The 54,305-nt window shown below is 45.8% G+C and overlaps 5 protein-coding genes across 14 annotated transcripts; 3 read left to right on the top strand and 2 right to left on the bottom strand.

The window, feature by feature from the left end:
• Positions 1-3,503: 3,503 nt before the first annotated feature.
• Positions 3,504-7,387, bottom strand: LOC108923734 (PI-PLC X domain-containing protein 2-like). Its single transcript, XM_018734683.1, has 4 exons — positions 7,231-7,387; positions 5,561-6,027; positions 4,049-4,290; positions 3,504-3,657 (listed from the first exon to the last, which is right to left on the bottom strand). Exons 1-4 carry the CDS (start codon positions 7,385-7,387, stop codon positions 3,504-3,506), a joined length of 1,020 nt encoding a protein of 339 aa, XP_018590199.1.
• Positions 7,388-8,270: 883 nt separating this feature from the next.
• LOC108923842 (palmitoyltransferase ZDHHC20-like) lies at positions 8,271-18,626 on the top strand. 9 transcript variants are annotated; one of them, XM_018734850.2, is made up of 14 exons: positions 8,271-8,688; positions 9,936-9,962; positions 10,251-10,345; positions 11,250-11,370; positions 11,546-11,615; positions 13,118-13,150; positions 15,227-15,347; positions 16,079-16,114; positions 16,507-16,639; positions 16,726-16,852; positions 16,949-17,035; positions 17,164-17,276; positions 17,407-17,454; positions 18,030-18,626. In XM_018734850.2, exons 1-13 carry the CDS (start codon positions 8,568-8,570, stop codon positions 17,448-17,450), a joined length of 1,128 nt encoding a protein of 375 aa, XP_018590366.1. In that variant the 5' UTR covers positions 8,271-8,567; the 3' UTR covers positions 17,451-17,454; positions 18,030-18,626. The 9 variants fall into 9 exon arrangements, with proteins under 9 accessions (XP_018590366.1, XP_018590367.1, XP_018590368.1 ...); XM_018734851.2 differs by having other exon boundaries at positions 17,948-18,626; XM_018734852.2 differs by having other exon boundaries at positions 17,191-17,276; positions 17,407-18,626.
• Positions 18,627-22,174: 3,548 nt separating this feature from the next.
• LOC108923768 (organic solute transporter subunit alpha-like) lies at positions 22,175-29,424 on the top strand. The gene is made up of 8 exons (XM_018734721.2): positions 22,175-22,665; positions 23,910-24,061; positions 24,290-24,363; positions 26,179-26,337; positions 26,948-27,059; positions 27,706-27,852; positions 27,999-28,104; positions 28,291-29,424. Exons 1-8 carry the CDS (start codon positions 22,587-22,589, stop codon positions 28,449-28,451), a joined length of 990 nt encoding a protein of 329 aa, XP_018590237.1. The 5' UTR covers positions 22,175-22,586; the 3' UTR covers positions 28,452-29,424.
• A 3,668-nt stretch (positions 29,425-33,092) lies between these two features.
• Positions 33,093-40,165, top strand: LOC108923750 (pyruvate dehydrogenase (acetyl-transferring) kinase isozyme 3, mitochondrial-like). Its single transcript, XM_018734697.2, has 11 exons — positions 33,093-33,317; positions 34,638-34,779; positions 35,280-35,351; positions 35,648-35,832; positions 36,057-36,146; positions 36,235-36,312; positions 36,627-36,703; positions 37,606-37,707; positions 37,892-38,002; positions 38,192-38,305; positions 39,090-40,165. Exons 1-11 carry the CDS (start codon positions 33,215-33,217, stop codon positions 39,231-39,233), a joined length of 1,218 nt encoding a protein of 405 aa, XP_018590213.1. The 5' UTR covers positions 33,093-33,214; the 3' UTR covers positions 39,234-40,165.
• A 1,919-nt stretch (positions 40,166-42,084) lies between these two features.
• Positions 42,085-49,388, bottom strand: LOC108923778 (choline-phosphate cytidylyltransferase B-like). Of its 2 annotated transcripts, none has more exons than XM_018734731.2 (8): positions 49,282-49,388; positions 44,935-45,040; positions 44,447-44,563; positions 44,210-44,361; positions 43,951-44,029; positions 42,839-42,981; positions 42,549-42,737; positions 42,085-42,356 (listed from the first exon to the last, which is right to left on the bottom strand). In XM_018734731.2, exons 1-8 carry the CDS (start codon positions 49,357-49,359, stop codon positions 42,150-42,152), a joined length of 1,071 nt encoding a protein of 356 aa, XP_018590247.1. In that variant the 5' UTR covers positions 49,360-49,388; the 3' UTR covers positions 42,085-42,149. The 2 variants fall into 2 exon arrangements, with proteins under 2 accessions (XP_018590247.1, XP_029106425.1); XM_029250592.1 differs by having other exon boundaries at positions 44,935-45,034.
• Between the last annotated feature and the right edge of the window lie 4,917 nt (positions 49,389-54,305).

The following is a 54,305-nucleotide window of genomic DNA, read 5'->3' as shown; positions in this document are numbered from 1 at the left end:
GTACCGTTGGTTACCCCCCACCCAGAAGATGCAAACATAGCAGAAGGGTCTGTCTCAGCTTCTTGGACACTGAACAAAGTGTAAATATTTACCCTACGGTCCACCTTGATCCCAGGATGTTCAGTGAAGGAAGCCTGGGGAGCAGAAAGCTCACATCTGGAATATACCCCTTTTATATGGACATGACACTTTTGTGTGTCACTGTGTCAGTTGAACCATTTCTCTGGCTTCTCATCATGTGTTGCGCTTCCTTAAAAACTGAATATATAATCCTCCGACTGTCACTCCGTGCACATTTTCATTGGCTGATACAATACAATATGTTCAAGCTCATAAAAAGAGCATATGAACATAACACGCGTATGAAGTGAATTTAATAGGAGTGGAAAGTCATTGTGCACCTAAGTTTAAGAGCGTCTGTAACACAAATGTACAGTAAAACACCAAAAAAACACCAAAGCACAAGCTGTTTTATTATTTGAATTTATTGCTGGATCTTTTCAGTGTCGTTCTAATTATTTCCACATGCAATTTTGCAAGGAACCAACAGGCATTGCTAGATGATTTCAGAGCTGAGATGATGAATCACAGTTAGAGATGACGCTTAGTGTTGGAGTTTGTTCCCAGAAGCACAGTGGAGCCCTGACCACTAATATGAGTCCTGACCGATTCCAATGCAATTGATTCACTGGACACCTTTGCGACGTTTTACATGCTCTAACACTCACTGTCTGAGTGCTACGGGGTGATTCAACATTTGCGGGAGCGCAGGGAAATCCATATGGTAGTGTTGCAAAATGAAAAACCCAATGTTGTGCAATGACAAGTGTTTCAAGGGCGCTGTAAAAATCCTGTTGGTGCAAGGGCTCCTGGGAACTCCCTGGCTGCATGCTCGGCAACATTCCTCTGGGAGGAAGTGGAATGGTTTCCTGGTTCTGACACACTCTCCATTCCTCCGCACAACCCCTCACTCCGCACCCCTGGTCCTGCCCCAACCCGGCCCAACCACAATCACACCCGCTGATCACTTCGCCTCAAGATGTGTGTGCACCAAGTGGCAGACTCACAGTGAAAGGCCAAGTTTTACTGTGTTTTGATGTCAGAGGCGAGGAGAATGGGGTATATGCATCTCTGGTTGCTAAGTACCGAACAGTGCAGGAATGACACCATAAAGCCACTCTTGTTAAGTGATGACACATGTCAAAGGATGTGTGAAGAGGACGCTGGGCACTCGTCCATTTCTGGCCGGGACAGACTCAGGCAGCGATCCAGTTTTCTGTATATCATCCTAATGGTCCCTATTTTTACCTAGTCTTGGAAATATTTTTTCCTCAGTGTTAGTCCATCTTCATGAAGCAGTTTGTACCTCACATAACTTTCACTGTCCTCAGGGACAGCAGATGCCGTAGTGGTTAAAGCTGCTGCCATCCACTCAAGGACCCTGTTTCGAGTCCCATGTCCTGCAGTAGTAGCTTTGATCAATGTTCATACATGGAACTGATACTTCAAAAACCACCCAGGTGTTTAAATGAGCAAATCAATGTAAGTAGTTTAACACTGTAAGTCATTTTGGAGAAAAAGTGAGGGAACCATCACGCCATCTGCACTACACAGCTGCAAGGCCTCCGTTAGGTAAGCACATGCATGTGAGAGACTTCTATGAGCGGGTGATGCTCTGCAAAATCACTGCACAGCATGTACTCATATGACAAACAATGCTGCCTTTGTCTCTAATAAAAAACCATGGAAATCAAGAGGATTATAGTTATACTTTTTCCATGGAATCTCAAGTGATTTGAAAAGAAACAAATGGACTGCAAGCCATCTGCCTGAACCACATTTCAAGTTACAATCTTACATTTTTCTTAAAATATTGACTGTGTTTATTTGTAACTTATTTTTATTTTATCGTAATAAACATTGACCAGTGTTGACGCTGAGCTAACCACAACTTTCATAACTCTTCCAGTAAGAATGTGTAATGTCTACCCAATTAGAGATCCAGAGACACTCTGAAAATGTTAATTGGCTTGAGGGAAGGGCTAAGTTCAGATTATAGTTAATAGTTGTGTGTTCTTGTCAGTGACCCATGTTGTGAAGAACCAAATGAAAAATAAACTGAACTGAAATTAATTTATTTTTTGGAATGTTTTGGAAATCGAGAAGCACGTTAATGTAAGTGTGTTAAAATCCAGAAACTGTGGTATATGCGTTCTTAAAATATGGTATGACACAACATATTAAAATATAGTGTAAACTCAATTAATTCACATTTCACAACATCGTAGAAGGACAGTTTAATGAAAGTCAGTCCGCTGGCTGGAGCCCCTCCACTGTAAACAGGAAACAATTTGCGTTCGGTGCCGCACCCTCCGATTTGCCTGCAGTGTGTTTATATCTTCACTGACACATGTATACATCGGTGACCCCATTAGTGTGCATTTAAAGGCGTAACGCAATGGATCTGAGTTTATCCTGCTTCATGTGTAGGAAGGATACTATTGTATACTTATAATACATCTTTATTATATTTCTTTTATTCCACAATTTTAGACCACTACATATTTAGTTTTTTTTTACCACTATATTTTTATCTTACTTTATTTTATTATTTATTCTATCCTATTTTCATCATTATATATTCTTCATATTTCTGTATTATGTTTCTAATTTCTACTTTGACATTTTCACATCCCAGAAACATGTTGTACCCCTTCCAGATGTATGTTTTGTTTTGGAATTACAAAGAATCAATAATCTCATATTATGAACTATTTTCAAGGTAAATATGATCCATCTGTACTTTGTAGCTTGTGGCGGACTGGTGTCCGGTCTTGGGTGTGTCCCCTCCCCCTTTAGCCCTGCGCCCTGTGTTGCTGGGTAGGCTCCAGCTCGCCATGACCCCGCTCGAGACAAAAGGCTGTAGACATTGTGTGTGTGTGTGTGTGTGTGTGTGTGTGTGTGTGTGTGTGTATTCTGTAGGTTGAGTGTTTCCATGGTGATCATCAGCATTCCTGGTGACCATAGTCTGACTGTAGCCAGCTGCTGAACGAAACCATTTGTCAGATGCATCCCAAGCAGAGAAGATGGCAAAACTAGAACATTTATTGGACATTGCAGTTATGAAGACAAACAAGATCTTACTCCTGGTTCTTTGTCATATGGTAAAGTCTCTAGCACAGTTTGACTCTAACCTTTAATGTAAACAAGCACCATGCTCTTGGAATCATAGCTGCTGAAGGCCTGTGCTCTGTCTAGATCCACCTGGAGAAGGACTCCCAGGAATAACATCCAGGATGGAAACTGGACAGGACAGGAAGTGCAACCTGTCTATAATTGTACATGTAGCCCCCTAACATAGGGGGATGAGACCACTGGAGCTGCTTGCTGAAGCTCTGCAATGTTCACAGCGGAAGTAGTGAGACCCCTCACATGGTTTGGATGTCTCTCCAGCACTACAACACCATACTGCATCTCCTTGTAGAAAAGTCGCTGCTCTCTGGTCACATCAGGGGAAGGTTTGGCAACAACAGGTTGTTGAGCTTAATTACAGTGGAGGCAAAGTCTACCAGCTCTACAAAGTCAGAGGTGATGATGTTGACACCGTTGACTCCGGGTTTCTGAGCCTCCACCCATGTCATTATGATGGGCAGATTCCTGGAAGACAAGGAGAGGACAAACCTACTCATTCTCACAGGGCCCCACATATTACATTTCCTTCTAGGATCCCATGAGTCTGTAGGAACATGGCTCCCCATGCTGCACAGGTATAGGGTCCAAATGCTGTAATGATTCCTAACACAGGTATCAGAGCTGGTCTCTTGATTAACAATCTGATCATTTGGGCTGGCAGTAGAGTTACCATGATTTACAGTGCCATCTAGTGGTAAGAAACAAGTGTGCTGTAATAACACAGGCACATACCTACACGGACATATCGACACAGGCGCACAGACCCACACGGTCATACACACCCATTCACCTGCACATCTCAGACATACTCCAGCAGTGGACAGTCGGCCCTCCGCATACACAAACAGCTGTGTACCTCTCCACTAGGTGGTCACGGAGACCCTGGATGAGGCCCCTGACAATGGTCTTGACACGGGGTGTAAGGATCGCCTGGGATACATGGAAGGTGTCGTGTTGCGAGCGTTCGCCCAGCGTCGTCTCCAGGAACTGGATCAGCTTGCAGGCATCCGTGGTGTTGGCCCAGGGGGCTGGGATCTTACTGCCCGGCCAAAGGAAGGGCCGCTTCTCCGCACATGGGTGGTGGTAAAACACTATCACCTGAGAACAGGTGAGAGGTGATCAAGGTCCGTGGGAAAAGGTTGCAAAGTCAAGAAAACATGTGTGCTGAGTGGTGATAAAGGCCTGAATCCCAAACAGGCATGAGTCACATACTTCTCTGTATATTCTTTCGTATTCATTGGTTCAACTGGCCCAAACTGGCCCCAGTTTATTATTATAAATTTTTATTATTGTTTAGCTGTCTTTTTGTTTTTTACAAAGTTACAATTTCACCTGTTTATACTCCTGGACATTTTGAAAGGACCTGGAACTGCAGCAAACATTAGACTTGATGGTGAAACACAGTAGAAGTTGTTAACTTTTGCCTCTTGAGATCATTTGGGATGTAGAAGTCAAGGGACAACCCTAAAGACCAACACTTGGCAGGGCTGCAGGGAAAGATCTAGAAAAAAGTCTTCAAATGTGCTGCTGTGTCTGTAAGAACAATGAGTAGTATTGTTCAGTCAATGGTATTTTCTAGAACACTGTATGGAAGTGAAAGGTGGGCATTGAAGAAGCAGGACAAGAGACTCTTCTGGACTCTGGTGGTACTTGAAGAGACTTTTAAAGACTTCATGGACAGCCAGAAATAGAAACAGATGGATGTTGGATCAAGTCAAAGCAGAACTGCCACTGGAAGCACATATGTTGAGACTGAGTCAACATGAACTCATCACACTGTTGTGTTAAAGCATTAGTTGTGATGAATAACAGCTCTGCAGAGACACAGTGATGCATGTGGACACTGGGAATCCATTGATATTCATCACCTTTTCATTCATTCATTTAGCTGATACTTTTCTCCAAAGCAACTTACACTGTTAAGCTTTCACCCTTACAATTACTTACTTATGTATAAACAGCTGAGCAATTTTACTGTAGATGTCTTGCTCAAGGGTCCTTTAGCTGAAGGTGGGAATCAAACCTGTGAACTTTGGGTCTAAAGGTAGCAGCTCTAACCAGTATGCTACCAGCTGCCCCAGTCTTCCCCTATGTTGTCCTAACCCAAACCCTAACCCTGAATCAAGTCCCAAACATCTCACTCACACCAGTCTTTATACCCTCTTGTTGCTGGAGGGTTTATCTAACTTACACACACACACACACACACACACACATTGTGCACCCACTTTTACATCCCTGCACCAACTTTCTACCATCCAAAAATATCCTGAAGAGTTGGAAACAACAGCAGAACGAGTATCAAAATTACAACAAAATGGCAGGGTCTCAGATCTCAATCAGAAGTGTCCTCAGCCGGCAGCCCTACCTGGTACTTGCGTTTCCACAGGTAGTCCAGTGTGATGTCCTCCACAACATTGACTTTGCAGAGCTTGGGGCCAAACACTTCCTGCAGTGTGGCAATGAGGTAGCGATGGTGGTCCTCGCTCATGGCGTAGTGGTGGTTAAAGTCCAGGAAGACCACTTCCTTGGGGTGCTCGCTGAGGAACGCGTCGATGTCACCGAGGCCATCTCGCACCTTGAGGCCAAACAGGCCGTGGATGAAGTAGACCTCGTACCCTGGCTCACCCGGCTTAGAGGACACCCGCAGGTCAAAGTAGCGGATACCGCCCTCCAGCTGCTCCCGAAAGGTCAAATTCTGGGTCATGGACCACTTCTTCATCACCTTCTTGGCCAGCAGCCGGAACACCACCGCTAAGTGTTTGACCACTGCCGTCTGGTCCGGGCCCACCGGAGCCTCCTCGTCCACCCAGAAACTGAACGAGTCGTGGGAGCCTGCAGCACAAGGGCGAGAGCGTGCGCTAGGTGAGGTGTGCACAGGGTCTGATGAGTCGTGACCCCTAAAACACTCATCTGGCAGCACATCAACACGCATTTTATTATTTTATTATAAGATGAACCACAGACAGCACACTGAACAAGGACAGGAGAGGATGAGGAAAGGGCGAGACAGATGGACAGATAAACAGAGAGACATGGTGGACTCAATGTCTGTTTGAAGAAGAAGAAGGGTGTGGAGCTTGGTGTCCTGGCTGTGTGCTTCGCCACTGACCCACATGCATGCAGACTATCATATCCCGTGTGACCTGTGACCTCCACAGGGACACACAACCGCTGACATCAGGAGAAGACAGAGCCGTCCACTGCGAGCTGCGTGCACGGGAGCGCGGAAACGGATTCAGGTCAGCTCCGGGCCAGCAAAGGATTAACGCCTGAAATCCGCATCTTACCCAGCAATAACACTCTCTCCATCACACACACACACTGAGATACATGTGCATTAGGAGACACCCAAAACAGGAGGCTAAACGTCACACGACACACCGTCTGACAAGGAGAAGCATGGACCACCCAAAACCCCGCATCGCAGACACTCCACAGTCCGACAAGCCGCGGGTTGTGTGTGAGGGAGCTCGTGCACCTGCTGGGGATGCTGGGCAAAGAGGGGTCCAGTCTGACTGCCCGCTGCAGGCAAGCCCATCAAGAGCAGGTCTTACAGATCATTTGGCACTGTAGGTTGTCAGTTCTCTAAAACAAAGCACGGTGCAGGGGGGAGGAAGAAGTCACCATCACCATCATCATCACCATCACAGAGCTGATTTTCCACAGCTGATTAACCCCATTCCCCAGTGGACAAGTGCAGCTTCGCTCTCGGCTGCCCAAAGCCAAAATTGCAATCTCCAGCAGGTGGTGCAGCGGTTAGAACTACAATCTTCCACTTGAAGGACCTGCGTTCAAATCCCACCTCTTACTGGAGCACCCTTGATAAAAGTGCTTCTCCTGAACTGATTTTGTAAAAATTACCCTGCTGTATAACCGTGTAAATCAATGTAAGTGGCTTTGGAGAAAACTGTGAGTAAATGAACAAATAAGAGATGTTAAAAACAAAGAGAAAATAGGGGAAAACTGAGTGACCCATAACAAACAAACTGGCTGCTCTGTACACCTTTCTCTTCCGCCAAGTGACAGAAAGCCTACCTGGAACCGCCAGGTACCTGAGGGGCATGGAGGTGAGGGCGGGACACAGGGAGCCCATCCAGTCGGCGTTGCGGCTGTTGCCTCCGGCGCCACCATTGCGAACCTTCACCCCGCTACTTTCTACACAGAAATAGTCCAGGATGCGGAGGAGCTGCATGTTCACATCGCCACGGAGACAGCGGCTTCCCTGCGTGAACTCGTGGGTACGACCTGAGCGACCCGACCAACAGGTGGCAGTGCGCTGAGGAGCGCGGGAGCTCCTACCCCCCACTGACATTAATCTTCTTAGCTCCTCATCACAGCCTTCATGGGTGGAGGCAGGACACGGGTGTGCACAAACACACACACACACACAAACAGGAATTTGAGTAACACTTGCACTGTGAACAAATGCCACGCCTGTCACTCAGTCAATGGAAGTGAAGATGTCGAATGTGCAGATGAGCACATGGTGTTGAGCCCATAGAGACCCCCTGTGGAGAACTTCTCTTTACAGCATACTTCTGTTCATATTTCAGTTTCTGATGGCACCTTAACTGCAAGTCTTTCAGTCCCACAACAGGATAGATAGATAGATAGATTTTTCCTCCCTCTAGGGCACATCAGCAGTGGTACAGCACTACACCAACTGGTGGCCACTCAGGGTCTGCATATCATAGTGCCAGACGATGTTAATTCACCACGGAGTGTTGCGTTGTACCATGTTTTACAGTGAAATCGTAGTGCTTTGTTGCCTGCTACACACAGGCTGATACGGGTTCGAGTGCACAGCCCTGGCGCTGAGGCCCCAGCGTTACCCGCTATTCCGCCGTGTGCACCGGCTCCGCCACGTTCACCTGTGACCTGGGTACAGTCAGTACACCTGTTTTTTTTTTATTTAAACTTTATTAAATAAAGTTATTAATATCATACACAGTTTTAAAAACAATTGTCAATAATAAGTTTACAACCAAGTAAAAACAACTACAGTTCCTACGATTGGTTAACAAAACTTAAGAAATCATTAGATGAATACGTTGTCACAGTAACAAAGTCCCTCTCCAATAACATACATTCAAAACTCATAAAAGGAAAACAATCCCCCTGAAGTACACCTTGTTTTACTCCATTCCGCCGAGAGCGCGGAGCAGCGGCCACATGACTGGACGCGCCCGCTCGCGCGAAGTGGCTGCTGTGACGCCACGCGGGAGCGCGCCGCTCCGCGCGCGCGGGAGGGTGCGCAGTGGGGGGCCGCGCGCCGAACCGCCTATTCTCTTCCGTCTGTCCCTCTTTATTTTTATTTGTTTTTGGTTTTATTTATTTCTGCCATTTTCGCCGCGTTTCGCTTCTGTTCCAATATGGCGCCGTGCCGGGTGGCGCGCTGCTCGTGCCCGCGCGCGCTCTCTTGGCTGCCCGTGCTCTTCGTCGTGCTCGTCGTCGCGTGGTCCTACTACGCCTACGTGTTCGAGCTCTGCCTGTGTGAGTGCCCGCGTCTTTATCGATCCGTTGGTTGGTGTCGCGCTTTCTGTTCACGCGAGAGGCGGCGGTGGTGCCGCGCGGAGCGGCTCGAGACTGTTGTTAGCGCAAACCGCGTAAAGACCGGTGCGCTCCTGAGTTCTGTCTTCACTGTCACACAGCCTCCGAGCTCGTGTTTTCCGTGTGTTGATTATTATTATTATTATTATTATTATTATTAGCAGCGTTGTTGTATGTGGTTTTCTTTTCACCGGGAACTCATGTGGAACACTAGTTTTTCCACTGTTAACTACCTTCACCCTTGCCCGGGTTAGTAGTTAGTTTGCTTTGCTAGATACTTACTTACTACTTTGGAATAGCTACTAGTAGTGTCTTCTTAATTAATACTCTGGACTAGTTAGTTCTCCTTCTGGGGTATTTAGTTCACTACTCTCTGTCTCTGTGTGTGTGTGTGTGTGTGTGTGTGTGTATGAGAGAAAGAGAGAGAGAGAGAGATCCAGCTGTAAACAGAGTCAGTAAGCCCTTTATCCCACACAGCCCAGAGTCAGCATCTCCAGAGCGCACAGTACCCCACACATACACACTCGCTGACACCACACGTACTACACACACGACGCATAAAGACTTGCTGGAATGGTGAGCAGAGCAGCCAACCACTTGAACCTGAGTCACAGGAAAGCGCAGCCTCGCTCCCATCACCATCTTCACACAGGAACACAGATGTCAGGTCGAGGGGGGGCATGAGTAACATCCCTGCATCACTGGGGAGGATGAGGATGACTGAGATGATGAAATGATGGGGAGGATTAGATGGAGGTGAGGAGGATGATGGGATGAAGGAGACTGGGAGGACAGGGATGATATTGTCAGTTGTGACCACACATGATGGACCGTTGTTGACCGCAGCGCGTGGATGGTCCTGGGTGTTGGCAGTTGACAAGCCGGACTGATGACCGTGATCCAGGTGGTGTGAATGAATGGTCTTCGCACCTATGCTGCTGGTCCACCAACAGTTGTCACAGCACCAGGCAGTTCTGAGCATGCTCTGTGCAGCTCTGTGGGTGCTGTCCTTTTGCACTAGTGTTATTATAATCGGGGTAGGGCAGAAGGAGTCGTTGGACTGCGCTAAATGAAGCGGCAGCAGCATTCATAGCAGTTTGTGCTGCAGAGAACAGAGTAAAAACAGTATACTAACAGTACATTCAATGTAATGTACACCTGACCTGTGTTTTCTTTCCTGTTTCCTACAGACACCATCCCCAGTGTGGAAGAGCAGAGTAAGTAGCACTCCTTCTGTGTGCGTGTGTGTGCACGTGCACACCAGTGTTGCGCAGTTACACTTTGTGACAGATACCTCTGGGGCTGTGGGCCTGCCACTTGCTGCTTCTCCACTTTGGCCATGGAGAAATGTGTGCTGTTTATAGCCAGGTACAACATGGTATGGTAGGGTACCTCAAGAGGGCAGCAGAGTGCAGCGGGAGGGTGAGGCACCTCTGTGCAGGTGACAGGTGTTTAATCCTGAAGGTGAACTTGTGTCCACCTGTCATTGTGCTGCTTTCCCGCAGGCATCTGCTTGGTCACGTTCCACCTCTGCTTCGCCATGTTCATGTGGTCCTACTGGAGAACCATCTTCACAAAGCCGGGGAACCCGGCCAAAGAGGTACCGCTGGGGCATGTGTTCACATGAGCTCCTCCTTTTCAATAAAAACAGCTTTTAAAAAATTTATTTTTAATTGCATTTTTTTTCCTCACTTTTCTCCAAAATTCCTGTCTGTAGCAGAAAGAGCTCCACTTCTTTTAATCCTCCAGGCCAATAGATGGCAGTAAAGAGCATCCAAATTGAATAGGAGTGTGGAGCTGTCTTCATTAAACTCACATCCACGGTGTTTATAGCTCCTTTTTTTCCGTTCCTGAGTATCGGTGATCAGTAACAAGATGAGAAACCTTGCACATGTTGATGGGACAAATAAGTAAAAAGTTAGGGTTGGGTAGGAGATTTTGGGGATGACTTATTTTTGTTTTCAGCAATTTTAACTTTAAATTTAAAATCATTTCATCACAATTAATATGACTGACTTGAAGTACTTTGCTTTTATTAAATTTTTTTTTATTGTAGCTCTATCTGAGGTTTATACACAACCTGACCAGTGAATAAATAGATTGACATTACAATTAACAACCTTTTGTGACTTAGTGTATGGATGAGTGAGCCATTGCAAGTAGTGTATCTAGCAGTGTAAATCACCTTGGTGAATAAGGTCTGTGGCCTGATAACACTACATAGTGTTCATTGGAAGTCGCTTTGAAGAAAAGCATCTCCTAAATAAATAAATATAAATGTAGTGATGAAAATAACTTCAGAGATAACATCCAATTGAGTTATGAACAGATGCCCAAGATCTGTTTGTAAGCGGAGTTGTCAGTGTATTTTGAAACAATAAGCTAAATAAATGAGACATTATTGTTAGGTGCTCTATTAGTAAGCGACCTGTCTTTTTTTCCATTAAATGCCTTAGCATTGTGGCTACGAAGCCCTTGAGGACATACTGGTCTCTCTCTTGCAGTTCTCTCTGACCAAGGCCGATAGGGAGCAGTATGAGAAGGAGCAGAGACCGGAGGCCCAGCAGGAGATTTTGAAGAAAGTAGCCAGGGAACTCCCAGTCTATACCTGCACAGACACCGGGGGTGAGTGTTTACCCCAAACTGTACCCATACCCACACTGGGGGTGAGTGTTTACCTCAGTCTGCACCCTCACTTACACCAGGGGTGAATGATTAGCCCGATCTGCACTCACATAGAGGAGGGCTGTCTGTGTGTTTCATGGTCACACTTACCTGAACATGGCTGTGTCTTCTGCAGCCATTCGCTACTGCGACCGCTGCCGGCTGATCAAACCGGACAGGTGCCACCATTGCTCCACCTGCAACACGTGAGTCATGTCCTCACCCTGCTCACTCCCTGTCCCCTGTCTTGCTATTGTCAGGTGATGGGTATTTTCTGTGGTCTGTTTCTTTAGGGAGTAGTTAACTGTGGTTTTCCTATACACTGATCAACCATTTAATCCATCCCAAAAACCAACCAAATATGGAAAAACCAGATAATGAATTATTTCTTCCATAATTAATTACTTTTGCTCCAGGACCATCCCAAGATCATCCCAGAGTCACCCTAAATGATGCCTAATAAAGGGAAAAAGCTATGTAGCATATTAAAATTGCAATAATAAAATTTTATAACAATATTACATTTACGAAAATAAATTAATTATTTGATGATATCATGATAGTGTGCGAGAACTGACTTGAGGAAGGCGAAGGTGGTGGTGTTAGGCGGAGGAGTGAGAGGCATTCGGTGGAGGATGCTGGTGGAGAGGGTGCCATTTTCAGCTCTTATTTAAACTTCATCTTTCATAGAATAAATAGTTTGCATTGCAGTTTTAAGCAAGGCTAATGTAAGATGAAAAATCTTTCTCTTTCCCCATGTTCATAGTTCCAGACTATGAGCCACTCCCACACTTTGTCATCTTCCTCACATTATCTAACACTTTCTTTCTTCTTTAGGAGCCACTTTTCAGAAATGTAGCACTATAATAAGTAAATGTATAATTATGCCTGTTAGAAATTAAGATAATTTCTAATCTATCTCAGCCTTCTGCCACCTCAGAGCCGTCCGGACACCAGAGACCAGTGATCACTGGGAGGATTAGGACACAAGAACAAGCAGCGTGTTTCGTTCCAAATCCTCAAGTTTATTGTGTGTTCACATAGATTATATACTATTCTTCAGAACAAATAAATAAGTTTTCATTGGTTTAAAAGTGAGTCGGGGTCTAGGGACCAAACCACAAAAGGTAATGTTAAACAACAGAGCACTGTGATTGGTTATACATATAGAGAGGATATATGATACTTCAGTCGCATCCGTTAGCCCTTTTACCTTAAACAAAGAGAGAGAAGTTAAAACAAGAACTGCAACGTGCACTCGCATTCTTGACAGGTCTGACACAAACCAGAAGAACAGGGAGGACAGAGAGGTCAGAGAGGTCAAGGTAGAGAAGAGACACGAGAGCCAGTTATTTCTCACAATGCCGTGAAACCGCAGTGGTGCAAAAGAGGACAGAAAGACGAACAGGTGGATATGCAAATTCAACAAGAGTATCAAAGAGCAACTGAGAGCATGGGTACACAGTTCCCACAATGCACTGCATCTCACACTCTCTCCTACAGCTTCTTCCATTTTAAATGTCTCTCAATTCACCTTGCTAGACTAATTAAATAGTCAGTTTGTTATGTAATTAACATTTACTTAAAATCCTTCATTTGCTTGGCAGTTCAGTTGCAGAGCAGAAACAGTGGACACAAACACAACTATAAAAAATATTAAAAAAACAAGAACACAGAGTGACCATGTCCCTCTTTGCGTGTCCCCCAGGTGTGTGCTGAAGATGGACCATCACTGCCCCTGGTGTGTATACTTTCTGCGCCCTCAAAGTTCTGGCTCTGTGTCACACACACTTGCTCAGCCATTTCCATGTGACTTCTTTTAATGTCACGTGTGAAGGCCTTCACACTGTGGTGGTACACTGGCTCTTATTGTGTCACACATTTGACTTAGGGATGTTTTCCAGATTATTTATTTCTTTTTAATTGTTCTTTCTTCACTTATATGGAACCAAATTCCCCCATTATATGTGCCTCATTCGCTCCTGAAAACAGTCCATATACCAAAGGTCTGTAAACTAGGAGGTCCTCTCCCATTATTTTAAATGGGGGAAAAAATTATACGTTCCTGGGCTTTGTGGAAATGTCTAAATATTTCAGCAACCCTTCTAACACTTAAAAACAGTCTCAAGAAATAGTAATCAGAACATTAGGATGGTAAGATATCAAGAAGGAAATTAACAATGACTGAATTAGGGCAGTATGGGGGGCGCGGTGGCGCAGTGGGTTGGACCACGGTCCTGCTCTCCGGTGGGTCTGGGGTTCGAGTCCCGCTTGGGGTGCCTTGCGACGGACTGGCGTCCCGTCCTGGGTGTGTCCCCTCCCCCTCCGGCCTTACGCCCTGTGTTGCCGGGTAGGCTTCGGTTCCCCGTGACCCCGTATGGGACAAGCGGTTCTGAAAATGTGTGTGTGTGTGTGTGAATTAGGGCATTAATTTTATTTTTTACTTAACTACTATACAGTAAGTACACATATGAAAGACAGTATATTTACATTAATTCATTCAGCAGATGCTTTTCTCCAAAGCGACATACATCTCAGAGAACAATACAATAATTGATTACATCAGTAGAAGGAGACATTTGGATGCATACAGGTAATTCTTACGTACAGTCAATTTATCACATACTGCTGTATAAACTGGTATACATTACAGAAGTTGCTGCATATAGATGCTCCTTGACTTACGATGGTTCGACTTATGATTTTTCAACTTCACGATGGTGAGCTGGCGATAGACATTCAGTAGAAACCTTACTTCAAGTTTTGAATTTTAGTATTTTCTTCCCTGGCAAGCGATATGCAGTGCAATACTCCTTTGTGATGCTGGGCAGTGGCAGCAATCCACATCTCCCAATCTGTTACACGATTTGTATACAGATACCCCCTGTATCCACGTTGTGTTTTGTGTATCCATAATGTCACAGAAATGCCCATCTGTGTCTCCTGCTACTGGTGGGAAGAAGAAGAGGAGGGCAATTTCTCTTGAGGAAAACCTCAGGATTATTGCCCAGCATGAAGGCAGCAAGCCTGTAATGGCCATCGCACGTATGCTAGGATATGATGTTCGGTAGGTTAGGTATATTAAATGCATTTTCGACTTAGGCTGGGTTTCATGGAACGTAACCCTATCATAAGTTGGAGACCACCTGTATAGGCTTTTCTGTTAAGCAAATTGTTACTAAAATTATTAAACATAATAAACATGTTCACCTTTATTGAGCACATAGGAGATTACAGGAGAAGGTGAGTCCTAAAGAGGTGAGTTTTGAGGCCCTTCTTAAATACGGAAAAGCATGTGAACAAAAAGGAAAACATTTCTCAAAACTGTAATAAAACAATTGGGAAAAACAATACAACTATTTATATGTATCTGAGGTTTTTACAGAACCAAACCTATGAGTAAATGGAGCGGTGTTTATATTACTAAGCTTTTATTGATTGTGACTTGGTGGTAAAAGTCGCTCTGGAGTTGCGAACAGAGCGAGTTGTGAGTTTTGAGCAGTCTTCCGGTCTCAGTTCTGTTTATAAGTTGTTTATAAATTAAGGAGCCACTGTGCTGTGGTACAAGGGTACAGCAGAAGTGTCTCCCCATGTGGTAGAGCAGCTTTGTCTTTCGCCCCTTTGTTCTGGTGCCAGAAGGTGAAGGCGGATTCTGGAAAGGACCGATCGAATTAATGAGATGTCTGATATGTGAGTGTAAATCTTTGGACTTCGCTGCATGGAGCTATACAGTCAGCCAGTATCTCTACGTGTGTGTGAGTGCGCATGTCTGCCTGCGGCCACACCTGAGCCTCTTCGCATCATGTTGCCCCCTCAGGGTCAATAATTGTGTGGGCTTCTCCAACTACAAGTTCTTCATCCTGTTCCTGGCGTACTCGGTGCTCTATTGCCTCTTCATCACCGCCACCGTTCTCCGCTACTTCATCAAGTTCTGGACAGTAAGTGACTGTGGGAAGGAGCCGGAAGCAGCCAATCACATCCCTGCATTGTAGCACATTTCTTTTCATAGAGGTGTAGATGGTGCTGCCAAGGCTTCTTTGTCCCCATTTACATTTATTTATTTAGCAGACGCTTTTCTCCAAGCGACTTCCAATCCTTCCAATTCCAGTCCTCTATGTAGTGTTATCAGCCCACACACCTTATTCACCAAGATGACTCCTGTCATTTTCTATGTCCTCAGAAATACAAAAGGAAAGGCAGTAGATTAGCCACTAGCTACCTACCTCACTAACTACTTGATTAGCCTCCTCACTTATCATTCTTCCCTGATATCTATCGTATCACGTGAGCCCTCCTGCCTCCGGTCCTCGGTTCATTCATCGGTCATCAACATTTCACTGTACGAACAATGGGATGCATTTCTGCCATAGGGCCCGCCTCCTTGTACCTTTCTTTCCCTCTCATTGGCTGCGTGTGTGGCTGTGGGGAGGGACTTTTCCCTTCTGCATGTCTGCTCTGGGTCAGATGTAGTGTGTGTGTGTGTGTGAGAGAGAGAGGGGGGGGGGAAAGAACGACCCATCAACTTGTAGGGACTCTTGCTTCTGTTCCTTCCTCCCCCAGAGGCTCAGCCCTCACTTGTCTGTGTGCTCTTTTTGCAAGCCCTGAAGCCCCACCTACAGGGGGCACTGCTCCTCACCCTCTCTAACGCTGTGTCTCTGTCTGCACTAAGCCTTGCCGGAGGACACCTGCTGAGATCTGTCCCCAGGTAACTGTCCTCCCTGTTCACCGTGTTCCCTGTCCGTCATCACCTTGCCCCTCCCCCAACACTGCTGACACACACAGTAGCCGACATACCTCATATATGGGCGTCGTGGCGGTGGGGTCCCTATCCCAAGGCTCGAGATTTTGCCAGTCCTAAGTCTCCTTGTTTAATGTTGTGATGCCAGCTGGGATGAAATATCTGCTAAGTAATTTAATAAAGACAATGATAATTAATGATAATTATTGTAGTTCCTAAAATCCCTGGGTGTGTTACGATCAGGCCCCGGCTCATTTGAATAGCGGTCTGTGCGTTACCCTGTACTGATGAAGTGTGCCTTATTTCCATGGCGACAGGGGTCCTGTTGTTGACGTGTCTTTCTCTCTCTCCCCTCTCAGAATGAGCTGCCAGACACTCACGCCAAATTCCATGTTTTGTTTCTCTTTTTTGTGGCGGCCATGTTCTTCATCAGCCTTCTGTCACTGTTCAGCTACCACCTGTGGCTGGTCGTCCACAACCGTTCTACTATAGGTAACCCCCCCCACACACACCCCCGAAACACTGGGATGCCGTGTGTGAGCACTATCACACATTGAGTGAGTATCTTCCTTTCCTAGAGGCCTTCAGGGCCCCCATGTTCCACAGCGGACCCGATAAGAATGGCTTTTCAATGGGCGTTGCCAAGAACCTCACCCAGGTGTTTGGGGACCAGAAGATGTTCTGGCTGCTTCCTGTCTCCACCAGGTGAGACTGGCTCCTCTTCCTGCTGCAGGACACACACTGGGCCTGTAGAGTGTGTGTTTAGAACGCCTCACTGCCTCTGTTCTTGTGTGTTTGCAGTCTGGGAGATGGACACACCTTCCCCACTCGCCTGGTGAGTGCTGACCCCGAGCAGCTGCCCGCTGACCCCCAGTCACACTGTAGAAGGTACGGCTCTGTCGGTGGGGCCTCCGCCAGCAGGGGGCAGAAGCTCCACTTTCAGCCCTTGGGGGTCGCAGGTCGCGAATTGTTTATACCCTCGCTCTGTGACTCTAACTCTGTTTTGATGGTTACAGCACTGGTGATGCTCCATCCTACCGCAGGTCCCTGAGTGAATCGCAGAACCGTCTCCTGGGCAATGATGTGCCCTTTGCAGATGAGCAGCTGGATGGTGCCGCTCCCCAAACAGGTACGCTGTGTCACGCAGGGCTCCTGCAGGTGTGTGGGTGGGTCTTTTCTCTCTGTCTGTGGAAGACCTCATCGTGTTGCTCTTTGTCGCCGTGGTGATTTCATTTGCGTCACTCATTTCTGTATTGCAGACGGTAGTCACACAGTCACAGTTTCCATGGAGAGCGAGTCTTAAGAAGGTCAGTTGTGTGCGTGTGTGTCAGACATACACAATCTGGTCTCTCTGCTCATATCTGGGACCCCCAGCTGAGTAGTGTTCCCCCCCCAACAAGAGCGAAAGGTATGACACTGGTCACCCACTAGCTCACACACAGTGAAGCCAGCAAATCAGATGCCTTAAACACCATGGTCATCCCAGCATCACCATGCTCAAGGCTTCTAGATGACCACTGCTATGGCAACCGCTTGCCACCATGGACCTTTCGGTGCAGTGGTTGGGGACTCCATCATTCAAAGTATATCACTCTGGAAGTTGACACACACACAAACTTTCACCTGCCTACACACAGTTACACACATTCCACTGGCTTGCATACATTCAGATGTTTGTTTTTATTTAGTATTATATACATGCTGTTGTCCAAGTCATTTAAACACAGTATAAAGACGCACATCCACTGATGGGCACAGACAAACTCTGCTTGCTAAAGACACCACATCTGCTTTGACCAGATTTCTCCATAAATTATCCCTGGGACTGAAGCTTCTTTGAGCCAGAAACTGTCCAACCGATACCTGGAACCCTCCCTCACAGGCCTCCTGCTGCTGTTCCTCCATGGAATCACTTGAACCTGGGCTTGTCCTTCATTGCCTCTGCCTGGAGCTCCTCGCTGCATGGGGCTTCAGGTTCAACTCCCCGCCTGTCCTGCACTGAGCCCCAGCGCCACTCTGATTACAGATCAACTGTCTTCATCCTACTCTGTGTCAGAGTCCACTGTTCACAGGCATTTCCAGGGCAACCTGTTCAAGACATGGGGCATATTGCTGTGCGCAGCCCTGTTTGACTAATGACATTGCTAGTCCAGGGTTCGAGTCAGTTTGCTCATCGCAATACATATGAGCCATGATCACGAACACGGAGCGTATGAAACCACCACCATCACCGCTCCCACTGTGGAATACTGTCACACTGTGAGGGGAAACCTTTGCACTATCTTGTTTTTGTAATTCCTGCTGTTTTTTATAAAAAAGAGACTTTGTCCATAACAGGGCGAGGTTAAACGCTCCCAGAACACAGTTAAAAGTACACAGCACTGCGCGCACACCTCAGCTCTTAGCATTGTAAGTAATTTTCTCATTTTTGTTGACAATTTATAATATGCAACAATATAATAAACATTTGTTTTCGTTCCTTTGTTTTGCCTTTTTAAAAAATACATTGTTCTGGCCTGAAACGTCATTGTTTTTACACTCCCATATACAGTTGAGCATACTTATGTTAGCAGCCACAGCCTGTTTGTGTGAATATAAAAAGCTTTTGACACAAAGACTGGTAACAGTTAAAATGTAACAGGACAAAGTACTTTTTTTTTTTTTTTAAACTATGATTAAAATAGTGTCACTATCCGTCACATAATGGGGTTAATGTGTTTCATGAATTCCCTGCATGAGGGATCCAATTTTTATTATTTCTTAGGGAAAATATAATAGGTTCCTGGATAAAAATGTCATTTGTAATTATTTAAAAGCCAAAGTATTTGATCAGATTTGCAACATAATATGTTATTTCTGGGGGTGCAGTGGTGCAGTGGGTTGGACCGGGTCCTGCTCTCCAGTGGGTCTGGGGTTCGAGTCCCACTTGGGGTGCCTTGCGGCGGACTGGTGTCCCGTCCTGGGTGTGTCCCCTTCCCCCTCCAGCCTTACGCCGTGTGTTGCCGGGTAGACTCCGCGTCCCCGTATGGAACAAGCGGTTCGGAAAATGTGTGTGTGTGTGTGTGTGTTATTTCTACCCTGTGCTTCAGTAATGGCTTCGAAGGTTTTGATTTTTTCCAGATGGAGATATTTGATCATTTGATTCACTGTTAATGATGTAAAGAAATAAAGACCAATTTGTGTCACTGAGCAAAGTGCACACATTGTGCCATTTGAGAGGGTAGCTGCTGGCAAAAGTCTTGACTATAGGAAGGCTTGATTTACAATACTGTTTGTGTTACTAAAGATGTTGATATGGTTGCCCATGCATGCGAGTGTGACTAAGGCATCAGGAAACGAGGAGGGAGGTCCAGCCCCTCGGTGTTGTTCCTGCCAAGTCACTGTTTCTGTAAACAGCACAAACAAAAACACGTATGATGCACCTTGAGTCCATATTTGGTTCTACTCCCTGAAAAGTAAGGAGACCCCACCCCTGGCACCTGAACAAGAGACAAGAACGGAGTGGGAGTTCATACCTGCGGTCAAGGAACCCAGTGTGGTCATAAATGGAACACTCTTATCACAGTGTTGGGTGTGTCTCACCTGTCAGAGGACCATCGTTCACGGTGCCATTGACCTCAGGCAGCATCCCACACATATATAGATACACAGGATTTTGTGGACAAGATGACTAAAGATGTAAACATCTTCACACGCTTTACAGCTCTGTAAAAATGAACAGACCTGTCTCTGTGTGTGAGAGACTTGAAATGTTCATTTGATCTGGTGTAGAAGTGGTCAGCCACAGGTGGATCTGCCCTCCTGGTCCGTGTATGTTGCGTTCATTCCTTTTTTTGGGTCGAAATTAAAAAAAATACGAATTACGATACCTTCATTTGTTTTTTTGTTTTAAAAATGAAAAACAAATTATGAATTAACTATGTTCAAAAACCATTTTTTATTTAAACTGTAGAATATTTAGAATATGCCCCATCTATAGTTTTTGTGGAATTCCCGAGCAACCCACATGTAAACTAATTGAAATTGTGCACAATCCATCAGTGGCTTCATGGAACATGCTGCCATCGCTCCGAGTTATTCATAGGTTAATGTGGATCACTAGGTGCTTTTCAAAAGCAACAATAGAGTGACATTAAGGGAGGATGACATGTCTACCGAGAAAATCGGCAGGATTTTTCAGGTGCTACTTCTTAAGAGTCTTATTACTAATTATTAAGCGCAGGTGTTAAAAGCACTGTGAAGTTCTGCTTTACATTTACTTATTCAGCAGACACGTTTCTCCAAAGCAACTTTCAATGAACTCTGTGTAGTGTTATCAGCCCACACACCTTATTCACCATGGTGACTTACACTGCTAGATACACTACTTACACTGGGTCACTCATCCATACAGCAGTGGATCACATTCTTTCTGTCACTCACACACTATGGGTGAACCTGAAAAGCATGTCTTTGGACTGTGGGAGGCAACCAGAGCACCTGGAGGAAACCCTTGCAGACACAGGGAAAACATACAAACTCCACACAAACTAAGCAGGGATTGAACCCATGTCCTCTCACACCACCCAGGCACCGTGAGACAGCAGCACTGCTTGCTGTGCCACCCATTCTAGGTTAAGCTCTCTCAGATTGCAAATATTGTGCACTTTAGGGCATTCGTCATATTTGGTATTGTGAGATTTTGATTTCTACACGTGGTATGATTAAACGAAAAGAGAAAATTAATAAACAAGTCCTTTTTGTGTGTGTGTGTGCTCAGAAACAACCAAGAGCCGATTTTCTAATGTTTCTGCTTTCTATATTAAATGAAAAAACTAATAAAGGCATCGTAATTCATGTTTTTTTTCCAATTTCAAATCAGAAAAGGAATGAATGCAACCCCCCCCCCCAAGACTGTCCAGAGCCTGGGGTTGGGGCAGCTGACACTGTAATGGTTAGAGCTGCTGCCTCTGGGTTCAAAGGTTGCAGCTTCAGCTCTCACCTACTGCTGTAGTACCTTTGAGAAAAGTATGCATCCAAAGTTACTACAGTAAAAACTACCCAGCTGTACAAATGGGTAACAACTGTTTGTAACATCTGTACATAAAACAAACATGTTCTACTCTACCATCCAGACACAAGGTGCAATGACCCCAATCATGCAAATACAAGTGCACAGGGATAACCAGGAATTAAAGTGCATAGGTGGTACGATGGACACACAACAAAGACACACAGGGTCGCGTCCTTTAGAAGTGAAGAAGTGTTGGGTGAACAGAGCTAATACAAAGACTTGTGGTGAAGACAGGGTGGTACATATGACCTGGAAAGGGTCACAATGGACTGGCAGAGACAGGACAGGAGCTCAGGACTGGAACAGAAATGCACTAGAACAGTAATATGTAGACATCGATCAGTGAACAAGTACTGATCAAGAATCCACAAACCAGCAATGCGACTTCAACCTCTGTACAGGGCTGGGACTTGATCAGGTTCATTGAAAACTGTTGTGTTGGCTTAATTGCATGGATCTCAGGGCTTTCAACTGCTGGAATTGTGGCAGCGATACTTTCGGCCACTTGGTAGCATAGGGGTTAGCACTGCTGGCTTTGAACCTGAAGGGGGGCAGGTTCAATACCTGCTGTGGTGTAGTTGAGCAAGGTGCTTATCCTAAATTGCTCCAGTAAAATTCCCCAGCATGTAAAAAGGTAAATAATCCTAAATTGCTTTATAGAGAAGTGTCAGCAAAACTAACAGTTGTAAATAGTCCCACTACATCTCTGGTTTTCTTGTCGTGGACTCTGTGCGTGTGTGGATGAGGGTTATCGCCACGTCCCTTTTCACTTTCGGGTGAATCTCCGTTTTGTCTTTCCGACACCTCGGCTTCACTGTAGTTTTTACTTTAATTTAACTTCGGTTCTCAAGGAAACTTCTGAGCCGCGTGACTCCCCGAGGTCGCCTGTAACCATGGCAACCGGAGCTGGAGCGGGTCCAAGTTTTCTCGCGCTCGAGCCCCCCCGGCAAGCTGCGGGGTTTGAGATCCGTCTTTGTTCGCGCACAGACAGAGCTTTATATTAATTTCTCCACATGCAACTGTAACCTCGGAGAATCATCCATGACATCCTCACTCAGCGAGTGTGTGCAAGAAGTAAAGCGCGACCTTCCTCCTCCTGCCAAAGTGAGGACCACTGCCTTCAGCGAGCTGGGCTGCACCTGAGGACCACTGCAGCAGTGCAGGGCATCTCACATCTGCCCCGGAACCGAGCGTAGGTGGAGCCTCCGCGTTACTCATCAACCCATCGGCTCCGCTTAGTTTCGCCGCAGCGATGGGACCGCGCGCGACCTCAACATCTGCACCCGCTTAGCCGGTGTCTCGCGCCTCCGTCCTTCTTCCTTCCTGTTCTTCCACCTTCCACCGGACCGAGCTCCCGGAATCCAGCAGCGGCCAAACTGATCAGTGATGGAGCACAACAACAACGAGAGCATCGATCCCAGGTGCCTGCTCCAGCAGCCGCCCCTGGCCGCAGACATCCTGAAAGGTGAGCGTGACACTGCCCGCGCCCACTGCACGTACCGTTACTGTACGTACTTAGCATTCGAGTTACGAGAATTCGACTTCGCGAAGAGTTTTTTTTAATACCCCCTACTTCGCGCAACGAAGCGTTTCTTCGCATTTACGAGGACCGAACTTCGCGCGCCTCCGGGCAGCTGAGCCGCGCGACGTATTTGAGTTTGTTAATTCATCACTCTGTTCTCCAAAGACTTGCCGTGATTTCGTAACCAGCCTGTTCCTGACTGCGATCAGCTCCCTACAGTCATGCACACCATATGTAGGGCAGAGCCATGTAACACAAAAACACACGGATAAATTATTTATTTATCACAGGCTTTTCTCCACATGAACTCTGTGTAGTGTTACCAGCCCACACACCTTATTCACCGTGGTGACTTACACTACTAGATACACTACTTACAATGGGCCACTCATCCATACATCAGTGGAACACACTCTCTCTGTAATTCAGACACTATGGGGGAACCTGAACAGCATGTCTTTAGACTGTGGGAGGAAACCAGAGCACCCAGGTGAAACCCACACAGACACAGGGAAAACATGCAGACTCCACACAGACTGAGTGGGGGATTAAACCCACATCCTCTCACACCACCCAGGCGCTGTAAGACAGCAGCGCTACTAGCTGTACCACCATGCTGTTTGATACAGTGTTATATATATATATATATATATATACATACACATATATAAATAATTAATAATAATTTCAATTTCCTTATTATATATATATACACACAAACACACAGCGATGGATACACCTATATATACACACACACACACATACCAGTCCACCATGTCAACTTGTTCAGTGTGTAAACTACTTTGCGTTGTTTTCAGTGATTTCTTTTGTCATTTTGGTTCAGATTTTTTCCCTCATTACATGTTGAATACACAATATGTACAAAATTTTAACATTAATACTAATGATAATGATGTCTTCAAGTTGTGACAACTCAGCTTACTAAGGGTTTTTGAGGAGCGCGTCACCTTTGTAGGGCGGGGGCCAACTACGTACAATCACTGTACACTGATTACATTCAGCAACAGTTGAGCTGTTAGTGAACCAATGTGAGTTCTGTTTTGTGTTTGTAACCACACAGAGGAGTGGAAGTCACACACACTCACTTCCCTGGTACAGATGGATGGATGGACGGACAGATGGATGGGTGGATGGATGTCTAAATTATTTAAATTCCCTCTTGCCAGAACTTGATGCCTACGGTGTGGCACTTTACGCCATTCTGACCATCATGGCATCTCTTTCCATGCTGGTCTTCATCGATGGAGCAATCTACGTCTACAGGAAGGTCGAGTATCCCAAAAAGACTGCCATTATATGGATCAACGGAGCAGCACCGGTACGAGGACATAATACAATATTAATTATATAGTATAAATTATACAGCATGCACTACACACTCTGTACCCATTGTGTACCAACTCTGTACCCACTATCTACCCCTTGTATACCCACATGCCAATGCCAATTGTGTACCCACTCTATGTCCACTGTGTAGCAACTCTGTACCTATTCGGAACCCTTTGTGAACATACTTTGTTCGTACTCTTCACACACTCTCTGCCAGGTCATTGCCACCATGTGCTGTCTGGGAATGTGGATTCCAAGAGCCACCATGTTTGCAGATATGACATCGGGCTCGTAAGTCCACCTAGATATTCTTACTTAGTCACACACGCTTATACACGCAGTGACACACTCATATGCACACTGACATGTGGTTATGCACACTCCTCCAGTCTTGTCTGCTGGTAGTGTAGTGGTTAGACCTCCTGGGTTTAGACCCTGAGGTCACAGGTTTGATCCCCACCTCTGGCTGCAAAACCCTTAAGCAAACTACTTACCTTTAGTTGCTCCTATAAAGTTATCCAGCTGTATAAATGAGTAAATAATTGTAACTTTAACATTGTAAGTTGCTTTGGAGCAAGAAAAGTGTCAGCTAAATGAGTAAATGTAATGGTTCACACGCTCGTACAGGCAGTCCCCGGGTTACGAATGTCGGGCCCATAGTTACGAACCACCCCCTTACTGACCGGAAGTTAATTTTTTTTGTCACCCTTAAGTAACAATGAAATAAAAACTTCATAATCAAGCCTATTATATTCAAAATTTGAGTTACATACAACGGTTTTAAATAATAAATGGGCGAGCCCGAGGTAGGATAGACGTCCTTCTTTTCCCGTTAACAGTGTCTCGTGTGTTACTGTATTTGGGTTTAACTTTTTTTGAATTTGCCCTCCATGGCACCAAAGTGTAAATGCGATGCAAGTGATGGTGATGCATCAAAGAAAAGGAAAACGATTGCGATTGAAACTAAAGTGGAAGTAATGAAGCGATTGGAAAAAAGTGAAACACCAACGAACATTGGAAAAGTGAACATTAAAGTTTATTTAATGTTTTGCACGCACACACACACACACACACACACACACACACGCACACACGCCCTGCACCTCAACCAGCAGCTTCAGTCAGAGCACTTGCTGATAAAAGACGCTTCTTCCCACTTGCGGAATCTCACCCGAGACAACCGTCCCCTCTGCGTTTTCAAACCTACCTCGCTCTGCTCTTCCAAGTCCTGTCCATCATCGTTCCCCAGTCCCATTCCACGTCTCGTTGATAACGACCGCCCACCTTGTCCCTCGACCACGATTTCAGATACTCGCCTCTGTTCAGTTCGTCGATCCCCGGCCACGAGAATACGTCTAGTCCTTTTATTCTGAATAAGCGATTCTGCACATACGTCCAGCCTCCTCCGTGTCCTCTGTTCATCATGACAGTAGTAACATTTATTATTTCTTTCTATTTGTCTCTATTATAAATACTGTAGTTACATTTATTATTATTATTATTATTATTATTATTATTATTATAACAAACTAGGTTTATTTAAGAGTCACATGTCTCTTTCTCCTAATGCACAAATTGTATTTTTGCTGAGATGTACGTCGCTTTGGGCAAAAGCATCTGCTAAATGAATAAATGTAAATGTATTATTATTATTATTGTTGTTCTTATCATTACATCATTACATTTTATAATTATTATTTTCATTATTATTACTGTATTGCTGTATCAAAGATGTTTTAGTGTATCCGGAAGTGTTTCTTTAATTTTTTTTTATGCATAGAAAGGTACACGATATACTGTATACTCAGACAAACAGTTGACTACCTGACTTTAGATTCCCACCATGCCTAACTGTCCTGACTTACGTCAACATCCGATTTAAAGACAGACTGAGGACACGGAACTCGTTCGTAATCCGGGGACTGCTTGCGCGCACAATCGTACACACGCTGCCGTTGCTCGTCCTTCTTCTGCTGCCACGTTTTCACGTTGTAGGCATGTTGATCCTTTGACCTCCGTGTTGATGCCATGTTGTGTGGAGCTCAGTGTTCCGTTTTGACCAAATAGCACAACTCCATCTGTGCGCGTGTGTGTCTACCCCACTAGGTACTTCTCCATCGTGGTGTATCAGTTCCTGCTGCTGCTGATAGCCGAGTGTGGCGGGGATGAGGGCTTCCTGCGACGCTTCAGGAACACCCGTCTGAAGATCAGCACAGGACCCTGCTGCTGCTGCTGCCCCTGCCTGCCCACAGCGCCCATCACGTGGTGCGTGCAGCTTGAGCTCAGGCACATGCCCCATACCGTCCTCCATCCGTAAACAGGACACTAGATGTGCTAATTGTCCCAGATCGCTGACTCTCCAATTCTCTTCATCCTTGACTGAACTGGGCAACTCCACTTACGTGAGGACCCGTCTCCTCTTGACTTCTCCTTAACTCCGTTTTCATGGGGAATCTGCCTGTCTCTTCTGCTCCTCTGACTCTGCACTGTGGATGATTATTTATAAAAGTCTCAGGCTGATCTGATGCTCTAGGTGAATACAGTGCATTCATGGACATTTTTGAAAATGTCAAATTAAATCTGAATCAGAATAATATGTAGTAATCTAGGTCTGGATTAAATTTTGGGATACCTGGTGTTAGGGAGGTATGGTGGCGCAGTGGGTTTGGCCGGTGCCTGCTGTGTGGCGGGTTCGAGTCCTGCTTCGGGTGCCTTGGGATGGACTGGCATCCCGTCCAGGGTGTCACCCTTCAGCCTTGCGCCCTGTGTTTTTGGGGATAGGCTCCTTCCTGCCGCAACCCCACTCGGGATAAGCGGTTGCTGATGTTGGTTGGATACCTGGTGTTTCTTGACCCCACCCTTGTGCACGGCGTAGGCGGACACTGTTCCTGTTGAAGTTGACATCCTTCCAGTTTGCGCTGATGAAACCCGTCTTAACCATAATATCCATTGTGCTGTGGACCAACGGAAACTTTGACCCATCGGATGTAAGTGATCTTCTGCACTTTGCTGTATGTCGGAGTTCGCATAGGAGCAGAACACAGGTTCATCAAGTCACACACACAACTGGGAGCAGAAGTCTGTTCATAGCTCATTTTTGTTTGTAACTCATTTTGTTTGTAGTGTCACTTTTGCTACTAATTCACAATAAAAGATTAATACAGATGTTTCTCAATTAATGTGCAGGTTAGGTTCTGAAAAAAAAAGAAGTACAGCTATAAAAAATAAAACACACTTTATAATACTTTTAAATATTTCTTTACTTTGACCTACATCAAAAATAAAAACTAAATTAAGATCGCTGAAATTAAGAAAGCATTAACTCCACAAATTTCTATTAAATACCAATTGCTGACCATTTCATTCCATAAATATGTGCATTGTTCTTCATCTTGTTACTGATCACCAACTCAACACCAGACGCAAGCTGTAAACACTGTGGAAACGACTTGAATTAATGTGGTGCCACGCTCCTGTTCTGACTGAGAGCTCTTAATTGCCTTCTGTCGAGTTGGAGAGCGAACACAGGTCACGTTAAAACTTCCAGAGAGAAATTTTAGGAAATAGAAAGGTGACGAAAATGAAATCGCATAAATGGGAAAATTTTGATTGCTTCCGTGTCTCTGTGTTTAGTACGGGATCACAGGAGCTGTGGTGTGGATCGGCCCCCTTCTGGGGGTTCTCACCATCCTTGCTCTCTGGCCAGGAGTCATGACGTTCATGCACCTGTATAAAACTCTCAGCAGCCAGAACATCATCCCAAAGTATGCCATGTACCAGGTAAGGCAGCAGCATCTCAGGCTCCACACACACACACACACTCAGGTCAGCATGGTTTGTGTCAGAGGCTCTTGGCTTCCATGCCAGTACCACTCTTTTCCCAGTCTGTTGAATGACCTGTGTCACAAACCTTTTTCCTTCCTCAGTTGGTGCTCATATTCAGTCAGCTGCAAACGGTCATCATCAATGTCCTAGCCCTGAATGGCGTCATTGGCTGCTCCCCACCACACTCCCCTCAGGCCCGCGGGTTCTGTGAGTGTTCACACACACCCCTCTAAGGTCCAGCTGTATGTTAAACCTGTGTGTTTCACTGATGTTCAGCTGCTCCATATTTATTCTTGGGTGTAGAAGGTTGTACTTCTGGACCTCCCGTACTCAGTCGGCTCTTTATCTCCCGGCTCCGGTGACGTTGAACCCCTGTGTCTTTCCGCTCTACAGTGATGTGTCAGCAACTCCTCATCCTTGAAATGTTCATCATCACCATGGTGACCCGAGGCTTGTATAGGCACACTTACAAGCCTCTGCTGCCTGAAGATGAATATGACAGCGACAACGTGAACACCAAGCTCAATGTACACTCTGAACATGGAGAAGCTTAGCGGTGTGTATATGTGCGCATATGTGCGCGTGTGCGTCTGCGTGTGTGTGCATTCAAATGAACGTATAGCAGTTTTTCAGCTGAAAGATATACGCTCAGCCCTCATGTAACGGGGTCCAGTACAATGAAAAACACTCCAATGATTTATGAAAATATATTTCCTTTTTTTCATACAATATTCTTATGATTCAGTACAATACAGTGCATTTTTCTATGTTATTTATTCATTTTGCTTCCACAACTGGTGTGTAAAGAGTTAATACAAGAATGGCAGTGGCCTTTACTATGTGCTATTTCAGCCAGCAGCAGTTTTTTAAAAGAAACCCTTTAGGCCCAATGCGGTGCACTCGCTGTGCTGATTTTAGTCTGTCTACAAGCTGGTATAAGGACAGCAGTTTAAAAATCGGTAAAACATTAACTGCAATCTTTATAAAACGGTGAAAGACTTCATTTCAGTGCCGTCTCCTCATGAGCGTGTTTGCAGTACTGTTCTTTAGTTCACGAACGCCACACTCACTTCAGGTGGCTGCTACAACAGTGCCCCTCAAATGCAAAAACTCAAAAAGGGAGTGTTTTAAAATGAGATAAACCACAAGATGTGGAGTACTAGGGTAAAACTTTCTTCATGCAGTAAGATATACAGTAAATCGGAGTAAAAGATAATGAAGAGGCTTCTTCATCAGGGCTTTCTTCTCTTCGTAGTTCAGCGTTACCTCCGGCGAGGGGGAAAATAGTTTTTCTAAATATCGTTCAAACCATGTCTAAAATATCAAAGAAACTAAACAAGTGGTAATTCATAATGAATGAATTAATGAAAATTCAATATTAAAAGTAAAGCTAGACGTAATTTCTGTACGCACACGCTGTCTGAAACTGCTGGTCCCGACAAACCGGGACCTAACCCAGCAAACACAGGGCGCAAGGCTGGAGGGAGAGGGGACACACCCAGGACGGGACGCCAGTCCATCACAAGGCACCCCAAGCGGGACTCGAACCCCAGACCCGCCAGAGAGCAGGACCTGGCCAAACCCGCTGCACCATCGCACCCCCTTAATTTTTGTCATAGAAAAATATTAAAAAATATATGTTATGACTGCCGTGTATAAAAATACCTTTACGTTTGTGTTTTGATTAATTGTAGGTAATTGATTTTCATCCCGGAAGCAATTATTTTTTTATTCTATCAGAACTCGTGGTAATTTGTTCCCCTCGCAAGGGGAATTCTCCTAACAGAGTGAATTCACAGAAAAATGAACCCTGTTATTTGAGGAATGGTTTTTTTTTTTTAAGTTTTCATATCATTAGCATGTTTTGAAGCCTGATCTGTCTGTACTGTTATGATGGTTTGAGAGCCAGTCAGTGAGCTTTAACGTTTGGGGAAGTGGAATAAAGGTGGAAAGTGAACGAGAGTAAAGAGTGCTTTATGTGTATGGCCGCATTGCCGCATCCGCCACTCCCTGCAGCTACACCGTGACCCCTTGAAGAGTGCACCGCACACATGTTACAGCATCTCCTCTCTATGTGTGTGAAGGATGACTGTTCTGAGGAGATAAGGGTCTCACATGGCAGGGCCTCATCCAACTTTGGATTGATACTAAACCATCCAACTGAGCTAAGTGTGCAGTGATTGGATGTATGTGGCTGTGGGAAGCAGGTTTATTACAGAGGAATGGCTGCATTTCCTGCAGATAATGATCTTGCAAGGAGGCCGTGTACCCATGGGGCACTCCCACTTGGCATGAGGTGGATATTCCTGAGAAGATGAAAGGTCAGCACAACATTCTTGGCAAGAAGAATAAGGTGTGCAAGACGTGCCATCTGTATTATCCCATAAAAAGACAGTTCATTGTATCCCTTGAAAACCGGAAGGCTTTGACGGGAAATGTGACCTTCATTCTCCAGAGGTCCCCTTCGGATTACTGACTTGCGGGCTGGAGGTGAGAAAGCGGGCTGTCATTTGGACTGGAGTGGTGTTTTTCACCATAAAACAGAGACACCTAACAATTACCAGCAGTCACAGTCACTTAAAAAACACATGAGAAGGCATGGAAGCAAAATGATGTTTAAAAAGTTGGTTTCGTGGTGGTCGCAGTGCCCAGACAGTGGTCTGGAATACCCCAAGTGTAGAGAAGCAAGTGATCTGCCTATAAAATAATATAATACATAATTTAATATGGTAAAACATATATAATAGATATATGATTGTAATGTAATACTTTAATTGAGAAGCAAGGCCTGAAAGAAAATGATCCGGTTGAACCAAGATTAAGAAATTCCAGATCTGGGGGAAGAAACTAAAAGGAAAAGGTCCATTTTAACATTTAACATCTAAAGTCTCACGTTCACCAGGAGCTTTGTGAATTGTATCCATTACAAAAAACTTCTCGAACCTTTGGCTTCCTTGACTTTCTGTCAAGAGAAGCATCAACAGGAAGTGTGACGCGCGAAGGCCAAATCCAGGCTTCTGCAAGCACTCAAAGATCACATGTGGTTCTTATTTCTGTACCATTGAGCAGAATTACTCTGTGCGGTAAAGAACTGGACAGATTCGGTTTCAACCGATGGGGGTAGAGCTATGGGCGGGGATGAGCTAGACGGAGAGCTGCCCCCGCCCACTACTCACCCCCCATTGCCCCTTGCCCATGTGCCTGTTTTGTTCTTTCAAAAAGTCTCTTTCTGTCTGGGAAAACCTTCTGTCCCTCTTCTCTGTTCCCACAACTGGCCACTTTCTGGCGGAGAATGTGCATAATTAGCGCCTCCTAGTGGACACCAGTGACACTATCTCCTGTTTGTGGATTCAGTTTTAGGGGCTGGGAAAGTTTGCATTTTGGTGTTTTTCTTCTTCTCCTGGAGAAATAAAAATAAAATACTACTACACACGCACAACAGTATGTCTGGATGGCGTTTGAGAAGGCCTAGTGTCCATCTGGACAGGATGTGTGGCAGCCAGATGAAGGATACTCGACCAGACGGGGCTGTTGAGCAACGAGCTGATGGCTGACTGGTGGAAAAGGAAATGCTTGAGTAGATGGGGGAGTCTGGAACACCTTAAAGTGGCCACATGTGGTGGACAACGGAAAGCCCTCTGATGGACCTTCATAACAGAAGGAGCTCAGTATGGTCTGCATGTGGGGGACAACAGTGGTATGGGCTCCGTCCATCTCGAATTTGAGTGTTAGGGTGGGTGGGTGTTGGGTACCCTGACCTCACCAACTCAACCCCATCATGCCCTAATAGACTGAATAGTTGCTGGAGGGAGCCTTCCAGCCCAACCTTGAGACCAGCAGATGCTATTCTCTGATGGGGGTGACTAAAGAAACCCCCAGCTCATGCTTTCCGAGATGCTAGAGAAACAATCTTGAGATTGAGAACCTGACCAAGTAACAGTTGCAACCTGATTCAGTTCTAAACCACATTGAAGTGGGTCCAGTGGGAGCTGCTGTACGTATGGGACTCAGACTCATCTCTAATCAGCTTTCAACAATGTGGAGTCAGGGCCATCTGAATTGTGGTCCACCAGCCCACGGATAAGGACTTGAGGGCCCGGAAGGACCCAGACAAAACAAACGGTGGAGCTGATGGTGACAGCCAGCAGCCAGAGAGTAAGGAGGATCCTGGGAAGGCATTTGAACTAAAGGTTCTGCACAATCTGGAGACTTGGTTTGCCTAGAATTCGGATGTTGAATTGGACCCCACAATAAGACCTGCTCCTGAATAGCAGGTGACTGGCAAAACACTGACCACAGCATTGCAGGAGCTTGAGGCTAGGGCACTACAAGTGGACACAGGAGAGTCTGGGGATGATGGACATCTCTGCAGGCGAAGACCACTCAGTACGAGGGGTTAGGTGACCAGACCTTGCTGGAGGAGCCTGACTCAGAGGCCAAGGACCCACACTTACTGACCCCAAGTCCACCTGCTCTGGATTTCAGGGAAGACAACTAGCCAGTGACACCACTGCAGCTGCCTGATTTTCCAGTTCTGTCCAGGTGGGCACCAGCCACCAGAGATTCCTCTTGTCTTTACATACTGCTGTCCATCCACTCTGGAGCGGCTGCCCGAGGTTCCTGTTGGCCAGGTGAGCTTTTGGGTGGAATTTCATTGCTGGGCATACTAGACGTCAGGCTTGGAGTCACCCCACATCACTGTTACTACCCTCATTTGCTGGCTTTGATCTCTCAGGGGCCATTTGGCCCCGCCCCCTTTGTCAGCCCTGCCAGTCCAGGTCAGTGAAGAGCAGCATCCGGGGACAGACTGGACAGCCAGACCCCAGTTAAGGCAAGTGGTCTGACAATGGCCACTGTGGACAGGGTGCTGGAGGACTTCTCTAGTAATGTTTTGTGCCTCACTGTGGTCCTCTATGTTTTTTGCCTTAATGAGATTTGATCCCATGTTTGTCTTTGTGTTTATTATGTCAAAATGCCTTGCTTTGCGTGGGAACTCTACTGTCCTTTCCTCTGGCCCCCAGCAAACACCACAGGGAGTATAATAACTGTTTCTTTATGATTATGGCATGATGCAGCAGTAAGGAGCCAAAGCAGCTCCTGCAGAACCACACAGTCCGTCAACCTTCGCGCTCCGACGTTTTCGTTTTCAATATTTAACACGTGATCTGGACGACAACCCCTGTTAGAGACTTTAACGCTAAAGTGGCCTATTTGCGCGCGGCCTCTATAATCGTTGTGCGACGTGACGGACAGTCGCGCGGCGCGCGCCGGTGAGTGATCACGCGTGGACGGCTCGCGGACACGCACCGTGGGGGAGATGAAGCTGCTCGCGGCTCTTTTGAAGCAGGTCTCATCCAAAGTGGAGTTTTACTCGCGCTTCTCGCCCTCGCCGCTCTCCATCAAGCAGTTCCTGGACTTCGGTAAGACTGAGCCGCCGTTTTTAAATTTAGCACACACTCGACTGGCAATCGCTGTTTTTTTTAAACACACACCCCACAAGCACTCGGACAAAAACACGGAAACACACAATGGATGTGCGTAGAAGACCCACGTGTAACGTCGTGTTATATTGTATGAGTAGCTCTGGTCCCGTACAGAAAGTGAAAAGTTGCCAAAAGCGATACAAAGTATCGAACTGCGACAGACTGACGCGCCCTCGCGAGTTCGCGGAAAATGACCATGAGCGATTCCCTGGCAGAAGGTCATGTGAAAGAGATATTCGCCGCTCTTCGCATTTCACGTTATTTACCATTCGCGGTGCCACCGCTTGTTAAAAATAGTTCACTTCGGGTGTGTCCCTTCGCAGCCAATCATCGTTCGGTGTCGTCCTTTCTCAGCCAATCGCCGTTTAACGTCGTCTTTTCACAGCCAATCAATGTCGTCCCCTCATATTTACATTTAATTATTTATGATGCTTTTGAATTTTAAAAAATAAACACGAAGTTAATCAGACAAATTACCAGGAAATGAAAAAGACAGTGTACAACGTATTGCTATTAACCTTGATTATTTACCTTACACTTTTGTCCAAAGCTATTTACAGTGTCAGGTCTGTGTGCTAGCTACTTACATTGATTTACCCATTTATATGGTTGGGTAATATTACGGTACTGTGTATTTACTCCATCAGGGATTGCTACAGCAGGAGGTGGAATTCGAACCTGATCTTTAGTTTACGTGAGCAGCTCTAACCACTATGCCACCTGCTACCTTCAGCGTCTTCTTATTAATGAGATCTTGAAGGGCAGGCACACAAGGAAGGAGGCTTGTGAGGTGGTGTGTGCGGAAGTGTCACTACCCTTCGTCACACTGGCAATCTGAAACTTCTCTTGGCTCTCCTCCCTCCCCCCAATCTCTAAGTAGCTTTGAGGCATCATGGGAGATGTCCGTCAGCAACTTCGAGGCCAGCAGGGTCGTGCAAAGAAGGGCTGTAGGCACGAAGCTGCTCTGCTGCTTCGTCTTGGGACAACAGAGTGCACAACATACTGCTGTTATTTTTGATGTTCCACATTCATAGATTATGCGGTGCAAAGCAAGACAATTTGGCACATGGTGACAATGGAGTAAAGATTAATACTTCGCTCGAAGGTACAACAGCAGGGCTGCTCCCACTCTTTGTTTATGTTCAGTTTGCAGTTCTGTGTCTGCATCTTCACAGTCACACCAGCTGGTGGTTGGACCACCGGTTGCTGATGGACACGCTCCTCTTTCTGTGTATCTTCCTCGTCCGATTGCCCCAGGGAGGGAGAATGCATGTGAGAAGACTTCCTACATGTTCCTGCGCAAAGAGCTGGCCGTGCGCCTGGCCAACACCATGCGGGAGGTCAACCTGCTGCCGGACAACCTTCTCTGCCAGCCTTCCGTCAAGCTGGTCCAGAAATGGTGCGGGGGCAGGGCTACTGCAGCAGCTAGTCTAGAGATGGGGTTAGGGAACGGGAGAAGCTAGTTCAGAGGTGTAGTTTATACGGGGGCAAGTCTGTATTGGGGTGATGCAGGGGTCCATCCAAGGGTGGGTTTGTGCAGAGGTGGGTTTAAGGCTGGTGGGAGTTACTAGGGCGTAACTCTAGGGGTTCTGCCGCCCTATCAGAATTCCATGGGATGAGCCCATGACTAGACATTGACTAAACATTCACTAGACATGAACTAGATAGGGAATTAGACTAGAATTATCAGGCAGTTAGAACTGAGTGAGTAGAGAGTTAAATCTAAGTGGATAGTGAGCACTGAGCAGGTGGAAAGTTAGTGCTCAATAGGTGGTTAGCACTGAGTAGGTGGATAGTTAGCAATGTGTAGGGAGAAAGTCAAGTTTGAGTAGACAGATGATCGCCTCAGCAGGCCCTCAAACCGCCATCAGTGAGTGCGTGGTGTCTGTGTTCCCCCAGGTACATGCAGAGCTTCCTCGAGCTGCTGGAGTATGAGAACAGGGCTGCAGAGGATCCCCGTAATCTAAATGAGTGAGTGAGGTCCTTCCTTTGGACCTTTAACCTTCTGTATTGTTTGGCTCATTCTCATTTGCATTTATTTCAATTGTAACAAAGCCCTACTGGTGCTGGATGGATGAGAGGTCATGCAGCCATGCTCTGAATTGACAGCGTGTGACTGATTTGTCATTTAATGTCTGCCAATGACTATTAAAAACAATATCAAGAAGCGCATTTTTGATCTTCCCTTAGTAGCCATCCATGTTCCTTCTGCTGTCACCTTGCAATCGTAGTAGCTGGACCATAGCTCGCTAATCCTGTCCCCCCAGTTTCCTGGATGTCCTGATTGACATCAGGAACCGGCACAACGATGTGGTGCCCACCATGGCTCAAGGGGTCATTGAGTACAAGGAGCAGTTCGGCTTCGACCCGTTCATCAGCTCCAACATCCAGTACTTCCTGGACCGCTTCTACACTAGCCGGATCTCCTTCCGCATGCTCATCAATCAGCACAGTGCGTTCCCACCGCTACCGTCTTGCTTCTTCTCCTCCCCTTAAATGACCTTTGACCCTGTTGTGGTCTGTAGACCCCTGTGTTGGTGGTCTGGCCCCATATGGCCCAGACTCTAGTAAATTTTGAAAGGCTCACTGAAACTGACATAGCTCATAGTAGAAAGCCCAGGTACCTGTGTGCTCTACATGTACCTGACCCTGGTGATATGGTTTTACATATTGCAGCCCTCTTGTTTGGCAACAACACCAACCCCGCTCACCCGAAACACATCGGCAGCATCGACCCTGCCTGCAACATGGCAGAGGTGGTGACAGGTAGGTGCCGGCCTTCTTCTGCCGGGAGACACGTTCCCATGTTTCCCTTTCGTCTGTATTGCTCTCATGTCCCTTATTTCCGTGTCAGATGCTTACGAAACGGCCAAGATGTTGTGTGAGCAGTACTACGAGAGAGCCCCAGAGCTGCACATTGAGGAGTTCAATGGTAGGTGTGGCTGTGCATTCAAGGCCCCAACACACTATAGTGTGGATGTATTGCTCACCGTGATTGTGATACAGATGTGTCTCCTTCACAGGTCATTAACTTTTGTGGTCACATCACTGTTGTGCAGCAGTGCGAAATAAGTTTGCAGTCCCGCCATCTGCAGTCTGAGTTCACAGTCATCCAATTATCATTTTACTGGATTTTTACTGAATATCATTAGTCAGAGGAAGAGTGCACCAGAACACTGGAGTAGTGGAGTGGTAAAGTCCCACATGGCTTCTGCAGGCGCTGACTGTCTCTTTACATTTCTTCAGCAAAGGCTCCCAACAAACCCATCCAGGTGGTGTATGTGCCCTCCCACCTGTTCCACATGCTCTTTGAGCTCTTCAAGGTGAGCGACTTCCCTGCCTCTGGAACATGCGTGTCTGCAGTAACTCTAAGCAAGATTGTCGTGCCTCCAGGGTTCCTCATGGTGTGCAGCTCATACCGTTCACTGGCTCCTCATTTTATCAATACTGACATTACAGATTTTGAAGATACAAACAGTTCCTAGTTTATTTATTCACTTTTAGTTGCATTTTCATCGCTTGTCTAATTTGTAAAATGTGTTTTTCGTGGGCGGGGGGGCTGGGTGCTGTGGCACAGCTGGTTTGGCCAGTGCCAGCTGTGTAGTGGTGAGTCTGGTGCTCGAACCTCACTTTGGGGTGCCTTGCGGCAAACTGGCATCCTGTCCAGGGTGTGTCCCCTCCCCCCTCGGCCCTGCGCCCTGTGTTGCCGGGAGGCTCCGGCTCGCCGCAACCCCGCTTAGGACAAGCAGTTGTAGACATTGCATTGCATTGTTTTTAGTGGAGCAAACATGACCTGTGTTTGCCCTCCCAGCCAATAGATGGCAGTAAAGAGCACCCAACCTGAAGTCAACTCGCTTCCACAGTGTTTCGAACTCATGTCTGGTGACACTGAGACTCAGTCAGTAATTAATCAATCAAAAGATGTCAAATATTTCATGTTTATGGCATGAAACCATGAATAATCAGCATTGAATAGGAGTTTGTGGCGATGACATTTTTATTTTTAATTTAAACGAAAATAATTTGTTATTGGATATGTTTTATTTTTTTGTAGCTTCATCTGAGATTTTTACAGAATCTAAACATCGAAATTCTATTAAGCTTTTATTAATTGTGATTTTGGAATTAAGAAAAAAACAGTCTTTCTGCCCCAGTTGTGTTTGTAAGTTGAGGAGTGAGTATTGAAACTTTAAAAACATGTAATATCTCTTGTTCCTTCTGTCAGAACTCCATGCGTGCCACAGTGGAGCTCTATGCCAACAGCTCAGAAGATCTCCCCCCCGTGCAGGCGCTAGTGACCCTGGGCAAAGAGGACCTCTCCATAAAGGTTAGACAGGTTCTCATGGAATGACATACATATGCTTACATTTATACAAACACTATCATGCTCACAGAGATGTCTACATCAGAAAGTCCCTGGTTTAGGTGATGGTGCATCTTCCATAATTCAGACTTCATGGCTTGAAGGTTATTTTCCTGACCCCCACCAACTGATCTTTGACCTTTTCTAGATCAGTGACAGGGGTGGTGGTGTACCCCTGAGGAAGATCGACAGGCTTTTTAACTACATGTACTCCACCGCGCCCTCCCCAAGCCTGAAACCTTCACGAGCTGCCCCGCTGGTAACCATGTTGACAACTGACACCCATCTTCTAGTCATTTGCATCAGCTTGTGTATTAGCTGCCTTGTGGTCCACTGCTGAGTATCTTTGCTTATAGGGACATGTGTGTGCTTATGTATGTGTGTGTGTGTGTGTGTGTGTGTGTGTGTATCTATATCTGTGTGTAACTGCTGACCATGCCCTCTGCAGGCAGGGTTTGGCTACGGTCTACCGATTTCTAGACTCTACGCACGCTATTTCCAAGGAGATCTGGTTCTGTACTCCATGGAAGGGGTGGGCACAGATGCTGTCATCTACCTGAAGGTAGGAGGGACTCTGTGACCGAATCTATTGCTATCAGTCTTTAGAGTATTCGGACTCTTCAACTTATGAACACAACGGTTCATAACTCCTTTGCTCGTAATTCCAAAGTCTTTTTAACAATTAAGTCTCACTCAATAAAAGTTAATAATACGCATAAATCTTGATTTATTCACTGGTTATGGTTTATAAAAATCTAAGATATAGCTACAGCAAAAATTTTTAGAAAGATTTTATAATATTTTAATGAATTTAATGCTACATTAAAATCAAAACTAATTTAAAATGACTAAAAATTAAAACACGTTTCCACAAACTTCTTTTTAGTTTTGATTTGTTAACGGATTCATCCCCTAAACGTGTGATTTTCCTCACTTTGTTATTGATCACCAATACTCAAACACCAGACAGGAGTTGTAAACACTGGAAGTCAGTTGAATTTTGGTTGGGTGCTATTTACTGCTGTTTACTGACTTGGAAGGCAAATGTAGGCCATAGTCACTCTGTTGCAAGTTGTAATTTTAGAGAATACATAGATGATGACAATGCATTTTAAAAAATTTATGGAAAATCTTTAACTATAGGTATATGTAACATACATAGCTGGTGTGTTGTGTCTGACTTTTGCTTGACATAGTGTCACTGAAAAAGAGCTGAACACTTTTAAGAATTTCTTACTCAGTAAATGTCATTTGAACATGTAGTATGCACCAAATTGTAGTTACCCTTAATTCTTTCACCGCATGTTCATATGAAACTGATTGTCTCTGATTTCCTCTGCCTCAAGGCTCTGTCCAGCGAGTCCTTCGAACGACTGCCAGTTTTCAACAAGTCCGCATGGCGACATTATCAGACGGGCCCAGAGGCAGACGACTGGAGCAGCCCCAGTCGCGAGCCTCGCGATGCCTCCACGTACAAGGCCAACTCATAGTGGTCGCCATGGCAATAGTGTGGTGCCCTCAAGAATCTACCTTGCTGTGACAGAATACCCTGCCCCGATCCCTTTATCCAAAGGTGTTCACTACTGTTTCCCCTTTTACACTGCACACTATTCATTCTGGAGCAGTTTGAGGGAAACAGTGCTCAAGTGCAGTACTGAAACAGTAGGAGTGCAGTTTTAACTTACAGCCTTTAGTCATTATCCCTAGATGCCACACTATTGACAGCACAAACTGGTGCGACCGCAGCGAGGGTGGTTCTGTAGAGGTGAAAACCACTGCTTTCATAGCATCTTTGGGGCTGTCCAAAGTCGAAGTGGACGGATGTTTCTTCATTTTCCTGTTGAGCTGTAATGCACTGTTTCATATCATTTCTTCACTTCCCATTCTGGGCCTGATTGGGTCTTCATGGTGCAGGAACAGATGTTCTGAGCAAAAGAAAAAGTGTTGCAAGTCCCTCCTTAAGCAAATGCACATGGTTAGTACCTTTGCGTTGGAAACTTGTGGTGTTTATGCAAGAACCCCTGGGGGTCTGCTTCATATTTGAAAATGTGTTGTTACGCTCGTTCTCTGTGTACAGCTGCACTTTCCGGTTGGTTGTCTGTGTGTCTTATTAGTGGCTTACAATATTAGGTTTATACACAGAGCCTATTATGATGATTTAACTTACTTATACGGCAGGGTAATTTTTACTGTGTGAATTCAATGTAAGTACCAAGATTAAGGGCACGACAGCAGGAAGTAGGATTTGAACCTGGGTGTTTTGATGACAAAGTAGTTGCTCTAACTACTATGTTTATGTCCCGAGTAGTCTTACAATTAATTTGCTGTTTAGTTGATCCCTTTATCCAAAGGTGGAAGGGGGCTGTGATGGTGCAGTGGTGGAGTGCGTTTGGCTGGGTCCTGTTCTCCGGTGGGTCTGGGGTTCGAGTCCCGCTGGGGGTGCCCTGCACTAGACTGGCATCTCATCCTGGGTGTGTCCCCTCCCCCTCCAGCCTTGCACCCTGTGTTACTGGGTTAGGATCCAGCTCCCCGTGACCCTGCATGGGATGAGTGACTTCAGATGGTGTGTGTGTGTGTGCGCCTTTATCCAAAGGTGTTTACTGCTGTTTACCCTTTTACACCACACACTGTTTATTCTGAAGCAGTTTGAGGGAAACACAGTGCTCAAGTGCAGTACTGAAACAGCAGGAGCACATTTCGAACCAACAGCCTTTAGTCATTATCCCTAACCGCCACGCTATTGACAATAATAATAAAGAGAAACACAGATGCAATCCATATTGACAATTATCTGAGACTTTTTCCCCAAAGCAACATTATACAACCTATAGTTATTCACCCTTTTATACAGGCGCAGTAATTTAGGATAAGTACCTTGCTCAAGGATACTAAAACTACAGGTAAGATTAGAACCAACAACCTTTAAATCTAAAGGTAGCAGTTCTAACTATTGCACTACCACATGTCCCCCAGTAGCAAGCAGCCAAAAAGGCCTGTCAGTTTGGATGGTAAAAATCCAAAGAAATTCAACAGCCAGTAGGGTTTATCATGTCTATGAACTTTCAAATGATGGCTCCACCTCCTGCTCTGGTGCTGTTGGACCACAGGTGCTTTGCAACATTGGCTGGATGGAGCTCATCTTCTGCACCTGCTGCTCTGCTCTCCTTAAGCTCTGCTACCTCGTTCATTCGTCCTCTCGAGGAACTAAGTTGCCCTTAGAAATTGCTGGAGTATGCAGAGGGGTGTTCTCTTCACACATGAGTGAATCACAGCGCACCCAGTGGTCTGCAGTCAGTATCTGTACTGCACTTTGTTTTGCACTTCTGATCTTGTCCTGCTGCTTTCGACTTCTTTATCTGTATTTTATTTCTGACTGACAGAGTCTGGTCATCTATATATTGGTGTGGAGATTTTAACTATTTTTTTTTTATAAACAAAGATTTTTAAAAGGAAATCCGAGTTTCCTTTTTCAACTTAAAATGAACGAATGCCTGTTGTGTTTTCACGGGTTTGATTCTCAGTGTCCAGATATATGTGTGTGTATTTCTAGGATGTACAGATTACTAGATTGGGTCAGATCCTTGTGCTGAATATATGAAATAAAAACCTCCAATTAATGGTCTGATTATTTATCTTTATTTACATGTGGAGGGGTGCGGTGACGCAGTGGGTTGGACCACAGTCCTGCTCTCCGGTGGGTCTGGGGTTTGAGTACCGCTTGGGGTGCCTTGTGAGGGACTGGTGTCCTGTCCTGGGTGTGTCCCCTCCCCCTCCGGCCTTATGCCCTGTGTTGCCGGGTAGGCTCCGGTTCCCTGCGACCCTGTATGGGACAAGCGGTTCTGAAAGTGTGTGTGTGTGTGTGTGTGTGTATTTACATGTTTTACCATTTTCTGAATAAGAGACTTCATAATCCCCTGCTTTGCACACAGGTTGTTTTCAGTCCCTGAGAGCAGAGTGGGAACATGTCATTTTTCTCAGCTCCTGTTGGCCACTCTGGAGTTCTCACTTGATCATTCAGTTATTTACTGTGAATCTGTGAGTAACTGCGGTTTCAGTCTGGGCCCTGCAGGACTCAGGCCTTGTGGGGCGGCCCAGGGTGGGACTCGACCAAATAAGGTCAGGACAGATGACCATACCGCTATGGAGCATTGATGGTTGAGGTATTATGTATTTATAAATCTTGAAAGGTCATGCTTTGACACATTACAGTGACTTTTGAATGAATGAGTTTTACTGCCTTTAAGACAGCCAGAGAGTCATGACCAGACTACAGTTCCCATAGTCCTTTGGGCTGCTATCACATAATTGATGTGATGACAGTAGAACTGTGAGTGTGTGAACTATAGTGCTTTATTAAAAGAAAGAGAATGCATGTGTATGTGTGTTCCTGTGTGTTGTCTCTTACCCTACTTATCATTGTCATCGTTGTCTCCCTCACTCATGCTGCTAAAGATACCACCCTTTGGCGATGAGGAAACCCAGTGGGAAGGGGGTGAGGGTGAGCGAGACGGAGAGCGCCCCCTGGTGGGGCTCACACTGGGAGAAGTGCTGGGAGACTGGTAGGGAGAAAGGGCCTGGAGCATCCGGCCACTCTGCTCCTGGAACATCTGCCTCTGGTTGGGAAAAAGTGCAGAGTTGTGATGAAAGTTCCCCAAATGTGTGTGTATGTAACCCAGGCCACACCTGGGCCTCATTCAGGCCCAGGAGGAGTAGTGATTTGAATGGTTTCTACAAAAGAACAGGCACAGATCCAAACACGCACCCACGTGGATGCAGAAGTGTCTAGAGCGGTTAAGAATCCTTACCCAAGCTCCATCAGGGCCGAAGAGCTGCAGGAAGTTCCCGATGAACTCCCGTGATTTCTCCTCCCACTTTAGGATGAGGTCATGGCTCTTCTCCTCTACTCGATTCACAAAGTCCTTGGACCTCTCCTCCACTGTCTTCACCTTCTCCTTCATCCTGTCCACCTGGTTCTGCAGCCGGTACTTCTTCTCCTGTAGGACAAAAGCAGGGTGCCAATCTGTAGGTTAAGACTCAGCATTCCTGTAGCAGCTGCCGGAGGACCGTGGTGATGCCAACCGAGCGTCACTCTTACGTAGATGTAGCTGACGTTGAGCTCCTTGGCAGTGTAGCCCCTCTGCAGGTTGCGTCTGGCATAGACATCATAATCCCGCACAATACGGGTGATGATGTCAGACGTGGAGATCCCTTCTGTCCTCTGGGTGGGAATAAACATACCTGAAACGCACAAAGCGCATGTACAAATGCAGTGTGGCTTAATCTCACCACAAAACACTATGTACCACACTAGGTACCATTAAATCCACCTGAAACAGGTGAGAAAATGGAAAAAAACAATGTTTTAAATTTCCCTCCTTAAAACGAATAGATGCTTTTACTGGTTACATAAGCAACACCTGCTTCACTGACCTCTGGATTTCATTAGTCAGCGCCGGCTACCTGTCAGTTTTATCCCATTTTAAGATCATGCAGACGTTCCCATAAAGTTTGGTTTACTGTGAAAATCCAGGGTCTCAAATTCAGTCTATGGTTATTGAAAAACCAAACAGTTCTTCATCCTTTAGCTGGTGGGTTTGTCCATTATGATTTACACTACATCCATTACTATTTACACAACTATTACACATCGTTGTAAAAGCAACATCCACAGTTGGTATGGTAACTCTTCACTAAATAGGAAAAAATCTCTGGTTGCTTTCCAACCAGAATGTCAGAGCTAGTTATGGAGTATCACTTAAGTTTATTAATTTAGCTCATTCTTCTCTCTAAAGTGACTTCAAGCACTGCTTGATCTAGAATTATTTACCTGCTTAAAAGCAGGGTAAATTTTATAGGAGTAATTCAATCTAATAGCTTTGCTCTAGGGTACTGCAGCAGAAAGTGGGTTTCAAACCTGGAACCGCTGAGTCCAAAGGCAGCACCTCTATCCACTACACTACCTGCTCCCTTGTTTAGCTACCTCAGTTAGTCAATATTTAGTTAGTTGTGATAACCAACTACATGTTTTCAAGAGAATGATTGATACATTAGTTCTGATGTCCCAAATGAATCAGTGCTTAGGGAGCCAATAATCAAATTTGACAAGTACTGACCAGTAGATCAAGTTCATGGAGAGAACGTGACGCTGCAGGTTTATAGTTTGGGTATGTCTTACCAAAACCCATAAAGAGCACAATTTATCCTCACCTGCTTCCTTGATGTGCTTGTAGACATCTTCCGATCCAGCAGAAGAATATGGAATGTCATCGTGAGTGACAAAGTCAATCTGTGAAGACCACACCGCACAGTGAAAGGAATATTCTGCTGAACTGCGAGGTGATTAGGGTAAAAGCCAAAAACTGTGTGCGATAAAGCCACTGGGACCAATAAAAGCTTCTAAAGTAACCAAAAGGGCCATTCAAGTATTCTGCAGTAAATTGAAACGTTCACACACTGCATAACTCACCTGGTGTTTCTCCAGGAAGTCCCTTGTGATGGTCCAGGGTGCATCCCGGACCACCTCGTCCACGTAGCGACAGTGCGTCAGTGCATCATAGCGTTCCTCCTCCGTCATCACCGTGAAGCCCTTGTACTTGTGAGTGAGCTCGTCGCTGCACACTGACACACACAGAGTCGGAATACCACTCTCATGCCGCAGCGTGTGCACATGGTGTGAGTCTGTGTGAACCAGAGAGTCTCCTACCTCCCACAATGAGGTAGCAGTTGGGAAAGAGGTTCTTGGCCTGCATCAGGGCACGAGCATGGCCAGAGTGGAAGAGGTCAAAGATTCCATCAGCGTAGACCCTCACCGGCCGGCCCGCTGGGAAGAGGGAACCAGGTTACTTACTTAGGCTTTCGTCTTTTACTGGGGTAAAGTACCCTTAGCTCATTAATCTTACACAACCAACATCACCTTCAGTAACCAACTATAGGTAGCCTTACTGTGCTTAAACTTACTCAACTAACCAAACCAAACTATGGAACTCAACGGAACCAATCTACTGAGTTATAATAACCATCTAACCCTACACAGTCTCAACCCCAACAGGTAGAGTCTACACCTTGAGTGCCGTCAAAGCTTCTGGTGTATCACGGCCAAAAGACGTACAGCCCACTGCACCATGCTATACACTGTCATGTTGTCCTCATGCAGGTAGAACACGGGGTGATGAGAAGCACAATGGGGCTCACCTGGTGTCCCACGGCAGGCCTGCTCAAAGGTGACTCTCCTACGCTGTGCCAGGCACTCACAGCTTTTCTTTGAGGAGAAGATGGCTGGCTGGGTCAGGGCCTGGACCTGGCAAAGAAGACATTTAGGTCTGTGAAAGAATGATGCCTTATCCTCTTCAGATCACGGTTGTGGTGTCATCTTTGTCACATCTACAGGGTTATGGTGGTTCATCATTGTGACATCTAGAGTTTTATGGCCCTTCACCTTCCTCACATCTAGAGGATTAAGGTCCTTCATCTTCCTCACATTTAGAGGGTTGTGAAGCTTCATCATTCTCACATTTAGAGGGTTGTGGTTCTTCATCATCCTCACATCTAGAGGGTTATGATCCTTCACCTCCCTCACATTCAGAGGGTTGTGGTCCTTCATCATTCTCACATCTAGTGGGTTGTGATGCTTCATTATCATCACAACTAGAGGGTTATGGTCCTTCATCATCCTCACATCTAGAGTTAAGGTCTTTCACCTTCCTCCCATTTAGAGGGTTACGGCCCTTCACTATCCTTACATATGTTTTATGCAGCTACTTGTGTGATGTACATTATTTCATATGGTGGAAAGAAACAAACTGACTGTACTTAAGAATCACGTGTCTGCAACTAAGTCTCTTTTTCTGCTAATGTAATGCACACATTGCATTTTCTATGAGATGTATGTCGCTTTGGAGAAAAGCATCTGCTATATTAAAAAATGTAAATGTAGATGTACATATAACAGGTTAAGGTCCTTCTCCTTTCTCACATTTAGAGGATTATGGTGCTTCATCATCCTGTTCCGCTCATTGACAAGAACCTCTTTAGCATTATTAGTCATTTGTTATGACACAACTCAGTGGTGAAAATTTTGTGCTGCTGAGGTGAACTTGACCTCAAACAGGATGGAGTATCTCAGGGCCTTCTTGAAGAATCGCACTGATCCTGAAGGTGGCCAGGAAAACTGATTTTAAGATCACTTCAAAACAGACACAACAGAACTCATTGTATTTTTCTCTGAGATGTACATCACTTTGGAGAAAAGCGTCTGCTAAATGAATAAACGTAAATGTATGTAACTCAAGGGGGTGCGGTGGCGCAGTGGGTTGGACCGCAGTCCTACTCTCCGGTGGGTCTGGGGTTCGAGTCCCGCTTGGGGTGCCTTGCGACGGACTGGCGTCCTGTCCTGGGTGCGTCCCCTTCCCCCTCCGGCCTTATGCCCTGTGTTGCCGGGTAGGCTCCGGTTCCCCGTGACCCCGTAAGGGACGAGCGGTTCTGAAAATGTGTGTGTGTGTGTATGTAACTCAACAGCGGTAAGAAACTCATTCAAGGCTTCCTTAACCTAAAAATACAGTAACAGTCATGCAATATTTTAAAAAATCTTAATAAGGTCACAGTTATGTAATTCAACAGCTTGTTTTTATTATCTTCCCAGCAACCTCTCATACACTATCCACTCCAGCACTGTCCAAACCAGCACTGTCCACTTCAGCACTGTCCACTCCAACATTCTTCAAACCAACACTGTCCACTCCAGCACTGTCCAAACCAACACTGTCCACTCCAGCACTGTCCACGCCCACATTCTCATTGTCACTTCTCATATGTCAACCTTACCCTGAACTATCCAAGGCTTCTCCCAAAGTCTATTTTGTGTGAGTGTGTGTATGTATGTGTGTGTGTGTTTACACTCCCTTATCTAACTGGGACATGGGGGAGGAGCAAAGTGACACGTCACTGATATTGTCCCCTTGACCTAGTCGGGTGTTTCGTTCCTGCTCAGTTATTGGAGGAGAAGTGAGCAACTGGTGAGTGATAACAGAACTTGTGTCCCACCTAGTATATATACACACACACACACACACACACATACACAAGTATCAAAAAGTTTTGTGGTCTCAAAGGTTTCATGTTGAATATTGATGTGTTTCTTGCACTTTTATTTGGACATGCTCAGTTTTGTTTTTTTCTAAGAAGTCCATATTGCAGTGGAATTCCTGCCTCTGGTTCCTCTAAAAACAAAGGCATTGTGGGTAATTGCTTAATACCAGTTGATCTATCTATCTATCTATCTATCTATCTATCTATCTATCTATCTATCTATTGTTCTCCTCATCAAATCAATCAATTTTTCTCCTCCTCGACCTGTCTGCAGCTTTCAACACTATCAACCACCAGATTCTACTCTCCTGTCTTAGTGAACTTGGGATCAAAGGAATGGCACTATGATGGTTAGAGTCCTACCTATCTGACAGATCCTATCGAGTACTCTGGCGGAGCTCTCGTTCTCTCCTCTTCCTCTCTCAACTGGTGTCCCGCAGGGCTTGGTACTGGGCCCTCTGCTGTTCTCGATCTACACCTCCTCCCTCGGCCCTGTCCTCGCCTCCCATGGATTCAAATACCACTGCAACGTTGATGATACCCAGCTCTTCCTCTCCTTTCCACTTGGAGCATCAGACATTACCATATGCATCGCTGCCTGTCTGTTGGACATCTCTGCATGGAGAGAAAAACAGAGATCCTACACCTCCCAGCTGGCCTGTCCTCCTGTCACTATCTCTTGATCAAACTGACAACTCACTCATTTTGCCTACCTCCTCAGCTAAGAGTCTGGGAGAGATGATTGACTCAGGTCTATCTTTTCTCAGCACATCAAAGCCACAACCCAGACCTACAGACGCATCCTGTATAACATCCACAGGATCCATCCTTACCTCACAACTGACTCTGCCAAACTACTTGTCCAGGCCATGGTGACATCCCATCTGGACTACTGCAGCTCTCTCTTGTCTGGCCTTCCTGCTACTGCCTTCAAACCTCTACAGCTGATACAGAACACTGCTGCTGGAACACTGTGTTTGACTTGCCGAAGCATTCCCATGTATCTCCTCTACTCGTTTCTCTGCACTGGCTTCCTATAGCTGTCCGGTTCAAATTTAAGACCCTGGTTACCGTCTACAAATGCATCAATAGAACTGCTCCCAGCTATCTACAAGACTTGGACACTGGACCCATTCCAGTATGCCTCCTAGCCCAACCGTTCAACAGAAGATGCCATATCCGCTACCATCCACCTTTCTCTGACCCGTTTGGATAAAAAGGACAACTATGTAAAGATGCTGTTCATTGATTTCAGTTCAGCATTCAACACAATCATCCCTCAGAAATTGATAACTAAGCTGAGCCTGCTGGGTCTGACCACCTCCCTCTGCAACTGGATCCTGGACTTTTTGACTGGGAAACTCCAGTCCGTCAGGATCGACAAATCCACTTCCAGCACCACTACACTGAACACCGGCACTCCCCAGGACTGTGTGCTCAGTCCACTGCTGTTTACCCTACTGACTCATGACTGTGCTGCAAACTACAGGTCAAATCATATCATCAAGTTTGCTGATGACACTACAGTTGTGGGCCTCATCAGCAACAATGATGAGTCAGCATACAGAGGAGGTAAACCAGCTCATAGAATGTTGTAAAGACAACAATCTACCTCTTAATGTTGATCAGACTAAAGAGATGATAGTTGACTTCAGGAGGACCCGAGTAGACCACTCACCACTGCACATTAACGAAACAACTATGGAGAGAGTCAAAAGCTCCAAGTTTCTTGGTGTGCACATGATGGAGAACCTCTTCTGGACTCTCAACACCACCTGCCTAGCCAAGAAGGCCCAGCAGCATCTCCACTTCCTACGGAGGCTGAAGAGAGCCAAACTCCCCCCTTCCATCCTCATCACCTTCTACAGAGGGATGATAGAGAGCGTCCTGACCAGCTGCCTCACCGTGTGGTACGGGAACTGCACAGTCTCCAACCGCAAGACCCTACAGCGAGTTGTAAGAACAGCTGAAAAGATCACTGGGGTCCCTCTACCCACCATCAACATCTCATACAAAAACTGCTGCATCCGCAAAGCCACCAGCATTGTGGACGACCCCTCTCATGGTCTCTTCACCTCTCAACCCTCTCATGGACTCTTCGCCCTTTTGCCATCTGGCAGAAGGCACAGGAGCATCCGTGCCACCACCAGCAGACTCCAAAACAGTTTCTTCCCTGAGGCAGTCAGATTACTCAACACCCTGCTGCTTCCAAACGCTCACCTGGCACAGTCAAACAGTTTACCCAGTATGACTCCATACACTACAAACTGCCTGCAGTTCACAGCCCATGTCTGCGTCCACGTCCTGCCCTGTGTATTTATTTACTGTCTTGTATTCTGTTCTGTGTTGCACCATGGTCTCCGGAGAAATGACATTTCGTTCCACTGTATACACGCTATATAGAGGAATGACAATAAAACCAACTTGAACAACTTGAACACCTGAGCCACTCACCCTGCGCGGTGCCCCCCTGTGGACCTGTTCCTGTCCCCTGCCGCTGCCCCGGCCTCCATGGCGTCTCCTCCCCACCATGTCTGGAGATGTGTGTGCCTGTTCCTGGAGTGGTGTGTGTCACTTTGAGACTGCAGACAGAGTGGTGGGGGGAGCTTTTACAGCAACAGGCTCCTCTGACCCTGGTGACGAGAGAGGACACTGCGCAAAGTCCACTTCGCTGACACTTGAGCGTCCGAATGTCACTGCAGTCACTCCAGGTCAGTGTGCTCCCTATGGGCAACCGAGGCTCTGTGAAATATTATTATTATTATTATTATTATTATTACTTGAGCTCATGAGAATTGCACCGAAAACAGGATTACAGATTATAATTTATTGTCTGATTTGTTCAGGCTCACGACCCCCCAGGGTCTTCATGGCAAACTTCCATCCTCACAAGCATCGCTCTGAAGTCCTCAACATCTTGCTACAAACATGGTAGCTGTGGCTTTGACTGAACAAGTAAAGCAGATAAAAATGAACGTGAAGAAGGTGGAGGAAGAGACTGTTGGAAGGACAATTGTATAGAATATGACAATTTTTCTCTGTGAGATGAGTCTCTCTGAAATGAGTGTGTAGATCTGAACTTTGGTCCTACCTCTTCAGCACCCATAAATATTACATAAGAACATTGCAGAGTCATAACTGATAAGTCCTGTGTGCTTATTCCATTTGGGACTGAGTCTGTTTCTGAATTCTGTGTTCGTTTGTTATTTGTTACTGAATTTCTAATACTCTTATTTTTTCTTTTTCATGGCAAATTCCTCCAGGGTTACTTGCAATGTGAATTTTATACACTGATTTCCCCATCTATACATCAGGTTAATTTTTGCTGTATCAATTCAAGATAAGTGCCTTGATTATGGATACCACAGCAGGAGGTGGAATTCAAACCGTGGACTTTTTTGACTGTAAAGCAATGGCTCGAACTGCTATACCACCAGCTGTGCCCAATGATCAGATTACTTATTTAGTAATCTCTGTATGGTTTAAAATGGTTTTACTGCGAAAGAAAACCTTTAAAATAGACATTTGACTAAATATAGAGGATTGAATGAATAATTTAAAGTCTGATTCAAAAAAAAATTCTAAACCATTTGTAACACCTACCTGGCACAGTCAGTAATTTCTAGGACTGGCCGCCATGTGACACCAGTGTCAATATTAGAAGCTGTTGACCACACCAGCTGAGTAAAGGTTGATAATGGTCATGCCAGCAAATTGATGTGATGTGATGTGATGTGTGTGTGTGTGTGTGTGTGTGTGTGTGTGTGTGTGTGTGTGTGTGTGTGTGTGTGTGTGTGTGTGTGTAGTGGAGTGGAGTGGAGTTTGTGGCCACCAGAGGGCAGAGCACGACCGGTTTCGCTGTCCTGTCGGCGGTTAGGTGTCTGGGGTAGAAAAAAACCAGTGCAAAAACGATTTGCAGACCTTCATGGTCATGGTGTGGTTCAATCACATGAAATTTTTTGTCTTGTGAAAAGTAGCAAGAATAGTTTCTTTAGACCTTTTTTTATTATGGCCCAGCTCACTTCGCACAGATGGACATGAGGCCTGGAGTATAAAAGCTCAGGTGGGTTAAAACCACATGGTCATCATCAGGTTTTATTTTGCTGTAGACCCATGTAGGGATCTCTGGGAGGATCAGTGCCACTTTTCCACCGTGTGAGATGAACGCTGCGACTTCACAGGCCCGTGAGCTACATTGCACACAAGGGGGCGCAGCAGTGGTGGGGACTGCACCGTGTGTGGTGGGCTGATGGTTGACTGAATGAGGGATTACCGTAGTATGACGGTGCTGAGATCCTGCTGGATGGTGCAGCTTTACTGAGCTTATTAGTTAACGGCTGGCATATTGCCATGGTACAATTGAACCCTGAGCAGTGCAGTTTCTCTCCCTGTGGCAGCCCGTGTGTGTCTGTGTGTGTGTGTGTGTGTGTGTGTGTGTGTGTCTGTGAGACACTGTTTCCTGGATGATGGGAGGTCAGGACGCATACGGACACATGATACCCCTGGTGGACTCCATGCTGACAGGCATGACGGATGAACACAGACATCTTCCTACATTCCTTACATGGCTCAACAGCTTGTTCATTAATAGTGTGTGGGCGTGTGTGGGTGTGTGTGTGTGTGCTTTGGCCACCATATGCTCAGTTCTGGGAAGCGCACTGAACTGGACACTGCTGTCGCCAAGCGTTTAAGTAGATGCTTGGCTGTACAGACAGCTGTTTGGGGGGTCAAGATGATTTGGGTTGGAGGGCGGCACATGTTCCACGCACAGGTGACTGTCACACACATAATGGCCCCAAGGCCTTCTGGGAAGAGGCACAGTTCTGCCAGGTGTTCCCCAGAATTGACTGCTATGGGCGATGCCTTAAAAATTTTAGCCTCTTACATCTTCTTTTTGAGCCTAATTCTGGGACCTCCAAAGTGTAATGTGAACGTGGACTTGTAAGTGAAGGCTGTCAGTCAGAGCTTCTTCTCCCACTGCTGTAATACCCTTGGGTCAGGTACTGCATTTCTCCAGTGTATATGGCTCAAACAGTGCAAGGTTATTTGTACAACAGTGATAGGTAAGCAACAAATTGAACAGATATATTCATGAAGAACATAATGGAATAGGCACCTCACTTCTGACCCTGTAAGACAACTGTGTGTGTAGAATTATTCTACCATGGTGTTTTAAGGTCACAGAGTGTGTAGAAGTACTCTACCCTGGTCCTGTGGAATCATAGTGTCCACAGAATTACTGTACCCTCTCACGGTCACAGTCTGTATAGAACTACTCTACTCTAGTCCTGTTGGGCCATGATATCTGCAGAAATATTCTACCATAGTGTCATTGACTCATGGTCTCTGTAGAACTACACTACCCTTGTCCTGTAGGGTGATGGTGTCTGTAGAAATACTCTACCATGATCCTGCTGGGTCATGAGGTTTGTAGAACTACTGTACCCTGATCCTGCAGAGTCGTAATATCTGCTGAACAACTGTACTCTGGTCCCCCTGGGGTCACAGTGACTGCAGAAGTACTGCAGACGTGATGCAGATTCCAGATGTTAAAGGGTGCTGTGGGGTGTCCATGGACTCTCCTTCAGTGCTCAAAGCAGCTTGTATGTTCTTTACTGTTAGATGAACTCTATGAAAATACCGCCACTACTATACACCTGAGGAATAATGTGCCATCCTCACAAATGGGTCTTGGCCACATGACTTGCAGTGGCAAAATGGTAATATTAACCTGTGTTCAGTGGCAACAGCCTTCTTTAACTGTTGATGATGATGCACAGATGATGGTACAGTAACCTACAGCACCTCCTTTATACACTCACACTTAAGAGCAGAGAGAAGCTGGACTCAGCAACTTACCCATCTTTAATAAACTGCGGTGAGACGTGATGGACTTTGACCTTCCTGGAGACGTGTTGCGCTCGCAAGTCTGTCACTCTGGTATTTTAAGTATAATGGGGACAGAAGGTAGTGTTACGTGGGGGGTTGTGGCTTCATTGATTGATGGTCTCCAGTTTTATTTCTGTGGGCCTATATTCCTGGACCTGCTTTAAAGAGCTTTCATGGCCAAAGGGCCAAGCGGGTTAATTGATTGAAGTTTGCAGCTTGTGGTCGGGATCAACCCTCTTCTGAAGCACCACAGGCTGACCTTTGACCCCTGCTGGCAGCTCTGCTGGCACAACTCGCAAGCAGCGACAAAATTAAGCCCATTATCTACCTAGTAAACGGGCCTGGTGTGAAAATGGGGATGAGGCCCGCGGCTGTAACTCAGTGGGTTGGTAGTTGACATGGGAATCCAGGGACACATGCCTGGCGTTCCCACCACAGTCCCCCAGCTGTCCCAGGCACAAAGGTTACGGCTGAATTTCCAGGAATAAGACATATCTCTGGAGCGGGGACAGGGCAGTGTGGGGGTGGGCTGCCATTGTGCACTTTGTTTTTGCTGCAGGCCACCCCCGCATTTAGAGAAGGATTTGTTCCGGATATCAGTTGACTTAACAAATAGTCACACGAGGGGTAATTGAAATATGTGACTATATCAGTGGTAGGGAGGTGTAACAGGATCTGTTTCGTTGGGCCACTGTTACACGGTGGGATCAACAAATATATGCATGTAGGCCAACGTTAAAGTGGAGGATGAAATGGAACAGTTGAAGCTCAACTGGAGAAGTAAAAATTTGCAAGAGTTGAACAGGAAGGGTATGCAATACATTTGTGCCGTGACCAGAACATTGCAAAATGCCAACTTTAGGGGAATATTTGAGAGCTTCCAGTTACATTTACTTTTGTGTCTTTGTCAGATGTTTTTCTCCAAGGAAACATGCAAGTCAGAGTGAACAGAAGTGGATCAACAACGGATAAAAAGTTTTAGACTCACAGGATTATAGAAGTATGGCTTGTTTGACTGATACCATCATGTTGCTGGTTCCCATCCCTCAGGTAGCTGCCTATACAAGTTACATTCAAAGAGCAGATAACATAGATAATCATAGCAGATGGGCTTGGATTGATTTATTTAGCTGGCAGAAGATCAAGAGGAAAAATGGGTTTGGTTTGAGACCCTTCTTGAATGACTGGAGGAATTCAGTAGCTCAGAGAAACAAAGGAAGGTCATTCAACCACAACAGAGCCAAGACTTCTGATTTTGGACCCCTTCATAGGTGGGACAAGCCAGGTGAAAAGATGGGAAGGACTAAATGCTGACTACATAGGTCACAGGAGAAACTGGCAGGTAGCATCATAACCAAGGGAAAAGTTATAGACACTTTGGTTTTAGTCAGGTGGGATTCTTATAAGTTTGGTGCTGGAATACACACACACACTCACATTGACTGAAACCGCTTGTCCCAAGCAGGATCACGGCGAGCCGAAGCCTAAGGCGGCCTCTAACCTGGTAACACAGGGTGCAAGGCTAGAGGGGGAGTGGACACACTCAGGATGGGACGCCTGTCCGTTGCAAGGCACCCCAAGCAGGACTC

The sequence above is a fragment of the Scleropages formosus genome, chromosome 3 (assembly GCF_900964775.1).
Source record: "Scleropages formosus chromosome 3, fSclFor1.1, whole genome shotgun sequence".
NCBI classification, from domain to species: Eukaryota; Metazoa; Chordata; class Actinopteri; order Osteoglossiformes; family Osteoglossidae; genus Scleropages; species Scleropages formosus.
Note: the sequence above shows the minus strand (reverse complement) of the source record. Positions and strands in the feature narration are given on the sequence as shown.

What these genes read in the sequence shown, in the direction of transcription:
- LOC108923778 (XM_018734731.2), bottom strand. Translation starts at nt 49,359, where the DNA reads ATGGTGGGGAGGAGACGCCATGGAGGCCGGGGCAGCGGCAGGGGACAG. An exon ending in ACTTCCTGGAGAAACACCAG is followed by an intron (nt 44,030 to 44,209) that starts GTGAGTTATGCA and finishes TGGTCTTCACAG; the next exon opens with ATTGACTTTGTCACTCACGA. An exon ending in TCAACGTCAGCTACATCTAC is followed by an intron (nt 42,738 to 42,838) that starts GTAAGAGTGACG and finishes TTTGTCCTACAG; the next exon opens with GAGAAGAAGTACCGGCTGCA.
- LOC108923734 (XM_018734683.1), bottom strand. Translation starts at nt 7,387, where the DNA reads ATGCAGCTCCTCCGCATCCTGGACTATTTCTGTGTAGAAAGTAGCGGG. An exon ending in CAGGTACCTGGCGGTTCCAG is followed by an intron (nt 6,028 to 7,230) that starts GTAGGCTTTCTG and finishes CTTGTGCTGCAG; the next exon opens with GCTCCCACGACTCGTTCAGT. An exon ending in CGTGACCACCTAGTGGAGAG is followed by an intron (nt 3,658 to 4,048) that starts GTACACAGCTGT and finishes CTTGTCTTCCAG; the next exon opens with GAATCTGCCCATCATAATGA.
- LOC108923768 (XM_018734721.2), top strand. Translation starts at nt 22,587, where the DNA reads ATGGAGCACAACAACAACGAGAGCATCGATCCCAGGTGCCTGCTCCAG. An exon ending in GGATCAACGGAGCAGCACCG is followed by an intron (nt 24,062 to 24,289) that starts GTACGAGGACAT and finishes ACTCTCTGCCAG; the next exon opens with GTCATTGCCACCATGTGCTG. An exon ending in CAAAGTATGCCATGTACCAG is followed by an intron (nt 27,853 to 27,998) that starts GTAAGGCAGCAG and finishes TTCCTTCCTCAG; the next exon opens with TTGGTGCTCATATTCAGTCA.
- LOC108923750 (XM_018734697.2), top strand. Translation starts at nt 33,215, where the DNA reads ATGAAGCTGCTCGCGGCTCTTTTGAAGCAGGTCTCATCCAAAGTGGAG. An exon ending in CATGCTCATCAATCAGCACA is followed by an intron (nt 35,833 to 36,056) that starts GTGCGTTCCCAC and finishes TACATATTGCAG; the next exon opens with CCCTCTTGTTTGGCAACAAC. An exon ending in AAGAGGACCTCTCCATAAAG is followed by an intron (nt 37,708 to 37,891) that starts GTTAGACAGGTT and finishes GACCTTTTCTAG; the next exon opens with ATCAGTGACAGGGGTGGTGG.
- LOC108923842 (XM_018734850.2), top strand. Translation starts at nt 8,568, where the DNA reads ATGGCGCCGTGCCGGGTGGCGCGCTGCTCGTGCCCGCGCGCGCTCTCT. An exon ending in CCCCAGTGTGGAAGAGCAGA is followed by an intron (nt 9,963 to 10,250) that starts GTAAGTAGCACT and finishes GCTTTCCCGCAG; the next exon opens with GCATCTGCTTGGTCACGTTC. An exon ending in CCACAACCGTTCTACTATAG is followed by an intron (nt 16,640 to 16,725) that starts GTAACCCCCCCC and finishes TTCCTTTCCTAG; the next exon opens with AGGCCTTCAGGGCCCCCATG.